Genomic DNA, 72089 nt, shown 5'->3' on the forward strand with positions numbered 1-72089 from the left:
GGGTAATGGAGCTGGACATCTGATCCGCTCCGCCTTCTTCGTCCAGCCATGTGTCATAAGATGGAATTCTCAGTCCGTCTCCTCTTTTGGTTAATTAACTGTGTTATGTTAGGAAAAATAGCACTTACAGGGTAGGCTGGATGTTTGCTGTCGAGGCCGATGTCTTCGAACGTCTCCGGCCATGACTTCTGAGTCTTAAAAAGTAGCTTCTAGATCGCTTTGTACGTCGTGCCGAAGAATCGCGTCAGGATCCGTGGTCGTTCTGGATTGAACTCCCACATGCGGAGAGGCCGGCGTTGGCAGGGAAGAGACCGGCGGATGAGCATCACCTGATCACATCTGTGAGGCTCGTGTTTTTCTCTATGATATTTTTGATGCGCTTCTTCAGCATCAGCACCTCGTCAGATGATCCCCAATCCAGACCCTTGTTGGTCCAGGACGCGAGCCGGGGCGGGGGTCTGGATCTGAATGCGGGGGCGGCAGCCCATTTGGTGTCGCGGGGTTCAGTAATGTAAAACCACTCGTGCTACCATATCTTGATGGTATCCACAAAGGCCCCTTTGGGCCAGATAACTTTGGGAAGTTTGCTTATCATGGCACCGCTGTAGTCCGCATGTTGCCCGTCGACCACCTTCGGCTTCACATTGAAAATTTTGAGCCATAGGCCGAAGTGTGGAGGGACGCAGAGGAATGCCTCGCACATGATAATAAACGCCGAGATGTGGAGAAAGGAACTCGGGGCCAGATCGTGAAATCTAGCCCGTAATAAAACATGAGACCTCGGACAAAGGGGTGTATGGGAAATCCTAGTCCACGGAGAAAGTGAGGGAGGAATACGACCCTCTCACCAGGTTCTGGAGTGGGGATGACTTGCTCTTTGGTAGGGAGTCTATGCCTAATCTCCGCTGTCAAATACCTCGCTTCCCGAAGCTCTTTGATGTCTTTCTCCATCACGGAGGAGGCCATCCACTTGCCTTGTGAGCTAGATCCAGACATGATTGGAGTACTTGGCGGCGAGGGGAAAGTTTGGAGCTTGGGCGCTGGAGCTTGAGGACGGATGGGCTGAGGAGAAAGAAGGCGTGGGGTAAAAAGGTGGATCCTAATCTTCTTATAAAGGCAGCGAATATCAAGCGTCCCCCCACGAGCCTTAAACCTCACCTGTTCCCCAGGGGACGTGCAAAGAACACGGTTGGATTACCCAAACCCGTATTGATGAGGATCCCGTAATAAGGGGACACGATCTCTGCTTTGACGAGACGTGTCGATGGAGCCCGCGCCTCAAAACACGAAGCGGGAGGCTGAAAAACGGTTCGAAATAATAATAAAGCCAGAACACAAGCCGAAAAAGCTGTCAGAAGATATGACTCATTTTCTGTTTAAGTATTTTTGCCCTTGTGGTTCAAGGCTATAACTATTTTACAAATCCGGACATAGTTCTTTTGATCAGCTACTTTGGAGTATTCGGAGGAGGAACCCGCCTTGCAATGTCGAAGATAATCTGCGCGCCGAACACATCATCATTGAATCCTGGTTCAGGGGCTACTGAGGGAGTCCTGGATTAGGGTGTCCCCGGGCGTCCAGGCTGTGTGATATGGGCCGGACTGGTGGGCCATAAATATACAAGATGGAAGGCTTCCCCCTGTATCCAGATGGGACTCTCCTTTGCGTGGATGGCAAGCTTAGCATTTAGATATGAAGATTCCTTTCTCTGTAAACCGACTCTGTATAACCCTAGTCCCCTCCGATGTCTATATAAACTGGAGGGTTAGTCAGTAGAGGCAATCATAATCATAGAGGCTAGATATCTAGGGTTTAGCCATTATGATCTCGAGGTAGATCAACTCGTGTAGTCCTCATATTCATCCAAGTCAATCAAGCAGGAAGTATGGTATTACCTCCGTTAAGAGGGCCCGAACCTGGGTAAACATCGTGTCCCCCGCCTCCTGTTACCTTCGATCCTCAGACGCACAGTTCGGGGCCCCCTACCCGAGATCGGACGGTTTTGACACCGACAATAAGTGCAAAGATGCTTTTATTACTAAGTATTTTCCGCCCGCGAAAATTATTTCCCTTAGAAATCAAATCATGAATTTTAAGCAACTTGAGCATGAACATGTTGCACAATCTTGGGAAAGAATGAAATTGATGCTAAGAAATTGTCCTAGTCATGGTTTAAATCTATGGATGATTATGCAAAAAAAATATGCGGGATTGAACTTTGTTTCTAGAAATCTTTTAGATTCTGCCGCGGGTGGTACTTGTATGGAAATTACTTTGGGTGAAGCTACTAAATTGTTAGATAATATTATGGCAAATTATTCACAATGGCATACCGAAAGAGCACCTACTAGTAAAAAGATCAATTCCGTTGAAGAAATTAGTACTTTGAGTGAAAAAGTTGATGCACTTATGAAATTGATTGCTAGTAAAAATGCTCTTATTGATCTTAATGATGTGCCTTTGTCTACTTTTATTGAGAAAAATAGTGGTCCAGTAGATGTGAATTTTGTCTCACGAAACAATTTTAATAACAATGCTTATAGAGGTAATTTTAATCCTAGGTATTTTCCTAGAAATTACTCTAATAATTGTGGAAATTCCTATGGTAATTCTTCTTACAATAATAATAGGAACCCCTCTGATCTTGAAAGTAATATTAAAGAATTATCAATGCTCGAAAAGTTTTTGATACTGCGATAGAAGAAAAATTGAGTAAACTTGATGATATGTCTAGGAACATTGATAGAATTTCACATGATGTAGAAAATCTCAAGATTAAAATCTTTCCACCCAAAGCTGATATTAATGAATCAATTAAAGCTTTAAATGTCTCCATGGATGAAGCAAGAAAAGAACCGCTATGCTTAGAGCTAAAAATAATTTTTAGAAAGAGTGTTTTCATCTGATTGCTTTAGTAATTATGAGGATGTTAAGATGATTGTGTTTCTTCTATTGACTCCTTGTTTATTAATATTAAAATTGATGATAAAGGGACTGAAGAAGAGTCAACTTTAGCTAGAAGGCGTCCCCATAATTCGGAGGGTGAAAATCTTGTTGAAAAAATGATAAAATTGGGTTTGGAGAGGTCAAAAATTTAGCTAGTGATGTGCCCACTCTTTTGGATTACAAAGACTTTAATTATGACGGATGCTATTTGATTGACTGTATTTCTTTGTTGCAATCCATGTTAAATTCATCCAATGCCTATGAACAAAACAAAGCTTTTACTAAACATATTGTAGAAGCGATGATGAAAGCTTTAGAATAAAAGTTAGAATTAGAGATTTCAATCCCTAGAAAATTATATGATGAATGGGAACCCACCATTAAAGTCAAGATTAAAAATTATGAGTGCTTTGATTTATGTGATTTGGGTGCTACTGTTTCCACAATTTCTAAATCTCTATGTGATGTGCTAGGTTTCACCAAGTTGGAAGAATTTTCTCTTAATTTGCACTTGGCAGATTCTACTATTAAAAAACCTTTGGGAAGGATTAATGATGTTCTTATTCTCGCAAATAGGAATTATATGCCCATAGATTTTATTGTTGTTGATATTGATTGCAATTTGTCTTGTCCCAAAATACTTGGTAGACCGTTTTTACGAACTAGTGCCGTGATTGATATGAAAGAAGGAAATATTAAATTTCAGTTTCCCTTGAGAAAGGGCATGGAACACTTCCCTAGAACAAGAACTAAGCCACCATATGAATCAATCATGAGGTCAACCTATGGATCAAAAACCAAATATGACAATACTTGAATCTATGCATTATGCATAGCTAGGGGCGTAAAACGATAGCGCTTGTTGGGAGGCAACCAAATAGTCTTCTTTCAATTTTTTATTTTCTTTTTTTTCTTCAATAAATGTGCAATTATAATTCTGTTACGATTGAGTTTTTATGATTTAATTAGTGTCTGTGCCAAGTAAAGCCTTTAGGATCATGTTGGGTGATAGTTGATTCGATCCTGTTGGAAAACAGAAACTTTTGCGTCCAGTAGCTGAATTGTTAAAAATCATAGAAGAGACAAAAAATTCTATTTTTTACACAAGATTGATATACAAATTTCCTACATTGTCCTAACTATTCAGAATATTTGGAGTTACAGAAGTATGGACAAAGTCCAGATTACTGCAGACTATTCTGTTTTTGACTGATTCTGTTTTCGTTGCATTGTGTGCTTGTTTTGATGAATCTATGGACTGTATAGGGGGGTATAAGCCGTGGTAAAGTTAGAATACAGTAGGTATAGTGAAATAATAAAATATTAATGGGTTTGCAATAGTACTTAGAGTGGTGATTTGCTTTATTGTACTATCGGATCTCACGAAGGTTTTGTTAAGTTTTGTGTGATTGAAGTTTTCAAGTTTTGGGTCAGATCACGATGGATGAACGAATAAGGAGTGAAAAGAGCCTAAGCTTGGGGATGCCCATGGCACCCCAAGTTAATATTCAACGAGAACCAAGCAACTAAGCTTGGGGATGCCCCGAAAGGCATCCCCTCTTTCTTCTAGCAACAATCGGTAATTCTACTTGGAGCTATATTTTTATTCGTCACATATCACGAGTTTTGCTTGGAGCGTCTTGTATTATATGAGTCTTTGCTTGTTTTACTTTTTAGTTTGTCACAATTATCCTTGCTGGACACACCTATTTGTGAGAGCCATAATGATGCTAAGATTTGTTAGAATTGCTCTATGTGCTTCACTTAAAAAAATTGAGCCATGGAATTGCTCTAGTGCTTCACTTATATCCTTTTGAGCACAGTGGTGCTTTAATTTTTGAAGAAATACTCTCGTGCTTCACTTAGATCAATTTGAGAGTTAGTAATTTTTTTGAAGAAATTCTCTCATGCTTCACTTATATTATTCTGAGAGATGAAAAAAATTATGCTCATGTTCTTCACATAAATTTGTTTGAGAGCTTGTTATAAGCAATGTTAATATATGAAACTAGTCCCAAAGTGATAGATATCCAAGAAGGATATAATAAAAACTTTCATGAAGATCATTGGACATTATAAGCTTGATTCTCTGTAATAGTTTTGAGATATGGAGATAGTAATATGTGAGTCATGTTGGTGAGTGATTATGCTTTAGTAAGAATATTGGTGTTAAGGTTTGTGATTCCCTATGCAAGCACGAAATTCAAAAGTTATGCAATGAAGTTGCATCCTACTTGTGGTGCATAGTTATGTTTAATGCTCGTTTATGATCGTTTTTGTTTTTTGGTTGGTTGCTTCTCAATCTATTTGCTAGCATGTCCTTGTACTAAGTGGAATACTATTGTGCACGTACTGCTCATGAAGCGGCAGGGGGTGGCCAATATTTTTCCATGCTAGATATGTTCTTCTCAAGATGAGTGTTTATTCACTTGTCATTGCACGAGAGTGTGGCAGCGTAATAGGGATGCCTAGCCCCGAAATGAAAAAATATATTTATGTTGTCAAATAATAAATTCCTTGGAAAGTGTTGGTACGGAAGGCACCCGTGGATACGACTAGCCATGGATTGTGAAAGAATGGTGGAAAAAGGAGAAAACTTTATTTTATGTTTGGGAACCGCCTATGATGTATCTATCATGGAAAGTATTGGGAATTCTCGGTCGTTTTCATTGGCGGGAAAAATTATCCCTCTCAAAACAATTTTATCTCTCAATTTAAGCTTTGAGCTCTGGCACCTCTGAAATCTCTGCTTCCCTCTGCGAAGGGCCTATCTATTTACTTTATGCAATTTTTATTTTTATTTGAGTCTCCATCTTCTCTTATAAAGCACCAACTAGGGAGCACAATGATCATACTTGTGCATTAGATGTAGCTAATATTCGAGTGTGTTTCGTGAATGGATCAATGATTGAGCATGTTGGGCTAGTGATAGCTTTCTTTAGTGTTAATATTTTGAAAGACATTGTTGCTTGTTGATATGCTTGAGTATTGATGTCCTCATGTCAATTATAGACTATTGCTTTGAATCGTCTAAAAGTCCAAATGTCCATGCTACAAAAGAAAAGAATGTGTGATGAACATGTTAGGCAGCATTCCACATCAAAAAATCCGTTTTTATCATTTACCTACTCGAGGACCAGCAGGAATTAAGCTTGGGGATGCTGATACGTCTTCAATGTATCTATAATTTTTGATTGTTCCATGCTATTATATTATAATCTTGGATGTTTTATATTCATTTACTAGCAAATTTATATCATTTTTTGGGACTAACCTATTGACATATTGCCCAGTGCCAGTTGCTGTTTTTTTACTTGTTTCTTACTTCGCAGAATATCCATATCAAACGAAGTCCAAATGTAGCGAAACCTTTTGGAGATTTTTTATCTGCCCAGAAGAGACCCAGTGAGCTCAGGAGGTGTACCAAAGGAGGCTCGTGGGGCCCACAAGACACCAGGGCGCGCCAGAGGCCCCAGGCGCACTCTGGTGCCTTGTGGGGCCCATAGTGATCTTTTCCACCGCCTCTCTGCTCTAGAAATACTCAAATATTCCAGAAACCCTAGGGGAGTCGACAAAACATATTCCAGCCGCCGCAAGTTCCAGAACCACAAGATCTAATCTAGAGCCCTATTCAGGCACCTTACTGGAGGGGAAAACAATAACGGAGGGGTTCATCATCCTCATTGGTGCTCCTCCGATGATCCGTGAGTAGTTTACAACAGACCTACGGGTCCGTAGGCAGTAGCTAGATGGCTTCTTCTCTCTTTTTGATCTTCAATACAATGTTCTCCTTGATGTTCTTGAAGATCTATTTGATGTAATGACTTTTTGCGATGTGTTTGTTGGGATGTGATGAATTGCGAGTTTATGATCAGTTCTATCTATGAATATTATTTGAGTCTTCTCTGAACTCTTTTATGCATGATCTTTGTAGCCTCGTATTTCTTCTCCGAAACTTTGGTTTGGTTTGGCCAACTAGATTGATTTTTCTTGCAATGGGAAGAGGTGCTTTGTGATGGGTTCATTCTTGCGGTGCTTATTCTCAGGAGACATGACATGCATGTATCGTTGCCATTAAGGATAAAAAGATGGGGTCTATTCCTACATGAATAGATCTTGTCTACATCATGTCATCATTCTTATTGCATTACTCCGTTTTTCCATGAACTTAATACACTAGATGCATGCTAGATAGCGGTCGTTGTGTGGAGTAATAGTAGTAGATGCAGACAGGAGTCGGTCTACTAATCTTGGACGTGATGCCTATATACATGATAATTGCCTTGGATATCGTCATGATTATTTGCTCTTCTATATATTGCCCAACAGTAATTTGTTTACCCACTGTATCCTATTTTCTCGAGAGAAGCCAGTAGTGAAATCTACGGCCCCCGGGTCTATTTCCTATCATATTATTTTCAGATCTATTATTCTAAAAACCCAAAAATACCTTGCTGCACTTTTTCTTTATTTGTTTTATTTTGTGTCTTGTCAGATCTATTTATCAAATCTCATACAATTTTGTCTATCTCAATATTGAGGAGGGATTAACAACCCCTCTTACGCGTTGGGTTGCAAGTATTTGTTATTTGTGTGCAGGTGTTGTTTACATAGTGTTGCTTGGTTCTCCTACTAGATTGATAACCTTGGTTTCATAACTGAGGAAAATACATACTGTTGTTGTGCCGCATCATCCTCTCCTCTTCGGGGAAATACCAAGGCAGATACAAGCAATCGGGATGCAAGTCAGAGGGGGCAATGATGGCCCCGCGCCGCGCGCATGAAGACTTTATGTCAGCCCGGGCGGTTGCCAAGGCGTCGTGGGAGAAGTGGGGGCGCCCCACGTCCCATCGGGTGCCACGCGTCAAGCTTGGCCAGCGGGCGGTTGGGGCCCGTGCCGTTTCGCCCCACCCAGCGGGTGGAGTCGTGCGCGCCGCGGGCACGCGGGCTACTGTCGGGCCCGTGAGACTGGGGGTACCCAGGCCCGTCTGCTTGCGACCGAGTGCACGGCACCCGCCAGGAAGCCCAAGGCTGGCCCTCCACCAGAGCTTCACGAGCAAGACCCTCGTGACGCGCATGTCAGCGAGCGCCACCAGGAGCCTCGTGAGGCTTTCCCGCGAGGCGGCTTCTGTTGGGGAACGTAGTAATTTCAAAATTTTCCTATGCACACGCAAGATCATGGTGATACATAGCAATGAGAGGGGAGAGTGTCATCCACGTACCCTCGTAGATCGTAAGCGGAAGCGTTATGACAATGCGGTTGATGTAGTCGTACATCTTCACGATCGACCGATCCTAGTACTGAACGTACGGCACCTCCGCGATCTGCACACGTTCAGCTCGGTGACGTCCCATGAACTCACGATCCAGTAGAGCTTTGAGGGAGAGTTCCGTCAGCACGACGACGTGATGACGGTGATGATGAAGCTACCGTCGCAGGGCTTCGCCTAAGCACCACTACGATATGACCGAGGTGGATTATTGTGGAGGGGGGCACCGCACACGGCTAAGAGATCAATGATCAACTTGTGTGTCTATGGGGTGCCCCCTCCCCCGTATATAAAGGAGTGGAGGAGGGGGAGGGCCAGCCCTCTACTATGGCGCGCCCTGGGGAGTCCTACTCCCACCGGGAGTAGGATTCCCCCCCCCCTTGGATTAGAAGAGAAGGAAGGGGAAGAGAGAAGAGAAGGAAGGAGGGGGCGCCGCCCCTCCGCCTAGTCCAATTCGGACTAGGCCTTGGGGGGCGTGCGGCCTGCCCTAGGCAGCCCCTCTCTCTCTCCCCCTAAAGCCCAATAAGTCCCATATACTCCCCGGCCAATTCCCGTAACTCTCCGGTACACCGATAAATACCCGAACCACTCAGAACCTTTCTGATGTCCGAATATGGCCTTCCAATATATCGATATTTACGTCTCGAACATTTCGAGACTCCTCATCATGTCCCTGATCTCATCCGGGACTCCGAACAACCTTCGGTACATCAAAACACATAAACTCATAATACCGATCGTCACCGAACGTTAAGCGTGCGGACCCTACGGGTTCGAGAACTATGTAGACATTACCGAGACTCATCTCCGGTCAATAACCAATAGCGGAACCTGGATGCTCATATTGGTTCCTACATATTCTACAAAGATCTTAATTGGTCAAACCGCATAACAACATACGTTGTTCCCTTTGTCATCGGTATGTTACTTGCCCGAGATTCGATCGTCGGTATCTCAATACCTAGTTCAATCTCGTTACCGGCAAGTCTCTTTACTCGTTCCGTAATGCATCATCCCGCAACTAACTCATTAGTCAAATTGCTTGCAAGGCTTATAGTGATGTGCATTACTGAGAGGGCCCAGAGATACCTCTCCGACAATCGGAGTGACAAATCCTAATCTCGATCTATGCCAACTCAACAAGTACCATCGGAGACACCTGTAGAGCACCTTTATAATCACCCAGTTACGTTGTGACGTTTGGTAGCACACAAAGTACTCCTCCGGTATTCGGGAGTTGCATAATCTCATAGTCATAGGAACATGTATAAGTCATGAAGAAAGCAATAGCAATATACTAAACAATCAAATGCTAAGCTAACGGAATGGGTCAAGTCAATCACATCATTCTCTAATGATGTGATCCCGTTAATCAAATGACAACTCATGTCTATGGCTAGGAAACTTAACCATCTTTGATTGAACGAGCTAGTCAAGTAGAGGCATACTAGTGACACTCTATTTGTCTATGTATCCACACATGTACTAAGTTTCCGGTTAATACAATTCTATCATGAATAATAAACATTTATCATGAAATAAGGAAATAAATAATAACTTTATTATTGCATCTAGGGCATATTTCCTTCAGTCTCCCACTTGCACTAGAGTCAATAATCTAGTTCACATTGCCATGTGATTTAACACCAATAGTTCACATCACCATGTGATTAACACCCATAGTTCACATCGCCATGTGACCAACACTCAAAGGGTTTACTAGAGTCAGTAATCTTAGTTCACATCGCCATGTGATTAACACCCAAAGGGTACTAAGGTGTGATCATGTTTTGCTTGTGAGAGAAGTTTAGTCAGCGGGTCTGCCATATTCAGATCCGTATGTATTTTGCAAATTTCTATGTCAACAATGCTCTGCACGGAGCTACTCTAACTAATTGCTCCCTCTTTCAATATGTATCCAGATTGAGACTTAGAGTCATCTGGATCAGTGTCAAAACTTGCATCGACGTAACGCTTTACGACGAACCTTTTGTCACCTCCATGATCGAGAAACATATCTTTATTCCACTAAGGATAATTTTGACCGTTGTCCAGTGATCTACTCCTAGATCACTATTGCATTCCCTTGCCAAGCTCAGTGTAGGGTATACAATAGATCTAGTACACAGCATGGCATACTTTATAGAACCTATGGCTGAGGCATAGGGAATGACTTTCATTCTCTTTCTATCTTCTTCCATGGTCGGGCTTTGAGTCTTACTCAATTTCACTCCTTGCAACACAGGCAAGAACTCTTTCTTTGACTGTTCCATTTTAACTACTTCAAAATCTTGTCAAGGTATGTACTCATTGAAAAAACTTATCTAGTGTCTTGATCTATCTCTATAGATCTTGATGCTCAATATGTAAGCAGCTTCACCGAGGTCTTTCTTTGAAAAACTCCTTTCAAATACTCCTTTATGCTTTCCAGAAAATTCTACATTATTTCCAATCAACAATATGTCATTCACATATACTTATTAGAAATGTTGTACTGCTCCCACTCACTTTCTTATAAATACAGGCTTCACCGCAAGTCTGTATAAAACTATATGCTTTGATCAACTCATCAAAGCGTATATTCCAACTTCGAGATGCTTGCACCAGTCCATAGATGGATCGCTGGAGCTAGCACATTTTGTTAGCACCTTTAGGATCGACAAAACCTTCTGGTTGCATCATATACAACTCTTCTTTAAGAAATCCATTAAGGAATGTAGTTTTGACATCCATTTGCCAGATTTCATAAAATGTGGCAATTTGCTAACATGATTCGGGCAGACTTAAGCATCGCTACGAGTGAGAAAATCTCATCGTAGTCAACACCTTGAACTTTGTCAAAAACCTTTTTCGACAAGTCTAGCTTTGTAGATAGTGACACTACTATCAGCGTTCGTCTTCCTCTTGAAGATCCATTTATTTTCTATGGCTTGCCGATCATCGGGCAAGTCAACTAAAGTCCACACTTTATTCTCATACATGGATCCCATCTCAAATTTCATGGCCTCAAGCCATTTCGCGGAATCTGGGCTCATCATCGCTTCCTCATAGTTCGTAGGTTTGTCATGGTCAAGTAACATGACCTCCAGAACAGGATTACCGTACCACTCTGGTGCGGATCTCACTCTGGTTGACCTACGAGGTTCGGTAGTAACTTGATCTGAAGTTACATGATCATCATCATTAGCTTCCTCACTAATTGGTGTAGGAGTCACAGGAACAGGTTTCTGTGATGAACTACTTTCCAATAAGGGAGCAGGTACAGTTACCTCATCAAGTTCTATTTCCTTCCACTCACTTCTTTCGAGAGAAACTCCTTCTCTAGAAAGGATCCATTCTTAGCGACGAATGTCTTGCCTTCGGATCTGTGATAGAAGGTGTACCCAACTGTCTCCTTTGGTATCCTATGAAGACACATTTCTCCGATTTGGGTTTGAGCTTATCAGGATGAAACTTTTTCATATAAGCATCGCAACCCCAAACTTTAAGAAATGACAACTTTGGTTTCTTGCCAAACCACAGTTCATATGGTGTCGTCTCAACAAATTTAGATGGTGCCCTATTTAACGTGAATGCAGTTGTCTCTAATGCATAAACCCAAAACGATAGTGGTAAATCGGTAAGAGACATCATAGATTGCACCATATCTAATAAAGTACGATTACGATGTTCGGACACACCATTACGTTGTGGTGTTCTAGGTGGCGTGATTTGCAGAACTATTCCGCATTGTTTCAAATGAAGACCAAACTTGTAACTCAAATATTCTTCTCCACGATCAGATCGTAGAAACTTTATTTTCTTGTTACGATGATTTTCCATTTCACTCTGAAATTATTTGAAATTTTCAAATGTTTCAGATTTATGTTTCATCAAGTAGATATACCCATATCTGCTCAAATCATCTGTGAAGGTCAGAAAATAATGATATCTGCTGCGAGCCTCAACACTCATCGGACTGCATACATCAGTATGTATTATTTCCAACAAGTCTGTTGCTCGCTCCATTGTTTCGGAGAACGGAGTCTTAATCATCTTGCCCACGAGGCATGGTTCGCAAGCATCAACTGATTCATAATCAATTGATTCCAAAAGCCCATCAGCATGGATTTTCTTCATGCGCTTTACACCAGTATGACCTAAACGGCAGTGCCACAAATAAGTTGCACTATCATTATTAACTCTGCATCTTTTGGCTTCAATATTATGAATATGTGTATCACTACGATCGAGATTCAATAAACCATTCACCTTGGGTGTATGACCATTGAAGGTTTTATTCATGTAAACAGAACAACAATTATTCTCTGACTTTAAATGAATAACTGTATTGCAATAAACATGATCAAATCATATTCATGCTTAACGCAAACACCAAATAACATTTATTTAGGGTCAACACTAATCCCGAAAGTATAGGGAGTGTGCGATGATCATATCAATCTTGGAACCACTTCCAACACACATCGTCACTTCACCCTTAACTAGTCTCTGTTCATTCTACAACTCCCGTTTCGAGTTACTAATCTTAGAAACTGAACTAGTATCAAATACTGAGGGGTTGCTATAAACACAAGTAAAGTACACATCAATAACATGTATATCAAATATACCTTTGTTCACTTTGCCATCCTTCTTATCCGCCAAATACTTGGGGCAGTTCTGCTTCCAGTCACCAGTCCCTTTGCAGTAGAAGCACTTAGTCTCAGGCTTAGGTCCAGACTTGGGCTTCTTCACTTGAGCAGCAACTTGCTTGCCGTTCTTCTTGAAGTTCCCCTTCTTCCCTTTGCCCTTTTCTTGAAACTAGTAGTCTTGTCAACCATCAACACTTGATGCTTTTCTTGATTTCTACCTTCGTCGATTTCAGCATCATGAAGAGCTTGAGAATCGTTTCCGTTATCCCTTGCATATTATAGTTCATCACGAAGTTCTAGTAACTTGGTGATAGTGACTAGAGAACTCTGTCAATCACTATCTTATCTGGAAGATTAACTCCCACTTAATTCAAGTGATTGTAGTACTCAGACATTCTGAGCACATGCTCACTAGCTGAGCAATTCTCCTCCATCTTATAGGCAACGTGCTTGTCAAAGGTCTCATACCTTTCGACATGGGCATGAGTCTGAAATACTAATTTCAACTCTTGGAACATCTCATATGCTCCGTAGCGTTCAAAGTGTCTTTGAAGCCCCGATTCTAAGCCGTAAAGCATGGTGCACTAAACTATCAAGTAGTCATCATATCGAGCTTGCCAAACATTCATAACGTCTGCATCTGCTCCTGCAATTGGTCTTTCAGCTAGCGGTGCATCAAGGACATAATTCTTCTGTGCAGCAATGAGGATAATCCTTAGATCACGGATCCAATCCGCATCATTGCTACTAACATCTTTCAACTTATTTTTCTCTAGGAACATATCAAAAATAAACGGGGAAGCTATGCGCGAGCTATTGATCTACAACATAATTTGCAAATACTATCAGTACTAAGTTCATGATAAATTAAAGTTCAATTAATCATATTACTTAAGAACTCCCACTTAGATAGACATCCCTCGAGTCATCTAAATGATCACGTGATCCAAATCAACTAAACCATGTCCGATCATCACATGAGATGGAGTAGTTTTCAATGGTGAACATCACTATGTTGATCATATCTACTATATGATTCACGCTCGACCTTTCGGTCTGCAGTGTCCCGAGGCCATATCTACATATGCTAGGCTCGTCAAGTTTAACCCGAGTATTCCGCGTGTGCAAAACTGGCTTGCACCCATTGTATGTGAACGTAGAGCTTATCACACCCGATCATCACGTGGTGTCTTGGCATGACGAACTGTCGCAACGGTGCATACTCAGGGAGAACACTTATACCTTGAAATTTAGTGAGAGATCATCTTATAATGCTACCACCGAACTAAGCAAAATAAGATGCATAAAGGATAAACATCACATGCAATCAAAATATGTGACATGATATGGCCATGATCATCTTGCGCCTTTGATCTCCATCTCCAAAGTACCGTCATGATCTCTATCGTCATCGGCATGACACCATGATCTCTATCATCTTGATCTCTATCAACGTGTCGTCATATGGTCGTCTCGCCAACTATTTCTTTTGCAACTATTGCTATCACATAGCGATAAAGTAAAGCAATTACATCGCACTTGCATCTTATGTAATAAAGAGACAACCATAAGGCTCCTGCCAGTCGCCGATAATTTCAAAAACATGATCATCTCATACAATAAAATTTAGCATCATGTCTTGACCATATCACGTCAAAACATGCCCTGCAAAAACAAGTTAGACGTCCTCTACTTTGTTGTTGCAAGTTTTACGTGGCTGCTACGGGCTGAGCAAGAACCGTTCTTACCTACGCATCAAAACCACAACAATGTTTCGTCAAGTATGTGTTGTTTTAACCTTCAACAAGGACCGGGCGTAGCCACACTCGATTCAACTAAAGTTGGAGAAACTGACACCCGCTAGCCACCTATGTGCGAAGCACGTCGGTAGAACCAGTCTCGCGTAAGCGTACGCGTAATGTCGGTCCGGGCCGCTTCATCCAACAATACCGCCGAATCAAAGTATGACATGCTGGTAAGCAGTATGACTATTATCGCCCACAACTCACTTGTGTTCTACTCGTGCATATAACATCTACGCATAGACCTGGCTCGGATGCCACTGTTGGGGAACGTAGTAATTTCAAAATTTTCCTACGCACACGCAAGATCATGGTGATTCATAGCAACGAGAGGGGAGAGTGTCGTCCACGGACCCTCGTAGACCGTAAGCGAAAGCGTTATGACAACGCGGTTGATGTACGCCACCTCCGCGATCTGCACACGTTCAGCTCGGGTACGTCCCATGAAATCACGATCCAATAGAGCTTCGAGGGAGAGTTCCGTCAGCACGATGGCGTGATGACGGTGATGATGAAGCTACCGTCGCAGGGCTTCGCCTAAGCACCGCTATGATATGACAGAGGTGGATTATTGTGGAGGGGCACCGCACACGGCTAAGAGATCAATGATCAACTTGTGTGTCTATGGGGTGCCCCCCTCCCCCGTATATAAAGGAGTGGAGGAGGGGGAGGGCCGGCCCTCTACTATGGCGCGCCCTGGGGAGTCCTACTCCCACCGGGAGTAGGATTCCCCCCTTCCAAGTAGTAGGAGTAGGAGAGAAGGAAGGGGAAGAGAGAAGAGAAGGAAGGAGGGGGTGCCGCCCCTCCCCCTAGTCCAATTCGGACTACGCCTTGGGGGGGGCGCGGCCTGCCCTAGGAAGCCCCTCTCTCTCTCCCCTAAAGCCCAATAAGGCCCATATACTCCCCGGCGAATTCCCATAACTCTTCGGTACTCCGATAAATACCCGAACCACTCAGAACCTTTCCGATGTCCGAATATAGCCTTCCAATATATCGATATTTACGTCTCGAACATTTTGAGACTCCTCGTCATGTCCCTGATCTCATCCGGGACTCCGAACAACCTTAGGTACATCAAAACACATAAACTCGTCATATCGATCGTCACCGCACGTTAAGCGTGCGGACCCTACAGGTTCGAGAACTATATAGACATGACCGAGACTCATCTCCGGTCAATAACCAATAGCGAAACCTGGATGCTCATATTGGTTTCTACATACTCTACGAAGATTGAAAGTGCGTTATATCGATTAGAGGGGGGTGAATAGGCGATTTTTATGAATTCTTCACTGAGGAATTTGCGGGTGAGGAAATTCCTTAGCGAAGAACTACTTGCGGTGGAATAAGTACTCAGAAGTAAACATAACAGAATACAAGCATGGTCATCATGATGAAATGAAGACAAGCACAGAGTACAGAAAGCGTAAACACAGGATAACACAAGATGAAGACAAACAGACTGAAGAAATTGAACTGAGGAAATTGAGAAAGTCTTCAGTCAAAGTCTTCAAACACAGATATGAACAAGTGCACAACACAGTTATGAGGAAATGAAAGAGTTGAGGAAATAGAACCAGTAAGCTCGGTGAAGACAATGATTTGGTAGACCAGTTCCAACTGATGTCTCAGTTGTACATCTGGTTGGAGCGGCTAGGTATTTAAACCTGAGGACACACAGTCCCGGACACCTAGTCCTGAACACACAGTCCAGGACACCTAGTCCTCACCGTATTCTCCTTGAGCTAAGGTCACACAGACCTCGCCCAATCACTCGTGGTAAGTCTTCAGGTGACTTCTGAACCTTCACAAACTCGGTCACTCGGCGATCCACAATTTCCTCTTGGATGCTCTAGACCATGACGCCTAACCGTCTGGAAGAAGCACAGTCTTCAAAGGTAACAAGTGTCGGATCCACGCAGGATCAATCTCTTCAGTGATGCTCAACCACTTGGGGTTTGTAGGTGTTTGGGTTTGGGTTTTCCTCACTTGATGATTTTCGCTCAAAGTCCTCGGAGGATGGGATGCTCTCAAATGACAAGTGTCGGTTTCTCTCGGAGCAGCCAACCAGCTAGTGGTTGTAGGGGGTGGCTATTTATAGCCTAGGGAGCAGACCGTCATGATAAGACATAAATGCCCTTCAATGATATGACCGTTAGGTGGGTAGATATTTTGGGACAGCTGGCGCAGAGCACAGCAACGGTCGGAAATTTGAGTATCAAATTCCACAGAGCTATCATGTTCCTCACTGTGTAGGCAATCCGCACTGGCGAATTCCTAACTCCTCAGTCAGAACAAATTCCTCAGAGACTAGAAGAACTTCGTCTCTGTCACTGAAGAATATGACTGAACTGTATGAGATTTCCAATGGCTTCACTCGAAGGGATTGGTAGGTGTAGGATTTTGAGTTAAGCATCACATGGAAATTTTTCCTTAGTATTTCCTCGACCCCCTTTAACAGTACGGTGTTTCCTATGACTCAAGAAAGGGAAAATGAAACTACGAAAACAAAAGTCTTCACGCTTCATGTTCCTCAAATGAATACCAAGTCTTCAAGGTCACACCAATTTCTTCACTTTCAAAGTCTTCAGTAAGTCTTCAGAAATCCAAAGTCTTCAGTCGAAGAACTTCATTTTTAGGGGTCGACTTTCACTGTAAATATCAAACTCCTCATAGACTTATAGACCTGTGTACACTCAGAAACACATTAGTCCCTTAACCTAAAAGTCTTCAATACACCAAAATCACTAAGGGGCACTTGATGCACTTACAATCTCCCCCTTTTTGGTGATTGATGACAATATAGGTTAAGTTTTCAACGGGGATGAACATATGAAGTGTAAATACTGATTTGAGGAATTTGATTACAAGATATAGAAGAACTCCCCCTGAAGATGTGCATAGTGAGGAATTTGCTTTTGAAGCAATGCACACTTGAAGAGTGAAATCATGGAGATCTCCCCCTATATCTTGTAATTCATACACGCATTTGACATAATATATGAAGAATTTGAAATGCATGATGAAATATGGTGACTGATGTAATTCAGCATGCGTGCAATAACATTAACGAGGAATAAGCATGCAGAAGAAACAGCAAAAGTATCAGGCCACCATAGAGTTTAAGTTTACAACTCGATCCAACAAAGTCATGAAAAGAACGAGAGTTGTAACTTAGAGAAAAACACCCATATAAGACAGACCCGCTTGAAGACTAACTCAAATTTCTCCCCCTTTGTCATCGAATGACCAAAAGGTTCGAAAATGAGGACTAACGCCCCTGAAGAATATCAAGTTGATGAAGGAGCATCAGCGTTGTTGGGGTCGGTTGTTGTAGTAGGGCCTGCCGCAATGTCGTCCAAGTCTTCATGTTCATCAGTGTCATGTGATGAAGAATAGGAGCTGGCCACCAAGGAAGGAACCTTGACCTTCTTATACTTCTTCGGAGGAGGTGCAGCCCAGTCAGAATCTTCCTTGAGACCCATTTTCTTCAGATCTTCTTCACCATATATGTGCGACAGAACAGCCCAGGTGCCGTTGAGGGTTTCATGAAGGTAGTAATGGTTTTTCTTCACTGCATTGTGGGTAGCAGTCATGTTGTGAAGAATTGAACCAAACTGACACTTGACCCATTTGTGTTTGCGATCAACCTTCTGGTGAAGACTGAGGAGAAGCTCACGGTCAGTCATCACCCTGGGTGTTGTGCCTTGAGGATTTGGCTTGGTTGCGTTGGCGGCAGAGTCATCATTGGTGGAGTGGGATGCAGCCTTGCGAAATTGACCGTCCAATGGACGAATGCCTTCATCAATTACAGCAGTAGCCTTACCCTTTTCATCGGCTGAGGAAAATGTCTGTTTGAGGACTTCAATCGGGGGCGAGTAGCTGCAATGGTTCAGTGTATCAGCTTTGTAGTTGAGTGAAGACCTTGTTCGGATGAATCTCATAATCCACGGAGCATAAGGCTTCAACTCAAACGGTGACATTGCGACATTGGCCAGAGTCCTCATGAGGAAATCATGGAAGTTGACGGGAACGCCATGAATGATATTAAAAAGCAGATTCTTCATGATGCCAACGACTTCTTCCTCATTCGAGTCGTGGCCCTTGATAGGACTCAATGCCTTCGTCAGAATGCGATAGACAGTCCGAGGCACATATAACAATTCCTTCACAAGGAATTTTGTTCTTGGGGCCTGACCTGGCTTCAATGGCTTCATCAGCACTTGCATATAGTGATCTGTAAGCTCAGGTTCATTGTAGACGCAACAAGCAGCTTCAAGGGGAGGACTGAGAGGCAAAGCACGAAGCAATTCAGTAGCTGGTGCCTTGTAGTGAGTATTTTCAGACATCCAGTCTAGCACCCATGAATTCACATCTTCAGATTCTCCGGTGATGTGCAGAGTTGCATAAAATTGAAGAATGAGCTCTTCATTCCAATCACATATATCAGTGTAGAAATTTAACAGTCCAGCGTCGTAAAGAACACTGAGGACTGGCCCGAAGCACGGCAGAGATTCCATATTCACGTGAGGAATGTGCTCATGATCGAAGACTTTGTCTTTGTTGAACAGTAATGAGGAATAAAAATTTGCCTGGCTGGCAGTCCAGAAACGCCTCTTCCTAATGCGAGCAGAGTCATAGGGGTTGTAGTCTGTGAAGAATACGTGCTGGCCGAAGAAATCATCAGCCTTGAATTTTTGCTTCCTTGAGAATGGATCCTTTGGCTTGGGCAGAGGAGTGTCAGTGAGTTGCATCACAACCTCAGGAATCGCAATCTCAGGTTCTTCAGGCTGAGGAATTTTTGGTTCCTCTTCAGTGGCAGCCTGGTTCTTCAATTCTTCATTTTCATTTTCTTCAGCACTACCGGATAGAATGTCTTCATGAGCTTCATCAGATCCCATTTGAACTGCAGTTGCTGGGGACTAAGGAATTTGTTGCAATGGAGTGAAGAGTGGAGAGTTGGGGTGCTGACTTTCCCAAAAGTCATCATTAATCACTGGTGTGGTACAGCCAATGTCCACTTCTTCATCTTCCATTTCTTCAACGCCAGCCTCTTCAGCAGTAAACTGAGGCATAGGCGAGGAAACTGTGGGGGTTGAAGGGATTTTATCCACTTCAATTTCTTCATCCATCTGCTCTGACGAAGCAGCAGAAGGATTTTCTTCATCAAATCCGCTAGGGATCACATATTCTTCGTCAAAAGGGACGATTTCCTCTGATGGCATGGAGGAAACAGGAACAGCATCAATTGGATTAGCAAATGAGCTTGTCAATTTCTTCATCTTCTTCTGTGCTGAAGAATCTGAAGGAGCTGATGCTTTCCTTTTCTTCACTGTTGCACGCTCTGCAGCCTTGGTCTTCGTCACATCTGATGCAGATGGAAGGATTGGAGTTGGAGTAGGCGCAGGAGGAGCAGACGAATGTGGTTGATTTTCTTCAGGCACAACTGATGCAGTTGCCCTGACCTCTTCATTTTCTTCAGGCGCACCACTAGTGGATGCCCTCGCAATGTCATCAGCGGCTGGAATGCAGTCATCAGCCCTGGAACTCACATTTTCTTCAGTAGCCTGATTGCCATTAGCGGTGCTGGCATGTTCTTCAGTTTGCTGAGCAGATGCTTCAGCCTGAGGAATTTCTTGTTGCGATGGGGCTGCAACATTGGAGGTGAACATCTTAGTCAGTTTAACAAACCTGACCTTGGCTCCTTTCCAATCAGCATAGTAAGCATTGAAATCATCGCTGAGGACTTTGATTTCAGACTGGATCTTCACAAGTTCATCAGTTGTCATAGAGACAACGTTGTTCTTTAGGAATTTCTCCTTCCTGTACTGTCCTTTCTTGAGCTGCCTGGCCTTCTCAAATTTCCATTTTTCTTCTTGGATGAAGGCAGTCAGCATATGACTTTGACCAGGAGTCAGCTTGAAGTCAGGCATAGGAGTGTTTGGGTCCTTGTGCCAGAGATCAATGTAGTCGAGGATCAACTTTGGATCCAAAAGCAGAGGCACATTTGTGCCCTTGGCTCTAGCGGCCCTGACTTGCCTATCTCTGATTATTTCAGTAAGTTCTTCATCATCAGCTTCGTCTTCTTCAGACGGCACTTGGAAGGCGACTTGCTTCTTGTGAGGACTTGGGCGAGAGCCTCGTCCAGCAGTGGTCTTTGTCTTCAGCAGAGAGGGTCATGTTGAAGAATTTGGTGCAGCTGAGGAACTAGCTGAAGCTCCTGATGCAATAGAGATGCCTGTAGTCCTTTGGCACGTGGCAAGATGCACAGGTGCTGAGGATTTGGTCGGAGCAGCTGAGGACTTTGGAGGAGTAGGAGCAGTGTCAGGAATTGGCCGTGAGGGCTTAGCTGAGGAAATTGGCCGTGATGGCATTGAAGAAGAGGCACTTGGCTTATGCGTAGGCTTCTTTGCCATGGATTTCTTCGGCCTTACAGAGGCCTCAGCAGCAGCAGCAGTAGAGTCTTCGTTGAATTTCTTCACTGCATCTTTTGCCTGTTTGGCCAACTTGGCCTGGCGCTTGGCCCATTCTTCAGGAAAATCCTCACCGTGTTTGATGCTAGTGGGATCTGCTTCTTGGCCAAGTGCCAATGGTGGTCTTGAGCATGGAGGAGTAACAGCAAATTTCTTCATGTATTTTGGAGTCACATACCTGTACTCCCTCCACTCTTTTGCCCATCTCCTCTCTATCCTCTGAATGTGCACCTTGCGCTGATTTTTATCTTCCTCAGGGGGTGTGCAGTACCCAGCATAAATGTCCTCAGGGATTTCAAAGGCAGTATTGATTTCAGGCCTCTTTCCTCCTTTTTGTAGCTTCTTTCCATCAGCCATTTTCTTCAGTTGAGGAATTTGAACAATTGAACTCTCTGAAGAAGTATGCAACTTTTCTTCGAGGAACGCTACAAATGAGTTAAGTTGATGAGAACCTAGTGATTCAGCAGCGGACATGAGTACCTGTGAACAAAGTATAGTTGCGAGGAATTTGGAGAGGTCATATGCGTTCTCAGAAGGTTTTTCAAAAAGAACAAGTTTGAGGAATTTGACCAGATGAGTATTGAAGAATTTCACTAAGCGTTCTTTGTCTTAGGTTCCAGAGTTGTATAGATCGAAGATCCACACAATTGAGGAATCTTGAAGAAAAATGATGCTTAGAGAAACGAATCAAGAACAGATGAGATGTGAGGTGTTTAGTGTGTGAAAAATTTGAAGAATAAACCCCTTTGAAGATTTTGTAGAAATCATTTGACTCAAAGAGGGCAGTAAAAGTAACTTTTAGTTACCCTGGACGAAGAACACGACGAACTGTGAGGTGGAGAAGTGAAGTTCGTCTGTGCAGATCTTCCACGCCCTAACCCGGCGGAGGAAGACGGCTACGGCCGCGGCGGAGTGAAGATTTCCGCGGTCGGCGCGAGTATGGCGGCGACGAGGTCGAGGCAGTGAAGCTCTTCCTCACCGGCGACGATGAAGTAGCGGCGGCGCTAGGGTTTGAGAAGCTCGAGCGGGAGAGAGGTCGAGCGGAGTAAAGGAAGTGAGGAAAGGGAGAGGGGGTAATTATAGCCACGGTGAAAAACTGTTCGCCCGAAGAATTGGACGAACATGCCCCTGACCCTTCTCATTCGCTTGACATATGTCACCCACGTACTGAGAAGTGGAGATCGTGTTAGATCGTGGGTGAATAGATAAGTATTTCATGGGATGCGGAACGGTTTGAGCGGCAAAGCCGAAAATTTGGATAAGATAAGTTAAAAGTTCCGTTCACAAATTCTTCAGCTGACAAGGACACAGTGAAGATTTTGAACGAGTTTCAAATAGAACGCACATGAAGAATTTGTGAATAGATTGGGTTGAGTATAGCATAGAGGGGGAAGGGTCCGATCACATTCACTTAGCAGAAAAACCAACTTGAAGAATTAGCCATAAGTGAATGCTGTAGAGGACATAAACTCATATATATATATATATATATATATATATATATATATATATATATATATATATATATATATATATATAGCCAATGAAGAAAAACGACGAAGAAGGTGAAGACAATGCAAAGTTGAAGAACATGAACAACTGAGGAATTTCAAGATTTTCAACTTTTGTGGTGGCGTGACCCACCGTATAATAATGATGATTTCAGACACCGCGTACAATTGTCGTAGGGCTCTGAGAATCAAATTTTTCATTAATTTCTTCACACTTAGAGTGTTATTCTTCATTGATTGAAGAAAAACGTTTCTTCATGTGTTGCACATCTAAGTCATCAATTTTGCATCAGTGTTAGGATGAGTGTCCTTTTCAAAGAACATTCAAAGATTCTAGGATATTTAGCTCACACCGCAACTTGCTAAATCTCTTCTCATCCAAGGGCTTTGTGAAGATATCGGCTAGCTGTTCTTCAGTCTTCACATGCTCAATAAAAATGTCGCCCTTCAACACATGATCGCGAAGAAAATGATGACGAATCTGAATGTGCTTTGTCTTCGAGTGCTGAACTGGGTTGTGAGCAATCTTGATGGCACTCTCATTGTCACAGAAGAGAGGCACATTCTTCACGTTGACGCCGTAGTCCTTGAGAGTTTGCTTCATCCACAGCAATTGAGCACAGCAAGAACCAGCAGCAATGTACTCAGCTTCAGCAGTAGATAGTGATACGCAGTTCTGTTTCTTCGAGGACCAACAGACCAAAGATCGTCCGAGGAAATGACATGTACCAGATGTTGACTTACGGTCCACACGATCACCAGCATAGTCAGAGTCAGAATATCCAATGAGATCAAAAGCCGAGCCCTTGGGGTACCATAATCCAAGTGTTGGTGTGTGAGCTAGATATCGAAGAATATGCTTCACAGCCTTATGGTGTGATTCCTTTGGTGTAGCTTGAAATCGGGCACACATGCAAACACTAAGCATAATATCTGGCCTAGATGCACATAAATACAATAAAGAACCAATCATGGAGCGATATACCTTTTGATCGAAGTCAATACCATTTTCATCAGTGCACAGATGGCCATTTGTGGGCATCGGAATTTTGACGCCTTTGCAATCTTGCATGCCAAATTTCCTCAGTACATCCTTGAGGTATTTCTCCTGAGATAGGAATATGCCATTGCGCTGTTGACGAATTTGAAGACCTAAGAAGAATTTCAACTCTCCCATCATAGACATTTGATATTCTTCACTCATCATATAGGTAAATTCATCACTATAACATTGGTCAGTACAACCAAAGATGATATCACCAACATATATTTGGCACACAAACAATTCACCATCATAAGATTTAGTGAAAAGAGTAGGGTCGAGTGAACCGGGTTTGAAGCCTTTCTTCATGAGGAATTCTTTCAAAGTATCATACCACGCCCGAGGGGCCTGCTTGAGGCCATAGAGGGCCTTATTGAGTCTGAAGACTTTGTCAGGATGCTTTGGATCTTGAAAACCTGGGGGTTGAGCAACATATACTTCTTCCTCAAGCTTACCATTGAGGAATGCACTTTTCACATCCATTTAATATAAAGTGATATCATGATGGTTAGCATAAGCAAGTAATATGCGAATAGCTTCAAGTCTAGCAACAGGTGCAAAAGTTTCATCAAAATCAATTCCTTCAACCTGTGTGTAGACTTGAGCTACAAGTCGTGCCTTATTCCTCACCACAAGGCCATTTTCATCTTGCTTGTTGCGGTAGATCCACTTTGTGCCAATGATATTGTGCTTGCGAGGATCTGGACGTTTAACCAGTTCCCAAACGTTGATGAGCTCGAATTGATGTAATTCTTCTTGCATGGCATGAATCCACTCAGGCTCCAGAAATGCTTCATCTACCTTAGTGGGCTCTGTGATAGAGACAAAAGCATAGTGCCCACAATAGTTAGATAAATGTGAAGCTTTTGAGTGTGTGAGAGGACCTGGTGCTTCAATGTCATCGATGATCTTTTCAACTTGCACTTCTTTTGCAACGCGAGGATGAGTAGGTTGTCGTCGAGGAATTTGATCAGCATTTTCATCAGCACCATTTTCTTCAGCATTTTCTTCAGGTGCATTAGCTCGACGTTCTTCACGTTCTGGAATGTATTCTTCAGCAGATTCTTCGGTAGGAATGACATCCTCAGTAGCCTTGAACTTGATAGTTTCCTCAGGTGCTGGTTCATCTATCACAGAGGGTAGGTGCTCTCTTTGCGAGCCATTAGTTTCATCGAACCGCACATCTACAGTTTCAACAACCTTGTGAAGAACGTTGTTGAAGACTCTGTAGGTGATGTAGGGTGGAACCCTAGATGGCCGATCTTTCACGAAAGGAGCGGATCCCAAAGAGGAACACGAAGAACACGAGGGGAAACACGAGGGAAAACACGAGAGAAACACGAGAGAATCACTCAACCAACAAGAATAGATCACACATGCGCTAGATCGATGAACACAAAGGTGTGATACAAGATCCAAGTCCAACAAAGGACGATACAAAGGTAACCGGTTCTTCTCCGTGAGGAGGTCTTGATGGGAGCCACCCAAGAGGGGGTCTTGAATCCAAGGTGATCTTCTCCGTAGAGGGGCCGCGGTCTCTCTCGTGGAGTAGATCCGTAATGGATGAGCAATGCTCTATCTCACATATGAGCTAAACCAATGATAACCCTAACTAGGAGGAGGTGGGGGAGTATATATAGTCTAAGGGACGAAGGGGTACATGGGCCTCGGCCCAGATGCGCTGCACGCAGGCAGGGAGGGGCCGGATGTCCGGGCGTAGGGCCGAATGTCCGGGCCTTCGCGAGGTGCCGGATGTCCAGGCTAGCGGGCCGGATGTCCGGGCTGGAGTGGCCGGTCTCGGAGCTCTCTGGATAGGCGGGGTCCGGATGTCCGGGCTGGGGGCCGGATGTCCGGCGGCTCGGGAAGAGCCGGATGTCCGGGCCTCTGGCCGGATGTCTGGGTTGATGGGGTTCAGCTTCGGGTGCGTTCTGTGATGGGCACCGGATTTCCGGGGGTCGGGCCGGATGTCCGGGCTGGGGTCGGATGTCCGGGGCCTGTAGCAGCTGTCTCTTCTTCCTTCTCCTTCCTTTGCTTCCGCGCACGCTTGGCCTTGGTCCTTGGGTTCTCCATGGTCTCCTCGGATGTACCTGAGTATGAACAAGGTCCGCGCTTGAAGTAGCATCCATGTCTTGCATGCGGAAAGGGAAGATTCGGAAAGGAGCGAGTTCACCTTAGGTCCAATGGCGTAGGCTCGAGTGTACATGGGGATGATCGTCGGATGCTCCGCATCATCTCCCCTCCCTTGGGAAAGATCCGACCTCGGATCGAAATCCTCATCACCATGGAAACGGTTGTCGTGGACGGACTTGTAATTGGACGGAGTGGAAGTCATGGCGCAATCCAAGTACTCCAAGGTGTCTCCGGAGTGGTATACATGCAAAGAGAGCAAACACAAACGACACTCGGAAATACAATCGTTAGCGCACACAAAGTGTCCATCATGTAAGAATGAGTCTGTGCGGCAAGATTGTTCGTGACAAAACACATGAAGCTTATCAAGATGATAGAGAATGATATGCAAAGCGTTCATGAGAGAAAAATCATACATTGTGCACACAAATGTGTTGTGAATATGATGAATGCAACCACGGTGCAAAATGATGTCATAGTGAGACGGTTTATCAATAGCATGAATATGGCAATGGATGCTCAATACGATTATGTTATCATGCAATTGATGGTAGGCAATGTGATCATTATGTATGAATATGCCATCAAGAAAGATCACAACAAATTTGCTAAGGGAAATGCACAAGCTCATATATCATGGATGACATGGGAATAGGTGCAACAAGACAAGCATAATGTGTGTCAATCCATGCATAGGGTGCAAACTTGTTATGGGTGGTATTGTACCATAGCTCGATGTCGTGGTAGAAGTGTTGGTCCGGTGGTGCATCCACTAAGTCCGGGCACTCCTCAACTTGAAGGTCCATAGGGTCCATCTCCAATGTCGGTCCTCCATCCAATAGATGTATCATGTAGACAAGAAGAAGGAAACAACAATGAAAGAATGACCCATCTAATATGCGTAATTGAGGATGGCTCAAAGGGAAAGAGTTCACCTTGATGAGTTTGTCGAAAATGTTGGTGTTGCACATCATATACGCCTTCACATAACCAATATGTCTCTTGATGGTAATGCCTTGAGAATCCTTCAAAATGAAAGAACATGACAAACACTCGGAAAAACAAATGAGGTTAGTGCAAATGTAGCACCTATCACTCGAGTGGTAAGATACCCAACAAGTGTATGCATCATGCTCATCATAAGAAAGGACAAGGGAGCATTTCATAGTATGGAAGCATATGATGCGAGAACAACCAAATACAATAGGCTCAATCAAACAAGCATGCTTCACAAGGAATATGTCCAAGTCTCCACGATCAATAAGCATAGCATGTTGGCACTCAATACAAGGTGATATGAAAGATGCAACTAATGGAGACAAGAGACAATGATCAAGATATAGCATGTGAGAGGCATGAACATATATGTCATCAACCCAAGAAAGCGAGTAATGGAACATGGGTGATGCAACCAAGCAAGTAATCATAGTGATCAAGTCAAGCAAGCTAGTAGTGCGAAGATGCAACGTACTAGAAGGAATCATGGTAAGCATGTCATGTGTGCAAATAGTGGTCATGAATAATGCACAAGACATATCACAAGCATGAAAGCAAGATATGAGCAATATATCATCAATTGATTGGCAAGAAGTACTATGTAAATAGCAATGGAACATCATGACTCTCCCAACACAAGAATCAACAATAGCATGAGGCACATGATAAACATGGCAATAGCAACAAGGATCTCCACCAAGCATGCAAATACACATAGGAGTATCATAATGGTGCATCATGGGTAAATGCAAGCAAGGGTCACAATTGCATGGCAAAATCATGTAAGGAGGCATAACATGCAAAGTGAACACGGGAAAATGGACATAACGTAACAAGTGATATATAGCCCAAAGCCATGTGAGAGCCAAGTAGAAAAGATGCGCGTAGTCCTTGCACGAAGGGAATGGTGGTAAGGATAGTCCACGGGATCCCAAATCGTCATTGATCTCAAGATCTCGTTTCGTCAACTCTTGGGATTGACAGGTTGACGAGTATATGTGAGTACCTACACAAAACAAAGGCAAAGGAAAAATTGTGTGTGCGTGGTAGATGTACACATCATCCATCATGATGCATACGTGCATGTGTTGGTTAGCACAAAATAGCCAATGCTCAAATAAATGAGATGCGTGATATAGAAACATGTCATCCATCATGATAGGTTTGTTATTATGTATAGCATAATGGAGACTCAAATCATGTAATGCATCACAAGAAATATGTAGAGCATTATTATTCATGGAATGCATATGGTGCACGCAATTATGGGAATCATGCAAAGTATGGAATGCATCAAAATCTCCTAATATGTATGAGGAAACTATGGGGGTCTCCTCATGAGCATTAATGGAAACATCACATGGAGAATATTGACAACATCCAAAACAATGCATATTTGGAACAATGTGATCATGGCATGGCATAGTAGATGAATTGCGCAAATCATGTAAAGGAAGCATGGCAATATCATCACAAGAAAAACAAAAGCCAATGACCATCATCTCGTCATCTATGCCATAAGTGCAAATGGGATGTATTTTAATGGGGCATGCATAGTCACTATGTTGAGATTGAAATGAAGCAATATGGGAGATCTCACTCATAGCATATGACAAGTTCAATGGATTGTCAAACATGAAGTGACCAATAGAATTTTCACATGATATCCTATGGAGCATGGCATCACAACTAGGCAACTCAACATGCTCATCATCATATTCATCATAAATTGGTAAGTCATGACATGAGGAAGTCGCACTAGCATGAAGCATGGTAATAGGTGTGTCATCATCATGCAAACAATCATTGGTGAGATAGTCCACTAGTGGGACAAGAGAAGCACCATCACCTATGTTACCTTTGGAGCATCGCTCATGTGTTGTAGGTGAGGTGTCGAAGACCAAGTCGTGGTCATCTTCATCTTGATGGAACCATGTGGGGGGTGCATCATCGTCCACCATGGCCATCGTCGTCTCCATTGGAGGTATGTACTCGTCGAGGATAGGCATGTCATCATGTAGGAGACCTAGCACCAAATAAGAAAACACACTCGGAGTAGAGGTTAAGTCATTAGAAATCATAGTGGCCACACGTGCCGTGTCAACTACCTCACTCACTAAGTGTTGTGGCTCACTCACTCCCTCAAGGATGCGTTCACTCGTATGGTTGGTGGAGTCACTCAAATGGCTCTCAACCTCACATAGGATGTGTGGCATGATCTCAAGTGTGGGGCTAGTGGTGGTCACACTCATCTTCTCATAGGAAATGCGCTCAATGTCACATATGGTGGAGTCACTCATATCACTCATGGTGGGGTGGCTCTCCTCACATGGCAATTGGGTCATCTCATGATATGTGGGTGTCGGAGAGATGTTGGTGCAAATGTCTCCATGCTCAACTCCTATCGCCGCCTTGGTTGAAGGGATAGTCCCATGCTCAACCTTCTTGTCGCCGTCTTGTTGTTGGAGGCCCATATGATGTGGCACCTCGTAGCTCGTCTCCATGACCGAAGGGAATTTCCCATGCTCGGCCATCTTCCTTGAGGGGCTTCCGGAGATGGAAGTGTCGCCCTCGCTCATAGGTGGTCGCCTTGTTATTGAAGATGTTGATGTATGCGAACTCATGGGAAGTAGGCGAAGATGTCGTACGTCCGAAGGCGAAGATGCCTTCATAGCACTTGGCTAAGATGCCGAAGTGGTTGTTGTAGCCGTAGCTCCGTCTTGGTGGTGCTCGTCTCGCGGTCTTCTCTTATGCTCATGAAGCTTGGACTTGGCGTGAAGTAGTGCTTGTTGGGACTTGTAGGTTTGCGCTTGTGGAGCATCATCATGATGATGGTGTCGTTGTCGTGCTTGAGCTCGTAGTAGATGTCGTTCGTCGTCATCGTGCACATGTTGCTTGGAGGTGACTTGCCCTCCATGGCGATGTGGATCACGAACATGATGGTGGTCGTCATGTCGATGTGGACGTGGACGACTTGCGCTTGCATCGTTTTGGCGCTCCGAAGATGATCGACTTGCTCGCCGCTGCCTTGAGGATGATGAAGGGGAAGAAGACTTGTAGTCGGCCACCATGTCGCGTAGTTGATCCTTTACCTCGCCCAACTTGGTGTCGATGTAGTCCCTTTTCCTTGCTTCGGAGTGTCGTATGTCGATGGCGAGGTTGTCGAGGCGCTCTCGCAAGGTAGATTGTGCGCCTTGCATTTTGTGTTGTAGTCCGAAGATGGACATTTTGGTGATGTAGTTGTTCGCGCCGTCGTTGTTGTCGAAGACCGGAGATGAAATGCCTTGCCTATCCATCACAAGACTCGAGCAAATATGAGTGGGAGAAAGAGAAGAACTATACCAAATGTACATTGACCGATGTTGAAAATGGATCAATGATCACTCAATGTGTAACAAGGAAATAGCACAATTGGTACCAATTCTTGTCGATTTCTCACACCTACACAAATAAGGCTTATGGTGGAGCTTGGTGAGGATAGTGGCACAAAAATTTGATGCAAAATGTTAGCAAGAGTCAATAATGTTGAAAGAGATTCACAAATTCGCAAGTGAAACAAGTAGACCAATAGCAAAGTATGGCACACGGAAACACACACACGGATAGATAAATGGGGTTGTGCAACCAAGGAATGAGCACAAAATGTGGAGTCCACGGAAAACGCTCGTGTTGCACAACTCAAGAGAGACGCTAGCACGATTGCTCTATAGGCGGATACGACACTTGTGCACAACCTATGATATGCAAAATGGATGAACTTTCTATCCCAAGTATGATATGTATGTATGGCTCCCGGTGTTTCTTTCAAGATGATCCAAGATGATCGGATATGACAATCTTCTATGCAATGTGGTATGATGCTATGGCACTTGCTTACAAGCTCTTTGCTCATTCTCTTTTGCTTAAAAGCTTATTCTTTTTTTTGTATGGCCACTTTGCGAAATGCACAAACCAAGGTAGCAATTGTGTATATGCGGGAACAATCTTTGTGACACAATGGGTGATATGATACCAAGATGATATGGTATGTATGCAATGGAAGGTGTAGATCACTAATGTGCACAAGTAACGTTTCCGGCAATACTCAAATGGCTAGTCTCGATAGGCAAGTGACGCAAAATGGGCTAGGGGTTAACAATGCAATTGCAAGGGGAATATACAATGGAGGGATACCACGATACCAAGATGATATGGAGGTTACCGTCCGAGGCGATGATGAGTAGCGGTGTTCTTGATGTAGATACCAAGATGATGGAGACTCGTTCCTAAGTAGCCGAAACACCTTAGGAAACGGAAAAACCGTGAACTCAAAATCTCAAATGTCAAATGTCAAAATGGTGGTAGCGGAAAGCGGTAGTGGTTTTGCGGAAGCTCAAAGGGATTGCGGAAATGCAATGATGGGGTTTGGAGAATGCAATGCGGAAGTGGAGGGTAAGGTGGTGGATTATACACGGTGTGGGAGTTGGAAGCAGGGTCCCTAGTAGCCGAAACACCTTAGGAGACACAACTCACAACACAACAAAATTGGGTTATATGGAGTGGTGGAAGTGTATGGTGCGTAAGCCTATATGGAAGTTATGGTGGCGGTTCATGAAGAAGCAATCGTCCCTAAGTAGCCGAAACACCTTAGGAGACTCGAATCACAAATTAAACAACCTCTAAAGCTATAAGGAACAAAATTGGTTAGGTTGCGGAAGGCTATGGTGGTTTTGCGGAGGTTATGGTGGAGGGCCTATGCAAACTTGCCAAATTTCGGAAAATTTGATGGAGTCAAATGGTGATGGGACCTATCTAGAGGGATAGAGGATGTCAAAAGCTACTCAACGAGCTAAAGAACGCGAAAATCGGACTCCGGATGAATTAGTTATGGACAAAACGGTGAAACGGGACAGGCTGAATTCCCAGGGGTCGGACATCCGGGGCTCGGGCCGGATTTCCGGGACCTGATGTCCAGAACCGCGCGTGAAATTGCGCTCCAGGAGCCGGATGTCCGGGGCATGGGCCGGATGTCCGGGGGGGCAGATCTCCGGGCTACGGGCTGGATGTCCGGGCTCCAAATCCGAGGATGAACTCGAGGAACTCGATTTTGGGGGCGGAAATTGATGAGTTCGGGGCAAAATTGCGGAGATTTCGTGAATGGAAAGTGGGGAAACTTGGGGGAAAGCTAGATCCACAAGTAACAAAGCAAGTCCACGGATCAAATTCAACAAAACATCATCAAACCAACAAATCACAAAAAAAATTGGGGCTATTTTTGGTGGGGATTTTTCGAATTTGGGACAAAATCAACAAAACTAGGCTAGAAAACACAACGGGGAGGCTCCGAAATCATGATCAACATGGCTCATGATACCAAGATATCATGAGACAAGCTGGCTCTGATCTAAGATGATGTAGGGTGGAACCCTAGATGGCCGATCTTTCACGAAAGGAGCGGATCCCAAAGAGGAACACGAAGAACACGAGGGGAAACACGAGGGAAAACACGAGAGAATCACTAAACCAACAAGAATAGATCACACATGCGCTAGATCGATGAACACAAAGGTGAGAGACAAGATCCAAGTCCAACAAAGGACGATACAAAGGTAACCGGTTCTTCTCCGTGAGGAGGTCTTGATGGGGGCCACCCAAGAGGGGGTCTTGAATCCAAGGTGATCTTCTCCGTAGAGGGGCCGCGGTCTCTCTCGTGGAGTAGATCCGTAATGGATGAGCAATGCTCTATCTCACATATGAGCTAAACCAATGCTAACCCTAACTAGGAGGAGGTGGGGTAGTATATATAGTCTAAGGGACGAAGGGGTACATGGGCCTCGGCCCAGATGCGCTGCACGCAGGCAGGGAGGGGCCGGATGTCCGGGCGTCGGGCCGGATGTCCGAGCCTTCGCGAGGTGCTGGATGTCCGGGCTAGCGGGCCGGATGTCCAGGCTAGAGTGGCCGGTCTCGGAGCTCTCTGGATAGGCGGGGTCCGGATGTCCGGGCTGGGGGCCGGATGTCCGGTGGCTCAGGAAGAGCCGGATGTCCGGGCCTCTGGCCGGATGTCCGGGCCTCTGGCCGGATGTCCGGGCTGACGGGGTTCAGCTTCGGGTGCGTTCTGTGACGGGCACCGGATTTCCGGGGGTCGGGCCGGATGTCCGGGCTGGGGTCAGATGTCCGGAGCCTGTAGCAGCTGTCTCTTCTTCCTTCTCCTTCCTTTGCTTCCGCGCACGCTTGGCCTTGGTCCTTGGGTTCTCCATGGTCTCCTCGGATGTACCTGAGTATGAACAAGGTCCGCGCTTGAAGTAGCATCCATGTCTTGCATGCGGAAAGGGAAGATTCGGAAAGGAGCGAGTTCACCTTAGGTCCAACGGCGTAGGCTCGAGTGTACATGGGGATGATCGTCGGATGCTCCGCATCATCTCCCCTCCCTTGTGAAAGATCCGACCTCGGATCGAAATCCTCATCACCATGGAAACGGTTGTCGTGGACGGACTTGTAATTGGACGGAGTGGAAGTCATGGCGCAATCCAAGTACTCCAAGGTGTCTCCGGAGTGGTATACATGCAGAGAGAGCAAACACAAACGACACTCGGAAATACAATGGTTAGCGCACACAAAGTGTCCATCATGTAAGAATGAGTCTGTGCGGCAAGATTGTTCATGACAAAACACATGAAGCTTATCAAGATGATAGAGAATGATATGCAAAGCGTTCATGAGAGAAAAATCATACATTGTGCACACAAATGTGTTGTGAATATGATGAATGCAACCACGGTGCAAAATGATGTCATAGTGAGACGGTTTATCAATAGCATGAATATGGCAATGGATGATCAATACGATTATGTTATCATGCAATTGATGGTAGGCAATGTGATCATTATGTATGAATATGCCATCAAGAAAGATCACAACAAATTTGCTAAGGAAATGCACAAGCTCATATATCATGGATGACATGGGAATAGGTGCAACAAGACAAGCATAATGTGTGTCAATCCATGCATAGGGTGCAAACTTGTTATGGGTGGTATTGTACCATAGCTCGATGTCGTGGTAGAAGTGTTGGTCGGGTGGTGCATCCACTAAGTCCGGGCACTCCTCAACTTGAAGGTCCATAGGGTCCATCTCCAATGTCGGTCCTCCATCCAATAGATGTATCATGTAGACAAGAAGAAGGAAACAACAATGAAAGAATGACCCATCCAATATGCGTAATTGAGGATGGCTCAAAGGGAAAGAGTTCACCTTGATGAGTTTGTCGAAAATGTTGGTGTTGCACATCATATACGCCTTCACATAACCAATATGTCTCTTGATGGTAATGCCTTGAGAATCCTTCAAAATGAAAGAACATGACAAACACTCAGAAAAACAAATGAGGTTAGTGCAAATGTAGCACCTATCATTCGAGTGGTAAGATACCCAACAAGTGTATGCATCATGCTCATCATAAGAAAGGACAAGGACAAGGGAGCATTTCATGCTCATCATAGCTCTCCTCGGATGTACCTGAGTATGAACAAGGTCCGCGCTTGAAGTAGCATCCATGTCTTGCATGCGGAAAGGGAAGATTCGGAAAGGAGCGAGTTCACCATAGGTCCAATGGCGTAGGCTCGAGTGTACATGGGGATGATCGTCGGATGCTCCGCATCAGTAGATGTGCGAGTCCTTCCCGTAACCAAGCATAAAACCTTCATGTGCTTTCGGTGCAAATTTAGCATTGTGATGAGGATCTCTAATCCAACATTTAGCACCGAAGACTTTGAAATAACTCACATTGGGTTTCTTGTCGGTGAGGAGTTCATAGGCAGTCTTGTTGAAGAATTTGTGAAGATATACCCTGTTGATGATGTGGCACGCAGTATAAATTGCCTCAATCCAGAAGTGACGAGGCGTCTTGTACTCATCAAGCATAGTGCGAGCCATCTCAACAAGAGTTCTGTTCTTGCGCTCCACGACGCCATTCTGCTGAGGAGTGTAAGGAGCAGATAACTCATGAGTAATACCAAGTTCATCAAGATAGTCATCAAGACTAGAATTCTTGAACTCAGTTCCATTGTCACTTCTGATGTGCTTGATCTTCACACCAAAGTTGGTTGAAGCCCTCGAGGAAAATCGTTTGAAGACTTCCTGCACTTCATGTTTGTAAGTGACAATATGTACCCAAGTGTAACGAGAGTAATCATCAACAATAACAAGGCCATAGAGAGATGCATCATTTGTGACATCTGAGTAATGATTAGGACCAAAGAGGTCCATGTGAAGCAATTCGAATGGTCGAGTAGTGGTCATGATAGTCTTCGCTGGATGCTTAGCCTTGGTCATCTTTCCAGCTTCACAAGCTCCACACTAGTGATCCTTGAGGAATTTGACATTCTCAATGCCAATGACATGCTTCCTCTTCGCAAGCGTGTGCAAATTCCTCATGCCTGCATGACCAAGTCGTCGATGCCATAGCCACCCTTCTGAAGCTTTTGCAAGTAGGCACACGGCTGGTTGCGGTCCTGTAGAGAAATCAACAATATACAAGTCTCCTCTCCTAAAGCCTTCGAAGACTTTGAAATTGTCAGCTTCCATAACCACAACACAACGATACTTGCCAAAGACAACTACCATATCAAGATCACAAAGCATTGGGACAGACATGAGGTTGTATCCTAAGGACTCGACAAGCATGACTTTGTCCATGTGTCGATCCTTTGTGATCGCAACCTTACCTAGACCCAATACCTGACTTTTGCCTTTGTCAGCGAAGATGATATGCTTCAGATGCGATGGTGATAAGGGTGCATCCATCAATAGATTCTTGTCACCAGTCATGTGATTAGTACATCCACTATCGAGGACCCACTCAGTGGCTTTGGGTTGATCATCCTGCAGATGAATTAGTGTAGCTTACGAACTTCATATACTTCATCAGTGAAGAATATGACATCACAATTCATTAGACCAATTTCATCAAGCAGTGCAACAGTTAAAACAGTATGAGGACGTGTGAAATGAAAGTTCATTTCTTCATGATTAGCCTGCGTCCTTTCAGGCACTTTTCAGGTCTCCAGCAAATTCTTCAGACGTTTAAGTACGTCTGGAGACCTGACCCTGCATAAAAGATTAGTTCTTTTTCTTCACCACCCACATCTGAAGGGGTGGCAAAGAGTTCATCACTCTGCGAGCTCCATACGAGAAAGGTGGCATATAAGCCAATCCATTTCGTTTCACATAAGAGGAGTTAGGGTAAGCATATGAATAAGCTGAGAAATTCTTCGAGGACTTATGAACATAATGATTAGAAGAATAATGCTCATATTAATAGCCCTTAGCTCTTCCCTGTGAAACAGAGTTGTTAGCACGATGATGTTCATATGAGGACTATGATCCTTTTGAGGAATATGATCCATGTGAGGAATTCGGTCCGTATGAGGACTTGGATCCATATGAAGAATTTGATCCGGGGTTCCTCTTCTTCACAGGTGGTGTCATGAGGACATTCACCTGAAGACTTTCAAGGCACCTTTTGGGAACCCAGATTTTCTTTATAGGAGAACCGTTCCTGCAGTTAGTGCCAACATATCTAGCAAATACTTCACCATTCTGATTTTTAAACAGTTTATAGTTAGAGTCAAATGACTCATCAGAATAATGAGAAGATTCACATGTAAAGCCAGATAAATTTGATGGATCAACTGGAGGTCCCTTTGCAGCAACCCATGAGGTTTTGGGGTACTGCTCAGGCTTCCAATATGTACCATCAGCATTGAATTTCCTCTCAAAGGCAATACCCTCTTTCCTAGGGTTCCTGTTGAGGATCTGCTTTTTAAGCACATCACAAAGAGTCTGATGCCCTTTGAGGCTTTTGTACATGCCTGTCATGTACAATTCCTTCAGCCCTGCATCGTCAGTGATACTAGCAATGTCCTTAGATGAGGAATTAGTGATAGCAGAGACAGTTGAAGAATTTGTAGCATTAGAAGCATTTGAACATTCAGGTGAAGAATTAGCAGATTCACGTTCAATGCATTTCAAACATGGAGGAACAAATTCTTCCTGAGCAGCGCTGATTTGTTGAGCAAGTAATGAATCACGCTCCTTCTGAAGATCTTCATAACTCACTCTTAGCTTCTCAAGATCTTGCTTTCTTTGAAGAAATTCATAGGAAAGCTTCTCATGATCAGATAAGAGAGTGTTTTGATGACTTTGAAGGTTGTCAAACTTAGACTGAAGTCTCTGAAGATTTTCAGTCAAAGTTTTAGTGCGATCCATTTCTTCACCCAACATATCATCGCTCTTGTCTAGCATGTTTTGAACCTTTTCCAAGGCCTTTTGTTGTTTAGTGGAAATACAAACAAGCTTGGTATAGCTAGGTCCAAAATCATCATCAGATTCATCATCACTAGACTCAGATGAGGAGCATTCGGTTACCTTGGCACCTTTTGCCATGAGGCATGGTGCAGAAGATGATGGTTCAGGTTCGAAAGTCATCGTTTTGAGTGATTCCTTGAAATCCTCAAACCAGGGATCATGACAAGTTCGATGACCTTCATAGACGTCAGAGATTCGGTCCTAGATAAGCTTCGCATTGCAAAGATGCATAATGCGCCTGAATTCATCTCTGGATAGGCAGGAACAGATGATATCCTTCGCCATGATGTCAAGTCGAGTGTACTTGCGAATATCATCAGTGTCCGCCATCTTGCATAGATCGGTAAGACCAATCTCAGTGACGGTCCACAGCTCGTTGTTCATGGCCATGAGGCGCTTCCTCATCATGGCTTTCCACTTGGGATAGTCGTGACCGTCGAAGATGGGGCATGTCACTTTCTTCATACCTTCGGTCGACATAACTAAAACTCCAGGCGGTTAAACCAAAATCACACAGAACAAGGGAGTACCTTGCTCTGATACCAATTAAAAGTGCGTTATATCAACTAGAGGGGGGTGAATAGGCGATTTTTATGAATTCTTCACTGAGGAATTTGCGGGTGAGAAAATTCCTTAGCGAAGAACTACTTGCAGCGGACTAAGTACTCAGAAGTAAACATAACAGAATACAAGCATGGTCATCATGATGAAATGAAGACAAGCACAGAGTACAGAAAGCGTAAACACAGGATAACACAAGATGAAGACAAACAGACTGAAGAAATTGAACTGAGGAAATTGAGAAAGTCTTCAGTCAAAGTCTTCAAACACAGATATGAACAAGTGCACAACACAGTTATGAGGAAATGAAAGAGTTGAGGAAATAGAACCAGTAAGCTCGGTGAAGACAATGATTTGGTAGACCAGTTTCAACTGCTGTCTCAGTTGTACATCTGGTTGGAGCGGCTAGGTATTTAAACCTGAGGACACACAGTCCCGGACACCTAGTCCTGAACACACAGTCCAGGACACCTAGTCCTCACCGTATTATCCTTGAGCTAAGGTCACACAGACCTCGCCCAATCACTCGTGGTAAGTCTTCAGGTGACTTCCGAACCTTCACAAACTCGGTCACTCGGGTATCCACAATTTCCTCTTGGATGCTCTAGACCATGACGCCTAACCGTCTGGAAGAAGCACAGTCTTCAAAGGTAACAAGTGTCGGATCCACGCAGGATCAATCTCTTCAGTGATGCTCAATCACTTGGGGTTTTTAGGTGTTTGGGTTTGGGTTTTCCTCACTTGATGATTTTCGCTCAAAGTCCTCGGAGGATGGGATGCTCTCAAATGACAAGTGTCAGTTTCTCTCGGAGCAGCCAACCAGCTAGTGGTTGTAGGGGGCAGCTATTTATAGCCTAGGGAGCAGCCCGTGATGATAAGACATAAATGCCCTTCAATGATATGACCGTTAGGTGGGTAGATATTTTGGGACAGCTGGCGCATAGCATAGCAACGGTCGGAAATTTGAGTATCAAATCCCTCAGGGCTATCTTGTTCCTCACTGTGTAGGCAATCCGCACTGGCGAATTCCTAACTCCTCAGTCAGAACAAATTCCTCAGAGACCAGAAGAACTTCGTCTCTGTCACTGAAGAATATGACTGAACTGTATGAGATTTCCAATGGCTTCACTCGAAGGGATTGGTAGGTGTAGGATTTTGAGTTGAGCATCACATGGAAATTTTTCCTTAGTATTCCTCGACCCCCTTTAACAGTACGGTGTTTCCTATGACTCAAGAAAGGGAAAATGAAACTACGAAAACAAAAGTCTTCACGCTTCATGTTCCTCAAATGAATACCAAGTCTTCAAGGTCACACCAATTTCTTCACTTTCAAAGTCTTCAAAAAGTCTTCAGAAATCCAAAGTCTTCAGTCGAAGAACTTCATTTTTAGGGGTCGACTTTCACTGTAAATATCAAACTCCTCATAGACTTATAGACATGTGTACACTCAGAAACACATTAGTCCCTTAACCTATAAGTCTTCAATACACCAAAATCACTAAGGGGCACTAGATGCACTTACAAAGATCTTTATCGGTCAAACCGCATAACAACATACGTTGTTCCCTTTGTCATCGGTATTTTACTTGCCCGAGATTCGATCGTCGGTATCTCAATACTTAGTTCAATCTCGTTACCGGCAAGGCTCTTTACTCGTTCAGTAATGCATCATCCCGCAACTAACTCATTAGTCACATTGCTTGCAAGGCTTATAGTGATGTGCATTACCGAGAGGGCCCAGAGATACCTCTCCGACAATCGGAGTGACAAATCCTAATCTCGATCTATGCCAACTCAACAAGTACCATCGGAGACACCTGTAGAGCACCTTTATAATCACCTAGTTACGTTGTGACATTTGGTAGCACACAAAGTGCTCCTCCGGTATTCGGGAGTTGCATAATCTCATAGTTATAGGAACATGTATAAGTCATGAAGAAAGCAATAGCAATATACTAAATGATCAAATGCTAAGCTAACGGAATGGGTCAAGTCAATCACATCATTCTCTAATGATGTGATCCCGTTAATCAAATGACAACTCATGTCTATGGCTAGGAAACTTAACCATCTTTGATTGAACGAGCTAGTCAAGTAGAGGCATACTAGTGACACTCTGTTTGTCTATGTATCCACACATGTACTAAGTTTCCGGTTAATACAATTCTAGCATGAATAATAAACATTTATCATGAAATAAGGAAATAAATAATAACTTTATTATTGCCTCTAGGGCATATTTCCTTCAGCTTCCCGAGGCCCCTCGCGGGGGCGTGCAAGTCAAGAGCTGTTCGGCAGAGTCACGCGGCCCTGCGCCTTCACGTGGGTGATGCGTGCGGCGACGAGCGAAGCCAGAGGTGCGCCAGTAGGCGCGGATGAGAAGGATTTCCTCTTTTGTGCTAAGGGAGCAAGGCCATCCACTAGTTCCCAAGCCTATCCCCAAAGCTTGCCATTCGGTGCGTGAAGATCGGGATGATGGGCGCGCCAGGACGGAGGTCATCACCGAGCCCACCGGCGCGTCATGTGCGATGGCATTGCAGGAAAAGACCGCCTTTAGTCAGGATAAGCTGCGCCCCTGCCCCCCTTCAAACTGGCCGTTGTTGCAACCCTTCCCGCCATGTGTTTTCGGGGGAAGAGGACCAAGGCTAATATAAAAGAGGGCAGGGTGCCACCATAGGATGGGACTTGGCCCCCCGGATAGACTTGATCCCCCCCCCCACACACACAACCCTTGTACTCACATTCCCCCTCGCGAGAGCAATCCAATCACAAAGTAGGAGTAGGGTTTTACACTGCAATGTGGCCCGAACCTGGGTAAATTGCCGCGTCTACTGTTCTTCTTCTCTAGTTCGTGCTTGCCGAATGTCGCTGTGAGGTTGAGAGGCAGAGTAGGGCGGGAGTAGCGACCGCACCCCAGAGTCCGAACCTCTTGGGGCCCCCAAGCCCCGATTTCGACACGGTCCAACGCCGGGTAGCACAACACATGATCCGTCTACCCGCAATGGTCTCAAAGTCCGAGCAGCGCTCAAAAAGCGCATCAGGTCCCAAAACACGCCTTTCGGTCAAGGTAACGCAGCGGCAAGAAGTCACGACATAGTCCGACAACTCCACCCGCCTCACAGAACACAAGCAAAAGAAGCCCAATGTTTCACAGTGTTTCTATTAATGATTGTCAGAGGCAAATAGAGACACAAATATGAACATAATCGATTGCAAACAGTTAGTTTCAAAAAAGAAGATTGCAAATAGTTGAGGCGATACAAAGGTGAATCATGTGCCAGTGGTTATTTTTTAAAGGTGGGATTATCAGTGAATGGAGACTGTAGCCAGGCTCCATCGTCCAAATCAGCAAAAGAAAACCTGGAACCAGATCCAGCCGGATTCCCTGGCCGCGAAGGGCCGAGACGAGCATGAACGTGGCACGCGCATCCAGCCAGCTAGGCGCACCGTGGGCTGCCTCTCGAGTTTTGGTCGGCCAACATCAAAATAGGCAAATTTGACAATTTTGACCTCGGGACGAAATCAATACACAGAATGAACTGCCCGTGAAACTATTTCACTCCCCTGACCTTTTTGTGCAGCGCCCGCCACGGCGGCGCCACACCCTACGGTGCAGCGCCTAGCTCGGGGGCATTGCACTCCAGTCCACCGTGGCAGCCCTGGGCCCCGGACCCAGCAGTGCAGCGCCTACGAGGTAGGCGCCACACATGTAATGTGCAGCGCCTAGCCCTTAGGCGCTGCACTGTGACTTAGATGGCAGCCGCCCGCTCCCCCTCCCCCCACCCCACCCATTCATTCCAGGAGGAGTTACAGAACAGGCACGCCGGCGGCTTCCTCCTCTCCCCCTCTCAATCCCCTCTCCCAAATCCTTCAGATCCGACGATTTGGTCCGTGCATTTCTTCACCAATCCATCCTAGAAGGTACTCTCCTCCGATCCCCTTCTTTTTATCCATACAAAATATGGTATGTTGAAGATTTGGGGAATCCTTGTTTGATTTGATTAGATTTGAATCTTGCATGTATTAGAATTTTGCATGTATTACAACCCTTGTTGTGACACCCAAGTTTTTAATTGGATTTTTCAAAAGATTTTTATTTGACTTGAGGGAGGTGATTTAAATTTTTCTTCAAAAGAACTCTCCCTTTCAAATATTTTTTTATGGCAAAAGTTTTATTTGGATTCACCCAAGATCTATCTTTGGTCTTGGAGGTTCTTGCTTTTCATTTGGACTCAAGACAAAATACTTTTCACTTGGGAAAATGCCTTTTGAAAATCTCTTTGAAATTTGCACTATGGCTTTTGGAATAATCCTTTACCACTTTCAACATTTCCCTCTTGCCATGGCCTTAGTGCAAATACTCTCTCCTAACCCTCCCCTCATCTTTGGATCATGATTTGCATCTAATCCAGCAAGTTGAACCTCCCCTATGTTTATTTTCCATTTAAATCTTATCCAAATAAATTTCTGTCTTCTATTCTATCCATTGGTGATTTACAAAGGAACTCTACTTTCTGTTTTGATTTTTGCCCCCAAACCAACTCTCCTCCCTAGTCCTTTGAACCCTCAACCAAGATCCATGAAGATCCACTGGTCTTCAGTTCAAATTTTTCAAACTACACTTGCTGCAAGTTTGGACCAGATTTGTCAAATTTGGTGAAATTCATTCAAATCCTTCTCCAAAAATTCCAAGTAAAATCAGGCAGCCTCTGGGTGCATTGAGTGGTCACCTCACCAAGTTACAGCCCCAGAAAAATTTATCTCATAGCCAAATCTTTCTGTCGAACACCTGCAGTGCATTGTCAATGTCAAGTTTCAGTTAAGTTCAGAGAACATTGCAGTGCACTGTCGTTTTCTTCAGAACCCGACGTCGATCTCACCAGTGCCACTGTGTCGCCTTGCTCCTCGTCCCCTCCCCCTTGTTCCTGCACTGCATGAACGCCTGGCACCTTGCGGACGTCGGCGACGAGCAGCAGAAGGTGCGCCGCCCCGTGACCGACGCTAGCGGCGGCTTTGCGGCCGCCAGCGGGAGGCACGGCGCTGACGGCGCCACCCAGCGCCGCCCAAGCCACCGGAGCTCGCCGCGTGGCCTTCCACTCCCCCGAACGCGCTGCCGCTCTCATCGTGAACCGCAGGGCGCGGAGCGCGCTCTCTGCCGCCGTCGAGCCCGTGCGGCCATCTCACCGTGGACCGACACCATTACGCCAAGACCAACTCCGTTTAGTTGTGGAATGACACCAGTAACCTCCACTGATGCTGCCTGGCCACTCAAACCTCCTGCCAATCCACTGCATCGCCGTAATCGCTCGCCGGAGATTCTCCGTTCACGGCCACCCCGTCGATCCGCCTATAAATAGAGGCCCCGATCTTCAACTCGAGCACCCACCATCCCTGCACTCCACCTAGAGCACGCCTAGCCACTGGAAGAGCCCCGAGGAGGTCTCCTTCCTCGACTCCGGCCGCCGCGACCCGCCACGGGATCCAGCTCGATTCGCCCCCGTGTGTGCACCCCGCCTCCCTTCTCTTGCCAGTAGCTTCACTATGCATCCCTCCCTCTGACCCGCGCTTCAATTCGAAGTTTGCAGCCCTCCACCGGAGTTCCCCACCATCACCCGAGCCGCCGTCCGCTGGAGATAGTGTCGCCGTCGACATGGTGCTCCCCGTTGGTCGAGTCCACCACCCACCGACGCGGAAGAACACGCTGAAGCTCTTGGTACCCTCCGATCCTCCTAACTCGCCGTGGTTCGACGCCGGCGTCCACCGCAGTCTTCGGGCGCCGGCGAGCTTTTCAAACCTGACATGTGGACCCCGCATGTCAGCCTCTGTTATATTCTCCCTCGAACCATTTTCTGTTGGCGCCTTCGGGCAAATACGCTTTCCCTCTTGAGCTTGCGCATTTCCAATCGAACCGTTTTCTGTTTTCTCAGTTAAAACCCTGGAACTTTTCTGTTTCATTACAGATAAGTCCCTAGACAGAAACCTTTATAACTTTTTAATAAAAAGGGATTTTTGAGTGATTCTTTTTCTGACAATCTTCAAATTTTGTCTAGTTTTCTATGGGATTTATTTGAAAAATATTTGGAGAAGTTTCTGTGCACCCATTGGTTTTCACGTTAGTACCCGTTTTTCGTGATTGCCGTAGGTTCCGGAAGAGGTGACGGAGCCGCGAACTTCGCCGAGCTAGACTCCGACTTCTCCGAACCAGGCAAGCATGTTTGAACATTTGATATGATGAGTGTTTTGCATGTTTGCTTGAAAGTTTGTGCGTGGCATATGAGTGTCGGTAAATACCTCGTTGCTTGTATGGCAACTACCCGCATGTTCCAAAGTTGCGATGATCTCTGATGAGAGATGGCCTAATCATGTGGTGACATGAAGGGCAGCAAGGTGGTACTGTTGTAGCATACCAGCCTTGCGTCATCCGACTTTCTCCGACGTTAACGTGGACGGAGTCACGTTATCGTTCTTTTCCCCGCATGTTCCAAAGTTGCGATGATCTCTGATGAGAGATGGCCTAATCATGTGGTGACATGAAGGGCAGCAAGGTGGTACTGTTGTAGCATACCAGCCTTGCGTCATCCGACTTTCTCCGACGTTAACGTGGACGGAGTCACGTTATCGTTCTTTCCCCCTTCCGTGCTACCACATGTTTCATTTGCCAGGATGCGGTTTAGTAAGTTGGTAATCTCTTTCCGTGTACACACCAAACAGAGAGGCCGGGATGATGGTACCTTGGCCCAGGATTAAAGCCAGTCATCCGGTCAGGGGGCATGGGTGTTTTCGGTTGGGACCGAGAGGGGGGCACCCCCTTAGAGCGCGCATATAGAAATTTGGTCCCATGCTACGCGAGGTTGTAGCCTTCCCGTCTCAAGGTTTTTCTTGAACGTTGCCGAGGGTGATCCCTGGCTTCGGAAGGTTGAATTGGGTGTGTACTGGTTAGACGTGTTTCTTCCAAAACACCGTAGGCGGAACTAGTCCCCGTGACTACTGAAATCCGTTGGCTGTGGTTAAGTACAAACTCTGCAGAGTCAATTCCTTCCAAGTCATCGTATCCATGATCAAGTAGTGTAATCAGTATATCCATATCTATCCGCGTGGAAAACTTGTGCCCGGTGAACAAGCTCAAGTGGTAAATCCAGTTTAATTATTATTCCTGTGGATGGACTAAATTTTTATTCGTCTCGTACTTGTGATAATTTATGTTCCCGAACTATTAATTATTGAACTGCAATATAAGCCCTTTATGTGACGTCGCTCAGACGTCCGACTGCGGCGTGTCTTCTGTTTCTTACTTTAAATATAAGCCCTTTATGTGATGTCGCTCAGACGTCCGACTGTGGCACGCACTGCCTTTATTTTCTGTTATAAGCCCTTTATGTGGTGTCGCCCCGACGCCCGACTGTGGCATTATTATTTTCGCAGTTTCCCCTCGAGGAGTCATTCAGACCCTCGTTTGGCACCAGCATTATTATTCTTGCAGTTTCCTCTCGAGGAGTCATTCAGACCCTCGTTTGGCACCAGCATTACTATTCTGCAGTTTCCTCTCGAGGAGTCATTCAGACCCTCGTTTGGCACCAGTATTACTATTCTGCAGTTTCCGCTCGAGGCGTCCTTCAGACCCTCGCTTGGCACCCAGTATTTATTATCTCTATGTCTGAACGCACTGGATAAATTGTTCATATGCTTCATGTTTACATGGTTATATCTTATGTCTGAACTGTCTTGCGAGTACTTTCATAGTACTCACCTGGCTTGTTGATTTGGCCAGATGTTGTCGAAGGCGATCTCTTGGATGAAGAGTTTGATAGCGCGTCCGACGCCTAGAGGAGTCCCAGTCAGTCCTGCGTGATCCCGGATATTGGTCACTTGTATTATATACGCTTCCACCACCTGCAATAAGTCTCCTCGAGCCTCACCCGACGCTCGAAGAGCTGTAGTCTTCAGGAGTCATATCACTCGCTTCGCGGTGATATTTCCACCACCGTTATTATCGTGAGTTAGTAGTATGCCACCCTATCCGCCGTCTTGTTTTATCGGCGTGCATGTAATAAATTGTTGGGCAGTCTCCGCTCAACCTTGTATTATATTTAGTACTCCTGGTATTTTTTTTCTTCTGTGACCAAGATATTGTCTACCAGTGAGAAGGAATTCTTCCTTACTGGTCCGTAAAAGGGATTGGTCTCTCAATAATTATTTTATTGAAAAACCGGTCGTGACACTTGTTTGTTTGATTTGTGGAACCCTAGTTTATTTTATTTTATTGAAAAGATATGGTTGGATACATAGATTGACATGTTATTTCTATGGAAAAGTTATTCGTATGAAGTAGGCCTAGTTTAGTTTATTTGTACTGAAATTATACTCGTATTGAGAAGAATGCTTTGGATACATATGCTTTGAATCTTGCATGTAGTAGGCCTACTTTAGTTTTTTTGAATTGAAAAGATAATAGTGTTGACAAGAATGCTTTGTTGAAATTGTTAGGATGGTTTGGCTTCTCGATGATCATTGGGACAAACAACACCGGTCGTACGCTATGTCGGTGGAGCAGTGGGTAATACTGAAAGTGGCCGGTGTTATGAATTTCGTATTTTTTTCAAACACAAATGCCCCATATGTAATGTTATGATTTGTTTATTTGTAGGAGCTTGCACCTCTGAAGCTTCGGTCTCACGGGGTCACCCTTGGATGGATGCGCTATGATGAGCGGTACACACCGTATGTAAGGGAGGCAGGACTTCTCCCTTTCATTCAGTTGGTCTGCCGGTCGACGCCACCCAACAATGTTGTAGCACTCACCGCGCTTATTGATCATTGGAGGCCGGAGACACACACTTTCCATCTTCGGACCGGGGAGATGACCGTGACGCTCCAGGATATTGCTATGATCACCGGTCTTCCTATCGATGGGAATCCTTTATGTATGAACACCCATTCTGATGGGTGGCGCGCGCAGATGCATGCCCTTATCGGTATGGTTCCTCCGGAGCCTCGGGAACCAGAAGCAGAAGATAATAAGAAGGAAAGAGTCGCAGCCGGCGCTACTTTCACGTGGATATCATCGAACTTCGGTACTTGCCCTGAGGATGCTAATGAGGACATGGTGAAGACATATGCTCGTGTCTACATGTGGTACGTGATATCCAGGACTATGTTTGCTGATGGCACAGGCAAGAATGCTCCATGGATGTGGCTGAAGGCGTTGACCGTCTTATAGCAAATGGAGTTGGGGTTCGGCGACACTGGCTTACTTGTATCGACAGGTATGAAGTTGTTTCCTTTTCACTTCATTGATACATTATCAATGCGCTCTTGCGGCAAATTTGACCATGTTCTCTTTTATGTGCAGTTGGACGAAGCCTGTTGTAGGCACACTGGAGGTATTGGTGGTTGTCTGCTCGGACTTTCCATATGGAGCTGGGAGCGTTTGCTGGTTGGACGACCGAAGACCGTGAAGTACGAGGATTGGGACGACAAAGACGACCCACTACGGCTCCCCACTTAGGCTTACAAGTGGGATGTGTTAAATGAGACGACGGATGATCCCTCGGTCATGTACAAGTTGTACAAGAGCGAGCTGGACGCGATCACGCCTGAGCAGGTGAACCGACATTGCATAAGTGATTATCATGCTTGTATCGTAACTCGATATCAATTTTGCATTCAATCCCATTTTGCAGGTGAAATGGGAGCCGTATGGAAAAGGAGAGAGTTTTGGTAACCCTATGGAGTTCAGGCTGAATTCGATGTGCATTAGGGATAGGGATCTCTGGCATATGCGGTGCCCACTGATATGCAACTGGGCGGTTGAGCTTCACCTGCCACATCGGGTGTTCCGCCAGTTTGGTTTGTTCCAGCCACACCCGCCGGAGTGGGAGGACACGGACAAGTTGCTACACGCGTAAGATATAATTAACCTTGAGCACTTAGCAGCTTCTCGACGGTTTCGATGATGCTAATATTCTGTTTCTAACTTGCAGGTTGGATAGGAAAAAGCAGCGGAAGATCAAGGATTGGGCCAACCATCACAGGAAGTATGTCGTGCAGTTCGCTCTTAGTATGGAGCAAGCAAGGGCTGGAAAACGAGCCCAGCTTCGTGAGCACTGCCCGATCGCGTTCAACAACTATCTCACATGGTTTCTTGCAAGTACCCGCGTGGAGGTATGCAAGCCGGCGTATGCTGAGGAGATTCTGGAAGAACCCACCGTTTTTGATGAGGTAGCCCAGCACCAGTACAACGCATTAGTCAGGAAAGGCAACTCAGTGATCCCTTCAGCTCCAATGATGAACTTTGTGGTTAGCCCTTTTTGCTTTTCCATTCGCACTATTCACATCTTCGCTTGCCTAACACTTTGATACCGTTTCTGTTCATAGCGTGCCCAGATCAAGAAAGCAGCCGATGAGACCGAGACTATTCTGGAAACAACCCCGGCTGGCAAAAGCGATGGGGAAGGTGCACTTCGAGCATTCATTAAGGTTCACATCTCCTTCAAACTAGCACTTAACATATGTTGCTACGTTCCATGTCTCATTCACTTGTACATGTTGCAGCGCCAGGGCCAAAAGTTAAGGCGGCTATCAAACCTTTTCGGTTGTCGTGACCCCGAGTATGTATCACCAAAACGGTCTAGGTCGGCGACACCATCAGATCCCGCTTCGGGGCAGGGCCATGGTGAACCTTTCGAGGATGAGGATGTGGGTGTGGTCACCCAAGAGGTATGGCATGACGATATATATCCATTTGTTGATGCATTGCTAACTATATCCTCACACACGGTCTTTCCATATCTTCTGTTGATGCATAGGTTGCTGATGATATGACCGTGAGGACGTACCAGGCTCGGTCTGCATACGAGTTGAAGCCTAGGAAGGGAATGAACAAGTACACACCTGAAGACTTCACCCAAAGAGGCCAAAGAGGCAAAAGGACGGTCGGCACCTCGCGGATGGCGGCTTTGGATGACTATTTGGATGACTATGTAGATGACGTGGAGGAACCGGAGCCGGAGTCGGAGCGGGTTCCTCTTCCTAGGAAGGTGAAGAAGATAAGCGTCAACAGGGGGGAGGAGCCAGCAAGCGCGGAAAGCACTAGTCATCGTCCTTTATTTATAATGTTGAACTTAGAGTGGAACTTGTTATGTCGTTGAACTTGGAGTGGTGGTAGCTATTAGTAATGTGGAATTTGTTATGTCGTTGAACTTGGAGTGGTTGTAGCTATTAGTAATGTGGAATTTGTTATGTCGTTGAACTTGGAGTGGTGGTAGCTCTATGTTAAACTTGAACTTATTGTGATGGTCCTTTCTAAGAAATGATGTCTTTGGTGAACACTTTTTAAACATTAATGTTTATTATACGAAATGTTGAACTGTGGCTGAAAATGACCCAGTATGAATGACAAAAAAACACTAAGTGTTTGTGCAGCGCCTAGCTGGCGGGCGCCACACTCTACAGTGCAGCGCCCAGCAGCAAGGCGTTGCACTGTAAAGTGTGACGCCCCCAGGCTAGGCGCTGCACAAAAACTTAGCGAATTTTTTGGCCCAAACTGGAGGCGTACCTTCTGTTGCTCTATGGATAGCTACAGACTTGTGCAGCGCCTAGCCCGGAGGCGCCACACTCTATAGTGCAGCGCCTTGCGGCTAGGCGTTGCACTGTAGAGTGAGGCGCCTCCGAGCTAGGCGCTGCACAAACACTTAGCGAAATTTTTGCCCCAAACTGGAGGCCTACCTTCTGTGGCTCTCTGGATAGCTACAGACTTGTGCAGCGCCAAGCCCGGAGGCGCTACACTATACAGTGCAACGCCTAGCCGCAAACTCATTGTCATCGTCCGCATACTCATCATTGTCCTCTTGCAAAGCTTCATCTTGGTTGTTTGTAAACGGGCTCAATGTTGGCCTCACTTCTTGGGTCAAAAGAGGTTCAACAATTTCATCTCGCTTCAAGGGTGGGGGACTACTAGCAACCTAAGGGGAGGGGTTCCGGTTCAAGTCCAAATGCAAACTTGAATCAACCTTCTTCGTTGCAAATAACTCAAGAGCCTTGTCTAGTGATTCGGCCACCGTCTCCTTGTATGCAACCCAACGTTGCTCCGAGTTGACACGCATTGTCTTCCAACGGATGTGCATTCCAAAACCAACATTATGCCTTCCCTCCAACTCAATAATATCACTAGGGTCCATCCAATTCAAATCTTTCCTAACTTGTTGCAAGAGCTCCGCATAGCTAGGACTACTATCAAACACCATGTCAAGCTCATCCGGGTCCGGTTCTATATTGCCTTTCAAAATGGCGTCTTTGTCCCCATGATGAACAAACACACATGTTCTTCCCATCCCTATAAGCATTCAAAGAACACAAGGTAACATTACTTCCATGAGACTAATCCAAGGATAAACACGGAATACAAACCCTAATATATATATCAAACAACAACCCTAACCCTAACCCTAACCCTAACCCTAACCCTAACCATAACCATAACCCTAGCCCTAAACCTAACTCTAGCACCAACATAAGAGCACCCATAAGAATAACCCTAGCATACTAACAAAGCCTAATCATAGAAATTGGCAAACAAACATCTCACATCTCCATGCAAATCTCTAGATCCAAACAAAACTAGGGTTTTTCCCAAACTAGCAACAAATGAGCAATGGGAGAACTTTACTTGGATCAAAACAAGGGGATCGGAGAATATTACCTTAAGGGAGGGTTTGACTTCGAAATCCACGGACAAATTTTTCAAATTTGCAAGATTTGGGAGAGGATTTGAGAGGGGGAGAGAGTGGGTGTGGGGCCAAAACTCGGGGAGAGAGTGGGAGAATGTGTGGTGTGGCGGGGTGGGGGGCAGCAAAGTGGCTGGATAAGTCACAGCCGCTAGGCGCTGCACATTACATGTGTGGCGCCTAGCGGCTAGGCGCTGCACTGCTGAGTGCGGGTCCAGGGGCTGCCACGGTGGACAGGTGTGCAACGCCGCCGCTCTAGGCGCTGCACAATACGGTGTGGCGCCGGCGTGACGGGCGCTACACAAAAAGGTCAGAGAAGTGAAATAGTTTCGCACCCAGTTCAATCTGTGAAATGATTTCGTCCCGAGGCCAAAATTGTCAAATTTGCCATCAAAATAGCTGTCGCGTGCGTCGGTTGCACAAGCGCCCGCAATTCCCCTCCACCTCCCTTCTCTTAAACCAATCAGACGCTAGAATCCTTGGCAATTCGCCGCTCCTCCGATCCGTTCGCCGCCGCCGGGATCGACCATGTCGTACGCCTACCTCTTCAAGTACATCATCATCGGCGACACAGGTTCGCACAATCTCTCCCCTGCCCCTCCCGAATCTCTCCCGTATGGCCCCTGGGTAGGAATAGGATCGGATCCGCGACGCTGCTGAGCTGCTTTCTTGGCCCATGCGCTCCGCTTGCTTTTCTTTTAGCGCGTCGTGATTGCTTGTCTTTTCTTTTTGCAGGCGTGGGCAAGTCATGCCTGCTGCTGCAGTTCACCGACAAGAGGTTTCAGCCCGTGCACGACCTCACCATCGGCGTCGAGTTCGGCGCCCGCATGATCACCATCGACAACAAGCCCATCAAGCTCCAGATTTGGGACACGGTTCGTGCTCCACGCCGTGCCCTTTCTGTTACAACTAGCAACTCTTGATTCAGATGCAATTTAATTTTGGCCAGTATAGTTATTTTCCCTCCTACTGCTTGCAGTATTGCCCCCCGGGAGTAAATGAAGCATACATTCCTTGCTTTATTGTCTTGTCATATGCTAGTTTACAGTATATTAGTAGTTATCTTGGTTAGATATGGATCACTCTCTCTGGTCAGAAAAGGATGCCCCATTTGGGCATTGCTGCTTTGGCACGGATTCTAAAAACCAACTTCCATCTCTCTGTTGGTCACCAATTTCCGTTGTAATATGTAATATATTTGCAAAGCCTAATAAAAGATTATAGTAATCCAGTGTTTCCCAGATAAACCTACTAGTATGCATTTCTTGAGACGGTCTAAATAGTATGTATTCATCAAGCTGTTTTTTTTTAATTAAAGTTCTAATGGTTTGACTGCATTTCCACCCATTATGGGGACATTTTTGTTACCGAAGGGGTCCTTTTGTGGCCACTTAACTTAAGAGTTTCGCACTCATGTTTATACTTGTTCTTTTAGCTTGTTCATCATACCATGTTATGATTTACTTTTCCTTAGTTACATAACAAGTTTTGCTGTTGATGACTGCTTTGGCATGTGATTTTGCTTGGGATTGCATGTTTCTGTAGTCCAGGATCCACCGTGGTTGTTGAGTTCGACTTCACAGAGCCCTCCATCTCATACCTATCATTTCTTCACATTACAGGCTGGCCAAGAATCATTCAGATCTATAACAAGATCATACTACAGAGGTGCTGCTGGTGCTCTTTTGGTTTATGATATCACCAGGTACAGTAGGTTTGGGAATACAACACTTTTTGTGTTCAAATTTCTGCATGCTAATGGTCCTTCCACCTGACTGACCATACTTCAGGAGGGAAACTTTTAACCATCTTGCGAGCTGGCTAGAAGATGCAAGACAGCATGCAAATGCCAATATGACAGTGATGTTAATCGGAAACAAATGTGATCTGTCTCATAGACGGGCTGTCAGCTACGAGGAGGGTGAACAGTTCGCCAAGGAGCATGGTCTAGTCTTTATGGAGGCATCTGCAAAAACAGCACAAAATGTTGAGGAGGTGATGGTTTATTCCTAGTGTGCTTTGTGGGATTACACTTTTTAGTTTGTGTCCAAAAAGAAAACTCATCCTTTTTGTGGTGCAGGCATTCATTAAGACGGCTGGAACAATATACAAGAAAATCCAAGATGGTGTTTTTGATGTATCTAATGAGGTGAGTGTTAAATTGCTTGGATTTTCTGTTTATCAAATAACCAAGTTAAATATATTGGTCTGGTCTCCTTCTGGTGCCATACATAACTTGTACTCCCTCTGTTCCTAAATATAAGTCTTTTTAGAGAGTATAATATGGACTACATATGGAGCAAAATGAGTGAATCTACACTCTAAAATACGTCTATATACATCCGTATGTAGTCCATATTGGAATCTCTAAAAAGACTTACATTTAGGAACGGAGGGAGTATAACAGTTTTTTACTGGAGATCTTGTCATAAGAAAATGCAACAAAATGGCTTTGGGGATATGTTGCTTGTTCCATGTGAGATCCAAGAGATCTCAAAAATGTGCAACTGTAGATCCATATAGATCTTGGTAATATGTCTAGAGGGTATCTTATCAGGTTGTAAGCATTTAAGTTTTGGTAGGAGGACAGGTGTACTTGGGCAGGTCAACAAACTTTTCTGTGTTAGGTAGTAATTGGAAGTGCGATCATGTGCTTCTCTTAGCATTTGATCATCTAAGCATCAGGGGATGAGTGTGGATAGGTGATTAGATGAGTCTCCAGTTATATATTCTCTCTTTTCTTGTCTCCTGTATTTTTTGCTTTGTCATTGGCAGCTCCTTTTGTTCCATTCGATACCCCATAAATGCAGCTTTTCGTCCTTTATAGTAGTGTTGGCGAATAGATGAAACCAAAGTTTGATTTACATTCATTCTTCTTCTAAGAACGTCTCTTCTGCTTGATTCTGAAACAGTAGTTGTTTTCATTTCCTGTAGCGCTGATTGGCTAGGCTAGCACTGCTCCTCCCCCAAACTAATGTTCTCAATGTATAATGTTCTTTCCTTATTCGCTGTAGTCCTACGGAATCAAAGTTGGCTATGCTGTCCCCAATGCATCTGGAGGTGGTGCTGGCTCGTCCTCTCAAGCAGGTGGCTGCTGCAGTTAAGCAAGTTTACGACCAAGTCCTATCATGTGAGACTGAAAACAGCTGCCCAGGTTGTTGTCCTTCCTTCCGCCATTGACGGTGTAATCAGTGAGCAAATGTTCATCAATGGTGCTTGTCTACACAGCGCAATCTTTCTGTAAAGCAAACATCTATAGTTTCTGTCCATTTGTGTCTGTAACTAAATGGTGTGGATATTCATTTGTTCGATGTAATAATGCTTTGTAGACTACAGACATGGCTGTGCAGCAATTGCCCTGATCCATGTCACAATATTTGCCCTGATCCTTCCATTGCGCAGTATTTGTTCACGCTATTTGTGCTTGTTGTTGATGATGCATTTAATATTTGCCCAATAGCAATAGTCACAACCATTGTTCAACTTTGTCGGATATTTTACTCATACTTTGTCTCTCCCATGCTTGGAACATACCAAGTTGTTAAAAATAGAGAAAATGAACAAAATTGACAAGCACCCAGATAAATTTCCTAGAAATGGGAATCATGACACAGTAATCGCAATATAAAGATAGCACACTTTTGAACACCCGCAATATAAAGCTAGCACACTTTAGAACATCAGTCAAACAACAACAACAACAAAGCAACAAAGCCTTTAGTCCCAAACAAGTTGGGTAGGCTAAAGGTGAAACCAATAAGATCTCGCAACAACTCATGACTCTGGCACATAGATAGCAAGCTTCCACGCACCCCTGTCCATAGCTAGTTCTTTGGTGATACTCCAATCCATCAGGTCTCTTTTAACGGACTCCTCCCATGTCAAATTCGGTCTACCCCGCCCTCTCTTGACATTCTCCGCACGCTTTAGCCGTCCGTTATGCACTGGAGCTTCTGAAGGCCTGCGCTGAATATGCCCAAACCATCTCAGACGATGTTGGACAAGCTTCTCCTCAATTGGTGCTACCCCAACTCTATCTCGTATATCATCATTCCGGACTCGATCCTTCCTCGTGTGGCCACACATCCATCTCAACATACGCATCTCCGCCACACCTAACTGTTGAACATGTCGTCTTTTAGTCGGCCAACACTCCGCGCCATACAACATTGCGGGTCGAACCGCCGTCCTGTAGAACTTGCCTTTTAGTTTTTGTGGCACTCTCTTGTCACAGAGAATGCCAGAAGCTTGGCGCCACTTCATCCATCCGGCTTTAATTCGATGGTTCACATCTTCATCAATATCCCATCCTCCTGCAACATTGACCCCAAATACCGAAAGATGTCCTTCCGAGGTATCACCCGGCCATCAAGCCTAACCTCCTCCTCCTCACACCTAGTAGTACTGAAACCGCACATCATGTACTCGGTTTTAGTTCTACTAATAAGCCTAAACCCTTTCGATTCCAAGGTTTGTCTCCATAACTCTAACTTCCTATTTATCAACATCAGTCAAACACCAACAACATAATTCCACATCAAGAACAGCTGGTACAGCCAATATCAATGTCTTCCTGGCTCTAATAAGAATATTGCTCCGTACAAGTAAGAAACCAGATTACACTGCACACAAGCATGCAGTGCAAAATTTCCAAGGTATAACATAGCTCAGCGCCCCCTGCCACGACCGCGCCCACGACCACGGCCGCGCCCACGACCCATAGGTTTCCCTGCATCCAGATGAAGGAAGGGGTGTTCAGAGGACGGCGCCAGTGATAGTGCATAATAAACAAAATAAAACACAGAAAGACACTAATACCAAACCTGCAGTAGGCTTCTTAGGCTTCACCCTTGGTGTTTCCTCAACCAGCAACGTCTCCAGGTTTAAGCTGTCAGGAAGGATGTAATATCGAATGTTGTTTCCCCTCACACTAAGGTGGTCAAGGGTAACAGGATTCTTCCCTTTCAGTGTGAGCTTGACAGTCTTCAGATGAGTATTCATGCTGATGTCGACGCCTACAAAATAGGCATGAACTCAGGACACATGCATACACTACTAATGAATACACTTCAGGATGATTACAGGCCATAATACAAAATGATGAGAAAAAAAATTATATCAAAGGACTGACAGACAGATTAATTGTAACTAAATATGGATATGAATGCAAGACTAGCACTTCTGAAACCAGAATCCACTACTTTTACTAAAACAACACAGCTCATGCCATTTTCAAACTCTGTTCCAGCAAAACTCCTATATGTTCACATTAGATACTCAATAACTTGAAAAAATTTGAAAATACAAAACAATATTTCCTACAACCTTAACATGTGGTTTACATCGAGTACAAATTTCGAGTGATTGTGTTGTGTAGATATCACAGGTAGGAAAGATCAGAAAGTCTAATGAAGTGAGATCCGATGAATGGGATATGTAAAGTATTTGAGGACATTCCTAAAATCAATCACCAGCATGACTATCTCAGCTGCAGATGTTATTATTCAAAAAGGAAGATCAACTTTAGTTATCTGAAGTTGTTAGAACTTCATAACATAGTAAATTGTTCATTGCTATATCAGAGCAAGTATAAAGGATGACATAAGAGGTGCCATATCATATTTATGATGAGTTGGAGGAGAGAGAAGAGAAACAGGCTATAAATTAGTAGCTAGCTCAGCACAGGCTGCAAGAAGCACTGTCAGAGAAGGAGAAGGGGCAGGTAGTGATAAAGTAGAAAATGCCTATAGTTTACTATTATATGGGTTGGCTTTTAGTTAGGCTATAGATGACAGAGAACTGCTATACAGACGACATTCACAGACGATTTCAGCACGACACTCCATCTCACACCATCCATTCAAGGCGCCAATGTACAAAAAGTTGTTGGATTTGGCATCGGCTCAGGATCGTGCAAGCAAATGTCGTCTGTGAAGTAGTTTCGTAGATGACATGACTATTATACAGAGCCAGCAGTTGGCTATACTATTAACCATGCTCTCAAACGATGCCAGCTCATGAAGGAAACATTATATTCTTAGCATTTTTACTGCACAGAATTACATTTGCAGAATACATTTCAATTAACTAGCTTAACATCTTAACAAATACAATTAAATCTATAAAATGAATTAACATGCTCTCAGTCACCAGATTTGTCAAGCCTGTCTATTAACAGGCGTATACAGGGACTATGGAACCTATAGATGCTGCAGTCTCAACTAAGAGCACGTAACTTTAAATGGACGTGGAAAACAAGACTAAACAATCAACCATGAAAAGATTTGCAGAACCAAGCTTGTGGCAACATTTAGGTAAGTACAGCTAGCACATGCTGAGTTTATTTAACATGCTATATTACCTTGTAACAAGTTACAGACAGAGAAATTCTATAGAACAAATGTCAAAATACACACTATTAAAGCTTACTTAGCAAGGCATAGAAAACTGTCCGCCTGAAGTTTTCCTACAAAACCTAATATATTCCACCAGGGATTCAAAACATGAAAAAGGTAATTCAGTAAGAAAATACTCCCTCCATTCACAAATATAAGATGTTCAAACCTTTTTCTAAATCAGATGTATATAGACACGTTTTAGTGTGTTCGTTCGCTCATTTCAGTCAATATGTAGTCCATATTGAAATATCCAAAACATCTTATATTTGTGAACGGAGGGAGTACATTTTAGGTTTCATTTGATACTTTCTTTGCCATTTCCATTTCAACATCCGGTAACCTAATCATCTGGTCATCAACGTCTTGTCATCGCTCAACAGTTATCCAATCTATGTTTGGTTTACCACGACATAAGCAACATTACCTACTGAAATCAGGATACTGCAAGAAATTAATCAAACAATTCCCATCAGAATTTGCTACTTCTACTACTAGTAACCTGAATAAGTAAACTACGAAAAGATGCAACATTAAGAGATACACATAAAAGCTTAACCAAAAACAAAAATACAGACAGCCGCAGGATTCGACTAAAAGGAAGGCTCAAGTGCACACTAGCTCGACATGGCAGCAAGCAGATGACAGCGCCGAAGACCAACAAACAGCCCTGCTATGTCCATGGATTCCAATGACAGGGACAGAGGCTTTGCACAGAAAATCAAGTGGCTTCTTAAAAGTCATAGCAAACATAAGCAATATTACCTTGTATCAAGTTACAGACAGAAATTCTATAGAACGAATGTCAAAATACACACTATTAAAGCATACTTAGCAAGGCATAGAAAACTGTCCGCCTGAAGTTTTCCTACAAAACCTAATATATTCCACCAGGGATTCAAAACATGAAAAAGGTAATTCAGTAAGAAAATACTCCCTCCATTCACAAATATAAGATGTTCAAACCTTTTTCTAAATCAGATGTATATAGACACGTTTTAGTGTGTTCGTTCGCTCATTTCAGTCAAATAGTCCATATTGAAATATCCAAAACATCTTATATTTGTGAACGGAGGGAGTACATTTTAGGTTTCATTTGATACTTTCTTTGCCATTTCCATTTCAACATCCGGTAACCTAATCATCTGGTCATCAACGTCTTGTCATCGCTCAACAGTTATCCAATCTATGTTTGGTTTACCACGACATAAGCAACATTACCTACTGAAATCAGGATACTGCAAGAAATTAATCAAACAATTCCCATCAGAATTTGCTACTTCTACTACTAGTAACCTGAATAAGTAAACTACGAAAAGATGCAACAAGAGATACACATAAAAGCTTAACCAAAAACAAAAATACAGACAGCCGCAGGATTCGACTAAAAGGAAGGCTCAAGTGCACACTAGCTCGACATGGCAGCAAGCAGATGACAGCGCTGAAGACAAACAAACAGCCCTGCTATGTCCATGGATTCCAATGACAGGGACAGATGCTTTGCACAGAAAATCAAGTGGCTTCTTAAAAGTCATAGCAAACAGGCGACACCGCGCTGGCGCCGTCACCAAATGCATCGAACCAAACAAGTGAACAACCCACCACCTCAGCAAAGAACGCCCCCCCCCCCCCCCCCCCCCAACCCACCTAACACCCACACAAAAAATCTAGTTCTCTCAGTAAAGATCGGTGCGCAGCATACCAATGATGGTGCCGTGGACGGTGGTGCCATTCTTGAGCTCGATGGTCACCGTCTCGTTGTTCAGCTTCATCAAGAATCTGCAGGCCACCCAAATCCGCACCAATTTGGGCGGAAAATTGCACCGGAAGAATCAGTAAATTCCAGGGAAATCGAAACTGAATCCTAGAAAAAAGTCGAACAAGGCGCACCGGTTACCTGACGAGCTTCATCGTGGAGGCGCTTGGTGGCGGAGGTAAAGCTAGGGTTTTTGCAGGGAGCTGCCACGAGCTGTTTCTTTTCTCAGCGGGGAAGGAGACATAAACCCCCGATCTGGGCGAGAGACTTCGACCTGGGCTTAACTGCGGCCTGGCCAATTTAGCTGCGGCCGATCGCTCTAGGTTCGAGGCTCGACCGGTTTACTTTTTTTCATTTTATTTTCTTTTTCTTTGATTTCATGGTTTTCTTGGTTTTATTTTTATTTTTCACTCTGGTTTTCTTTGTTTTATCATTGGTTATTTTTTCTTCGCTTTTTTACTTTTGGTTTTCTTTGATTATTTTTATTTATTTTTCGGCTTTTATCATTTTCTTTGTTTTCAAAACATGTCTAATTTTTCTCAATACAGAATGTACATTATTAGAGCACACATGGAACATTTTTTTATGCATGTTGGACATTTTAAAATATAAATGGTGTCCATGTTTTGAACACTTTTTTTAATGCATGGTAACTTATTTTTCAAATACACGTATTACATTTTCAAAATGGAAATAAACATTTTCTTAAAACTATGGAAATATTTTTCTACATTGTATGCACATTTTTGAAAATTTCACAGATAGTTTTTCAAAACACGTGAATATTTCATAAAATATCATGATACATTTTTTAAATGGAAAGAAAAAAATAATCTAGGTGAATTTTTTTTCATATTTTTATATAAATTTTAAATAATTTCATGAACAATTTTTTTTCAAATGCGGGAATATTTCCATAAAATGCAACGTACATTTTTTTAACGGCACGGAACATTTTTTTTACATTGTGTACACCTTTTCTCTAAATTGCATACATTTTTTTGAAATGCAGGAAAAAAATTCATTGTCACGAACATTTTCCTTGAAAGTTATCAACATAGGGCCCAACAACGTGAAGATTATCCTGCTATAGTGTGACACATTAAGTGGCACTCTTGCACACATTAATTTCTTAGTGTTATCTTTGAAAGTTCGAACATTTGCACAAACAAGGTGCCAAATTGCTAACAACGCAGATACATTACAAAGTTCCATCCATAATAGTTCAGACTTTTGCAAAACAATTACAAAAAGGCATATATTTAATAAGGTGCTCAACCGAATACAAAGTTCCATATATATAAAAGTTTGGACTTTTGCACACAATTACAAAGTGCCATATGTTCTAATAAGGTGGTCAAATTAATACAAAGTTACACTGAGTAAAATACAAAGCAATACAAAGTTCCATCTATAAAAGTTCAGACTTTTGCAAATAATTACAAAAATCCATATTGTTACAATAAGGTGCTCAAATAAATACAAAGTTTCACGTATGAAAGTTCAAACTTTTGCACACAATTACAAAGTGTCGTATGTTCTTGTAAGGTGCTCACATTAATACAAGGTACATTGAATACAATACAAAGCGAGAGCGACATTTGGCACATGGGAGCATATGCTCCTGGTTTTTAAAATGTGTCTTAAACGTATTTTGAAATGATCACAAAATGTTTTGGGCGTACATCTCGACATTCTACGTACGCACAAAGTCGTTTCGTGAAAAACTGATAATTTTTGTGTCGCATGTCAAAGAGATAAAATTTGGTGTAAAAAGGGCTTTTCACTAGACTTTTTTTTGTCTTTTTTACACAAACCACAAAAATGTTGGTTTTCCGTGAAACTTGGCGTGCCCACATAGAATATCGAGATGTACACGTCAAATTTTTGTTTGGAACTTTTTAACATTTTGAAATGTTTTTCCAATAGCAGGAGCATATGCTCCCATGTGCCAAGGTGCATTTCCGATACAAAGCAATACAAAGTTCCATCTATAAAGGTTCAAACTTTTGCGCACGATTACAAAGTGCCATTGTTTTAATAAAATGCTCAAATGAATACAAAGTTCCATTGAATACCATTTCATTTGTAAAAGTTCAAACTTTTGTGCACAATTACAAAGTGCCATCTATTCTAATAAGGTGCTCAAATTCATGCAAAGTACCATCGAATACAATAGAAGCAATACAAAGTTCCATACATGAAGTTCGGAATTTTGATTACAATTTACACAACCTTGCAAATGTTTAGAACACCCAATATTGCCTTTTTCCCACCTAGGTATGAAGAGATCAACCAAAAGGATGGATAGTACTATCAAGCAAAGAAACACCATCACCAACTCCTAATCGTCTAGTCTGTGAGTAGGCAAAGATTACAAATAGGAATAAGGTTTTACCGTTTATTATTCTACATGTGCTTATGAGTTTTTCTCTGAATCATAACAGTTGTAGCTCCTCCATCTATAAAAGTTCAGACTTTTCTACATGTGCTTATGAGTTTTTTACTGTTTACCAGAATCATAACAGTTGTAGAATAGAATATAAACTCTTGATTATAGAAAAAATACAAATATTATTGCATCTAGGGCACATTTTCAACAGTAAAAACCCGCATCTTGCTTCTATTTTATTGGTTGTGATGGAGAACAAAGTACACGATGATCTACCTCGAGATCGTATGTGTATGAATCTAACTTAACTCTACAGACTAAACCCCTCGGCTTATATATGCATTGAGGGTACCTAGGGTTACTGTTGGGGAACGAATCATGAAAATAAAAAAAGATCGTACGAACACCCAAGATCTATCTAGGAGAAGCATAGCAATGAGAGGGGAGGGTGTGTCTATGTACCCTCGTAGACCATTAAGCGGAAGCATATATCATGCGGTTGATGTAGTCGTACTCGTCACGATCCAAACCGATGAAGTACTGAACGGATGACACCTCAGCGTTCAGTACACGTACGGCTCGATGACATCTCCTCCTCCTTGAACCAGCAAGCGAGGAAGGATAAGTAGATGGGATCCCCTGCAGCATGATGGCACGACGGTGATGGTGGTGCAGTTATTCCGGCAGGGCTACACCGAGCGCTACCGAAACAACGAAGATGGAGGAGTTACGAAGTAACGGGAGAGAGAGGGCCAAGGGCTTATGTGTCCTCTTGGGGGTGCCCCTCCCCTCTATATATATAGGTGGAGGGGCGTGGTGGACACCCCTCCAAGCCCTAGGGGTGCACCAAGGGGGAGGAGTTGGACTCCTAGTCCAATTCCCTCCTTTTCCATACACAACTGGACTTTCCACCTCTCCCAAGCCACATGGGCCTTGAGGGGCTTATGCTCCTGGCCCAATAAGGCCCGGGTGCCTCCCCTCGGCCCATGTTGGCCCTTGGGACGTGGTGGAACCCTTGGTGGACTTCCGAACTCATTTGGAAGTTTCCGGAACCTTCTGGAAGCTTCCTGGTACAATACCAAAAAAACTGAAACTTTTTCCGGAACCTTGAAAACAACTTTCCATATATAAATCTTTACTTGCGGACCATTCCTGAGGTCCTCGTGACGTCCGGGATCTCATCCGAGACTCCGAATAACATTCGGTCACCAACATGCATATCCCAATTGAAAGTACATGTAGCCCCCATGTGTGGTTTTGGTAATTAATGACAATCCTTATGGACTAATGTTTGCATTGAGATATATATGTGAAGGAAATTTCCATTTGCAATGCATGAAGAATACTGGATGAATTGAAGGATGAAATCCATCAACACAAATATATGCATTGAGACTTGATAATGAATCACAATTCCTATGAAGAAACAATGACATCAAGTTATAGATGAAGGCTTGTTCCTTGGGTAATGCAAGAAGGAGATTGATGGATTCAGAATGAATGCCATATACATATAGTTGTGCATCCAGATTGAGCTCAATGATTGAATCAAATACGATCAAGATGAATTCCATGTGATGAACAAGATGTGATCTATATGGAATTCATTGAAGGATCTCAGAGGTTTTCATGCTTAGGCTTATGGTGAGATCCGTGATGGATCGTGATCTTGAGAGAATGATTGAAGAGAAGAGTTCTACATATGGCTTGAAGATAGGATCATGATGAGCTCATATGAGTCATGGATGATTGTTTCTTGAAGCAAGTAATTCATGATAAAATTTCATTGTGCCTCTCAAGATATTGTGGTGGAGCATGAAGAAGAACAAATGATGACCAATATGGTATTCATGGGTAAACTCTATATGGTCATATGATAATTGAGATATCGGTAATCATGTCTTGAAGAAATGAACCATAGTGAAGAATTCAATATGGCCTTCAAGACATCAAGATTAAGCATGGAGTAAAGATAAAGGTTGACCAAGATAAAGATTAAAGAATCAAACTCTAAATGGTCAACACACAAGTGCTAATGATGCATCACACAGGATCTTGTGGTATGATAAGAAATTGTCAATTGCACTTTGTGTACTAACCCATGCTATGTGTTGTCTATGTTTATAAGGGTTAGGTTATTCTCATGGGCTCGCATTGAGAAAAAGATTCCAAGTGTCCATGAGAGGATGACATGTGTTCATGATCATGGTTGACAAGGGCAAGTTCAATATAACCATCCCGAAGGATTACATGCTTGAAGCTTGTGGATGATCACCTGATGGACAAGTGAAGATGAATACAAAGAAAAGCTTCCCACATTGTATGGGAGAGCTACTTGACGACTTCACCAATGTCTTGCCTTTAACTTGAGCCAAGAAGAAACATCAACATCAAGTTCAAGTGAAAGGCTCGAGTCAGAGGTATTAGTTCCTTTGGCGTTAGTGTTGCGGAGTGATGACCACCGAAGAAACATATACACTCAAGAATGGATTCTCGATAGCTACGTAGTGTAACTCTTTTATGATTCTTGAGTTATAGGGATTCCACACTATTAATAGGGGATCAAAGGGGTTCATGATGGACTTGCTCAAGTCAACATCTTCCATACACAATTCCACTCCTATCCTATATACCAAACAAATCCACAGCCAACTACATTCCCCAAAGTATATGATCTAACCTTTGCATACTTTGCACCCTTAATTTTGGTTTATCTTGGGTGGTTCTCTATGTGAGGACCTGGAGCTTTTCCATAGCTTCAAAACGAGCCTAAGATCATAAAAACGGAGCCCGTATGTAAAAGTTAAGCATGTTTCAGTTTTGGGGTTCTTGTTGTATTTTTACTGGCCGGATGTCCGGACTCCCGGGACGCCCCGGATGTCCGGGATCCTCCCGGAAATCCGGCCGTCCATTTCCAGAAACTTTGCTGAGATGTTGCTTGTGTCTGCCGGATGTCCGACACTTGTCCGGATGTCCGGGGCCCCAACTTTGGTCAGATGTCTGTGCCGTGTACTCCAGCCTCTGTTTTTCACATACGTGTGTCTGCATTTCTCAGCCGCTGGATGTCCGGCCCCTGCCCAGATGTCCGGCCTGGCGTTGTCACTTACTCACAAATGGCTAGTTTTCTAGGCCTTCTATATATACCCCTCTACCAATCCGGTATAGGGTTGACCACTCAATCCAAAAGAACCCTAGAACACCCAAGTGGCTCCCTCTCACTTCTCCTACACCAAATCTTAGATCCCGGAGAGATTAGTGAGAGTTCTTGAGAGATTTTCCAACCAAGTGATAGATCCACTCCCTTTCCCTCTTGCGACCAAAGGAATTTTTCATTTGAGCAAGTCTTGAGCATTTCCCCCTTGATCTTGTTACTCTTGGAGGTTGGAGACTCCTAGGCGGTAGGAGTGCTCCGGTGAGGAATCAACTTGTGATTTGCCCCCGGAAAGTTTGTAAAGGTTTGGAGGCTGTCGGTGTCAAAACCGGCGGATCTCGGGTAGGGGGTCCCGAACTGTGCGTCTAGGGTTGATGGTAACAGGAGACAGGGGACACAATGTTTACCCAGGTTCGGGCCCTCTCTATGGAGGTAATACCCTACTTCCTGCTTGATTGATCTTGATGAATATGAGTATTACAAGAGTTGATCTACCACGAGATCGTAATGGCTAAAACCCTAGGAGTCTAGCCTGTATGACTATGATTCTATCTCTCCTCTACGGACTAAGCCCTCCGGTTTATATAGACACCGGAGAGGACTAGGGTTACACAAAGTCGGTTACAGAGAAAAGAATCTTCATATTTGGTCGCCAAGCTTGCCTTCCACGCCAAGGAGAGTCCCATCCGGACACGGGAGAAAGTCTTCGGTCTTCGTATCTTCACAGCCCATCAGTCCGGCCCATGTCTAACAGGTCGGACGCCCGAGGACCCCTTAGTCCAGGACTCCCTCAGTAGCCCCTGAACCAGGCTTCAATGACGAGGTGTCCGGCGCGCAGATTGTCTTCGGCATTGCAAGGCGGGTTCCTTCTCCGAATACCCCAAGATAGTCTTCGGACGCAACGAACGTGTCCGGATCTGCAACATAAGTACCGCACACAACCACATAGAGTTTAATATTCCACGAGTCCAATCTACTGACAACTTTTTGTAATGTGATATCACGTCTGCCCGGTCATTATTTCGAACCGTTTCTTGTCTTGCCGTTCCACGTTTCGAGGCGCGGTTTTTATTGGCACGTCTTGTCGAAGTAGAGATCGTGTCCCCTTATTGCGGGATCCTCATCAATACGGGCGTGGGTAACCCAACAGTTCCCTTGGGAGGATTCCTTAGGAATAGGCAGGTTTTCAGGCTGAGGAGGAGGCGTTCGATATTCGTTGCCTTTATAAAGGAGCCAAGGGCCATCTTGTTGTACGCCAACCCTTTCCCTAGCCCTTCTAACCCCGAGTTCTAGCACCCAAGGTTCGACTTCATTGCTTAAAGCTCCCCAATCATGTCCGGACCCAGCCCACAGGGCCGATGGGTGGCTTCCTCTGTTACAGAGGAGGACATCGCGAAGCTTCGTGCGGCCAGATACCTGACCGCGGAGATCCCCCACAGGCTTCCTGCTCAAGGACAGGTTATTCCTACTCCCGGATCCGGCGAGAGGGTTGTATTCATCTCCCACTTCCTCCGAGGGCTAGGATTCGCTCTTCATCCCTTCGTCCGGGGGCTCATGTTTTACTACGGGCTAAATTTTCACGATGTAGCCCCAGATTCTTTCCTTCACATCTCGACGTTCATTATCACGTGCGAGGCCTTTCTCTGTATTCCCCCACACTTCGACTTATGGCTCAAGACCTTTAGTGTGAAGCCGAAGGTAGTCAACTGGAACAAGCGGAGTGCGGAGGTGCTACAGTGAGCAAGCTTACCAATGCTCTCTGGCCAAAAGGCTCCTTCACTGAAACTCCCAACCTATGGCAGCGGGAGTGGTTTTACATCACTAAACCTCGTGGTACCAAGTGGGCAGCTATACCTGTGTTTCGATCTGGCCCTCCGTTACAGCTCGCGTCATGGATTAATAAGGGGCTGGACTGGGGATCAATTGATGAAGTGCAGACTCTACAGAGTCGCCTCCTTGAGAAGGACATCGATCTTATCAACGTGATTCAAGTAATGCTGGTCCGCCGGGCCCTGTCGTGCCAGCGACGGCCTCTCCGCATGTGGGAGTTTAATCCGGAAGGACCACGGACCCTCCAACACTTCTTCGACACTACGCACAAAGGAATGTGGAAGCTGTTTTTCGGGAAACGAAAACAGTGGCCGGACACCACCGAGGACATCGGCCTTGACTGCAACCATCCGGATACCCCGGTGAGCGATCGACTCCCGAACAATTTTTAGCCATGTATGCCGTAATATGATACTGAACAAACTATCTTCTTCCAGGGCTGGATAAAGAAAGCGGAGCGAATTAGGTGTTCGGCCCCCCTCCTCGAAGACTCAGCGGATCCCGTACTAACAAGGATGCTGGCCCCGGCACCATACCAGATGCATGCGAAGGAGGACAAGGCGGAGAGCGGGAGGACCAAATGTGACCTCCATCCCGAAGGTATATCGGATACTGTGTCCAAGGAAATTAAAATTCCATCGTCCGAAGACAAGAGAGGAGGGGAAGCCAACATCTCTTACCCCATGGTAAGAAAAGGGCCGCCTCTGATGGTTGGGAGGAAAAGGCTCCTAAGCGAGGCAAGGTGCTCCTGTCGGGCGGATCGGGCTTGGAGGACGACGTCATCGCGCAGTCCCGCAGTGAGGACAAGCCTTTAGCCAAATCGTAAGTGAACAAGGGTGTTTTCAACATATCCCGTTCCTTTCTTGTGACCAAGGTAACATCTAGAATATATGTTTTTGCAGCTCGGCACACAGTTTTCTTAAACAATCTTCTTTCTCGGGGGACCTTCTCCCGGAGATGATGGAAAGCGAGACGCCTCCACCGGTCTCTTCGCCCAACAGGGCGGACGACTTCGAGGTGTCGTCCCGGAGGGTCTCTCCTGATCAACAAGTAGTGTGAGGGATGATGAAGACACTACCCGTGAAGGAAATATGCCCTAGAGGCAATAATAAAGTTGTTATTTATATTTCCTTATATCATGAGAAATGTTTATTATTCATGCTAGAATTGTATTAACCGGAAACTTAGTACATGTGTGGATACATAGACAAACAGAGTGCCACTAGTATGCCTCTACTTGACTAGCTCGTTGAATCAAAGGTGGTTAAGTTTCCTAGCCATAAACATGAGTTGTCATTTGATTAACGGGATCACATCATTAGAGAATGATGTGATTGACTTGACCTATTCCGTTAGCTTAGCACTTGATCGTTTAGTATATTGCTATTGCTTTCTTCATGACTTATACATGTTCCTATGACTATGAGATTATGCAACTCCCGGATACCAGAGGAACACTTTGTGTGGTACCAAACGTCACAACGTAACTGGGTGATTATAAAGGTGCTCTACAGGTGTCTCCGATGGTACTTGTTGAGTTGGCATAGATCGAGATTAGGATTTGTCACTCCGATTGTCGGAGAGGTATCTCTGGGCCCTCTCGGTAATGCACATCACTATAAGCCTTGCAAGCAATGTGACTAATGAGTTAGTTGCGGGATGATGCATTACGGAACGAGAAAAGAGACTTGCCGGTAACGAGATTGAACTAGGTATTGAGATACCGACGATCGAATCTCGGGCAAGTAACATACCGATGACAAAGGGAACAACGTATGTTGTTATGCGGTTTGACCGATAAAGATCTTCGTAGAATATGTAGGAACCAATATGAGCATCCAGGTTCTGCTATTGGTTATTGACCGGAGATGAGTCTCGGTCATGTCTACATAGTTCTCGAACCCGTAGGGTCCGCACGCTTAACGTTCTGTGACGATTTGTATTATGAGTTATGTGATTTGATGATCGAAGTTTGTTCGGAGTCCCGGATGAGATCGGGGACATGACGAGGAGTCTGGAAATGGTAGAGACATAAAGATCGATATATTGGAAGGCTATATTCGGACATCGGAAAGGTTCCGAGTGATTCGGGTATTTTTTGGAGTACCGGAGAGTTACGAGAATTCGTATTGGGCCTTAATAGGCCATACGGGAAAGGAGAGAAAGGCCTCAAGGGTGGCAGCGCCCCTTCCCCAGGGACTGGTCCGAATTGAACTAGGGAAAGGGGGGGGGGGGCGCCCCCTTCCTTCCTTCTCCTTCTCCCTTCCCTTTTTCCTATTCCATGTGGGAGGTGGAATCCTACTAGGACTAGGGAGTCCTAGTAGGACTCCACACTTTGGGCGCGCCCTATGAGGGCCGGCCTCCTCCTCCCTCCATCCTTTATATACGTGGCCAGAGGGGAGCCCCATAGACACACAAGTTGATCATTGATCTCTTAGCCGTGTGCGGTGCCCCCCTCCACCATAGTCCACCTCGGTCATACCATCATAGTGCTTAGGTGAAGCCCTGCGCCGGTAGCTTCATCATCACCGTCATCATGCCGTCGTGCTGACGAAGCTCTCCCTCGACACTCTACTGGATCATGAGTTTGTGGGACGTCACCGAGCTGAACGTGTGCAGATCGCGAAGGTGCCGTACATTCGGTACTAGGATCGGTCGATCGTGAAGACGTACGACTACATCAACCGCGTTGTCATAACGCTTCCGCTTTCGGTCTACGAGGGTATGTGGACAACACTGTCCCCTCTCGTTGCTATGCATCACCATGATCTTGCGTGTCCGTAGGAATTTTTTTGAAATTACTACGTTCCCCAACAGTGGCATCCGAGCCAGGTTTATGCGTAGATGTTATATGCACGAGTAGAACACAAGTGAGTGGGCGATACTAGTCATACTGCTTACCAGCATGTCATACTTTGATTCGGCGGTATTGTTGGATGAAGCGGCCCGGACCGACATTACGCTTACGCTTACGCGAGACTGGTTCTACCGACGTGCTTCGCACACAGGTGGCTGGCGGGTGTCAGTTTCTCTAACTTTAGTTGAATCAAGTGTGGCTACGCCCGGTCCTTGTTGAAGGTTAAAACAACACATACTTGACGAAATATCGTTGTGGTTTTGATGCGTAGGTAAGAACGGTTCTTGCTCAGCCCATAGCAGCCACGTAAAACTTGCAACAACAAAGTAGAGGACGTCTAACTTGTTTTTGCTGGGCATGCTGTGATGTGATATGGTCAAGACATGATGCTAAATTTTATTGTATGAGATGATCATGTTTGTAACAAAGTTATCGGCAACTGGCAGGAGCCATATGGTTGTCGCTTTATTGTATGAAATGCAATCGCCATGTAATTGCTTTACTTTATCACTAAGCGGTAGCGATAGTCGTAGAAGCAATAGTTGGCGAGACGACAACAATGCTACGATGGAGATCAAGTGTCGCGCCGGTGACGATGGTGATCATGACGGTGCTTTGGAGATGGAGATCAAAGGCACAAGATGATGATGACCATATCATATCACTTATATTGATTGCATGTGATGTTTATCCTTTATGCATCTTATTTTGCTTAGTTCGACGGTAGCATTATAAGATGATCTCTCACTCAATTTCAAGGTACAAGTGTTCTCCCTGAGTATGCACCGTTGCAAAAGTTCGTCGTGCCGAGATACCACATGATGATCGGGTGTGATAAGCTCTACATTCACATACAACAGGTACAAGCCAGTTTTGCACACGCAGAATACCCGGGTTAAACTTGACGAGCCTAGCATATGCAGATATGGCCTCGGAACACTGGAGACCCAAAGGTCGAGCGTGAATCATATAGTAGATATGATCTACATAGTGATGTTCACCATTGAAAACTACTCCATCTCACGTGATGATCGGACATGGTTTAGTTGATTTGGATCACGTGATCATTTAGATGACTAGAGGAATGTCTATCTAAGTGGGAGTTCTTAAGTAATATGATTAATTGAACTTTAATTTATCATGAACTTAGTCCTAATAGTATTTGCATGACTATGTTGTAGATCAATAGCTCGCGATGTAGCTCCCCGTTTATTTTGGATATGTTCCTAGAGAAAAACTATGTTGAAAGATGATAGTAGCAATAATGCGGACTAGGTCTGTGATCTGAGGATTATCCTCATTGCTCGACAGAAGTATTATGTCCTTGATGCACCGCTAGGTGACGGACCTATTGCAGGAGCAGGTGCACACGTTATGAACGTTTGACAAAGCTCGGTATGATGACTACTTAGTAGTTTAGAGCGCCATGCTTTACGGCTTAGAACCGGGACTTCAAAAATGTTTTGAACGTCACGAAACATATAAGATGTTCTAAGAGTTGAAATTGGTATTTCATACTCATGCCCGTGTCGAGAGGTATGAGACCTCTGATAGTACTTTGCCTACAAGATGGAGGAGAATAGATCAACCAGTGAGGATGTGCTCAGATTGTCTGAGTACTACAATTGCTTGAATCAAGTGGGAGTTAATCTCCCAGATAAGATAGTAATTGACAAAGTTCTCTAGTCACTATCACCAAGTTACTAGAACTTAGTGATGAACTATAATATGCAAGGGATGACGAAAGTAATTCCCAAGCTCTTCACGATGCTGAAATCGGCGAAGGTAGAAATCAAGAAATAGCATCAAGTGTTGATGGTTAACAAGATCACTAGTTTCAAAGAAAAGGGCAAAGGGAAAGAAAGAGGAACTTCAAAGAAGAATAGCAAGCAAGTTGCTGCTCCCATGAAGAAGCCCAAAGCTAGACCCAAGCCTGGAACTGAGTGCTTCTACTGCAAATGAAATGGTCACTGGAAGTGGAACTGCCCTAGATACTTGGCGGATAAGAAGGATGGCAAAGTGAACAAAAAGTATATTTGATATACATGTTATTGATATGTACTTTACCAGTGTTTATAGCAACCCCTCAGTATTTGATACTGGTTCAGTTGCTAAGAGTAGTAACTCAAAACAGGAGTTGCAAAAATAAACAAAGACTAGTTAAGGGTAAGGTGATGATGTGAATTGGAAGTGATTCCAAGGTTGATAAGATCACCATCGCACACTCCCTTTACCTTCGGGATTAGTATGGAACCTAAAATAAATGTTATTTCGTGTTTGCGTTGAGCATAATATGATTGGATCATGTTTATTGCAATACGGTTATTCATTTAAGTCAAAGGATAATTGTTATTCTGTTTACATGAATAAAACCTTCTGAGGTCATACACCCAAGGTGAATGGTTTGTTGAATCTCGATCGTAGTGATACACATATTCATAATATTGATGCCAAAAGATGCAAAGTTGATAATGATAGTGCAACATGTTTGTGGCACTGCCGTTTAGGTCGTATTGGTGTAAAGCGCATGAAGAAACTCCATGATGATGGACTTTTGGAATCACTTGATTATGAATCACTTGATGCTTGCGAACCATGCCTCATGGGCAAGATGACTAAGACTCCGTTCTCCGGAACAATGGAGCGAGCAACTGACTTATTGGAAATAATACATACTGATGTATGCGATCCGATGAGTGTCGAGGCTCGCGGCGGGTATCGTTATTTTCTGACCTTCACGGATGATTTGAGAAGATATGGGTATATGTACTTGATGAAACATAAGTCTGAAACATTTGAAAAGTTTAAAGAATTTCAGAGTGAAGTGGAAAATCATCGTAACAAGAAAATAAAGTTTCTACGATCTGATCGCGGAAACGAATATTTGAGTTACAAGTTTGGTCTTCATTTGAAACAATGTGGAATAGTTTTGCAACTCACGCCACCTGGAACACCACAGCGTAATGGTGTGTCCAAACGTCGTAACCGTACTTTATTAGATATGGTGCAATCTATGATGTCTCTTACCGAATTACCACTATCGTTTTGGGGTTATGCATTAGAGACCGCTGCATTCACGATTAAATAGGGTACCATCTAAAAATCCGTTGAGACGACACCGTATGAACTGTGGTTTAGCAAGCTGTCGTTTCTTAAAATTTGGGGTTGCGATGCTTATGTGAAAAAGTTTCAACGTGATAAGCTCAAAACTCAAATTGGAGAAGTGCGTCTTCATAGGATACCCAGAAGGAAACTGTTGGGTACACCTTCTATCACA

The 72089-nt window shown here is 44.2% G+C and overlaps 3 protein-coding genes across 4 annotated transcripts; 2 read left to right on the plus strand and 1 right to left on the minus strand.

Moving 5' to 3' along the window:
• Window positions 1–47099: 47099 nt before the first annotated feature.
• Window positions 47100–48080, plus strand: LOC141025363 (serine/threonine-protein phosphatase 7 long form homolog). The gene is made up of 3 exons (XM_073500657.1): window positions 47100–47310; window positions 47390–47610; window positions 47690–48080. Exons 1-3 carry the CDS (start codon window positions 47263–47265, stop codon window positions 48063–48065), a joined length of 645 nt encoding a protein of 214 aa, XP_073356758.1. The 5' UTR covers window positions 47100–47262; the 3' UTR covers window positions 48066–48080.
• A 2723-nt stretch (window positions 48081–50803) lies between these two features.
• Window positions 50804–53835, plus strand: LOC109757663 (ras-related protein Rab-2-A). Its single transcript, XM_040392476.3, is given in 7 exon segments — window positions 50804–51005; window positions 51167–51306; window positions 52054–52136; window positions 52222–52426; window positions 52512–52580; window positions 53446–53454; window positions 53456–53835. Coding segments are annotated over 7 exon segments (708 nt in total). The 5' UTR covers window positions 50804–50959; the 3' UTR covers window positions 53612–53835.
• A 1067-nt stretch (window positions 53836–54902) lies between these two features.
• Window positions 54903–58878, minus strand: LOC109757661 (small nuclear ribonucleoprotein SmD1a). Of its 2 annotated transcripts, none has more exons than XM_020316482.2 (4): window positions 58724–58878; window positions 58529–58605; window positions 55255–55446; window positions 54903–55160 (listed from the first exon to the last, which is right to left on the minus strand). In XM_020316482.2, the coding sequence occupies exons 1-4, from the start codon at window positions 58735–58737 to the stop codon at window positions 55099–55101; spliced, it is 345 nt and encodes a 114-aa protein (XP_020172071.1). In that variant the 5' UTR covers window positions 58738–58878; the 3' UTR covers window positions 54903–55098. The 2 variants fall into 2 exon arrangements, with proteins under 2 accessions (XP_020172071.1, XP_020172072.1); XM_020316483.3 differs by having other exon boundaries at window positions 58717–58836.
• Window positions 58879–72089: the final 13211 nt, after the last annotated feature.

This window comes from Aegilops tauschii, chromosome 6 (genome assembly GCF_002575655.3).
Source record: "Aegilops tauschii subsp. strangulata cultivar AL8/78 chromosome 6, Aet v6.0, whole genome shotgun sequence".
NCBI lineage: Eukaryota > Viridiplantae > Streptophyta > Magnoliopsida > Poales > Poaceae > Aegilops > Aegilops tauschii.

What these genes read in the sequence shown, in the direction of transcription:
- LOC109757661 (XM_020316482.2), bottom strand. An exon ending in CGTCCACGGCACCATCATTG is followed by an intron (nt 55,447 to 58,528) that starts GTATGCTGCGCA and finishes CCTATTTTGTAG; the next exon opens with GCGTCGACATCAGCATGAAT. An exon ending in GCCTAAGAAGCCTACTGCAG is followed by an intron (nt 55,161 to 55,254) that starts GTTTGGTATTAG and finishes ATCTGGATGCAG; the next exon opens with GGAAACCTATGGGTCGTGGG.
- LOC141025363 (XM_073500657.1), top strand. Translation starts at nt 47,263, where the DNA reads ATGTACAAGTTGTACAAGAGCGAGCTGGACGCGATCACGCCTGAGCAG. An exon ending in ACGCGATCACGCCTGAGCAG is followed by an intron (nt 47,311 to 47,389) that starts GTGAACCGACAT and finishes CCCATTTTGCAG; the next exon opens with GTGAAATGGGAGCCGTATGG. An exon ending in ACGGACAAGTTGCTACACGC is followed by an intron (nt 47,611 to 47,689) that starts GTAAGATATAAT and finishes TCTAACTTGCAG; the next exon opens with GTTGGATAGGAAAAAGCAGC.